General features: G+C 40.9%; 1 protein-coding gene across 1 annotated transcript; it reads right to left on the bottom strand.

The window, feature by feature from the left end:
- Nucleotides 1-2,745: 2,745 nt before the first annotated feature.
- On the bottom strand, nt 2,746-31,922 carry Frmd7 (FERM domain containing 7). The gene is made up of 13 exons (XM_035450147.1): nt 31,818-31,922; nt 21,205-21,393; nt 20,162-20,266; nt 19,345-19,387; nt 17,468-17,546; nt 14,611-14,708; nt 10,269-10,383; nt 9,920-10,067; nt 8,636-8,731; nt 7,099-7,262; nt 5,835-5,903; nt 5,642-5,717; nt 2,746-4,573 (listed from the first exon to the last, which is right to left on the bottom strand). The coding sequence occupies exons 1-13, from the start codon at nt 31,920-31,922 to the stop codon at nt 3,491-3,493; spliced, it is 2,370 nt and encodes a 789-aa protein (XP_035306038.1). The 3' UTR covers nt 2,746-3,490.
- Between the last annotated feature and the right edge of the window lie 30,945 nt (nt 31,923-62,867).

The following is a 62,867-nucleotide window of genomic DNA, read 5'->3' as shown; positions in this document are numbered from 1 at the left end:
GACTATGTATGTGTAGAGAGGTAGAAGTAAGTCATACCTTCTTAAGACAAATATTTTTAATAAGCTGTTGGGAAAAAACACCTAGAAAAGTATTGATTTTTCTAGCAAGGTGTTCTGGATTCCAGGCAGCTAGCTCTGTTGATCACATTTGAGAACCTTGTGTTTGAAGCATTTTCAGGCAACATGTAGCAGAAGTAAGTACTTGGTGTTTTATCTTCTCTTCCAGAAGGAAGAAGCAATTAACCCTTATTTAACATGGTTAGACATTTAAAGTAATCTCATTTAGCCAAGGATGAGGGTTTGGTTAAACTGGAGGAATTAATCTGGCTTCAATCTTTAAATCTTCAGATCAAATAACATAGACATGCTTAGATTTAGAAAACTTTAGCAGCCGGGCGTTGGTGGTTCACACCTTTAATCCCAGCACTCGGGAGGCAGAGGCAGGTGGATCTCTGTGAGTTTGAGGCCAGCCTGGTCTACAGAGAGAGAGAGAGAGAGAAGAGAGAGAGAGAGAGAGAGAGAGAGAGAGAGAGAGAGAGAGAGAGAGAGAGAGAGAGAGAGAGATTCCAGGGCAACCTCCAAAGCTACAGAGAAACCCTGTTTCAGATATCAAAAAAAAGAAAGAAAACTTCAGCAACCTTGTTCGTTGTCTTATGAGTAAATACCTGATAGATAGGTATGAACATAATGACACCAGCATCTTTGATCATGGTAACGCATTTTCATAGAAACTATTTATACATTTTTCTTTATAATTATCCACACATAAGCTTAGTGTGTTCATTTTTGAAAGGGTATTTAAGTGAACATTGTCTAGCTCATAAGGCACCATCATTTCTCTTCATACAAAGGTAAGATAGACTGTATAGTTAATTTTCAGTTCTATTTATGGTACTGTTAAGTGGGTAATATCCTCTTTTATTTTATATATATATATATATATATATATATATATATATATATTGCTTGCCTAAGTGCTGAACTGGGGCTATAGTTTCATAGTTGTAGACTTGTTGGTACTGATTAATTTTGACAGTTAAGATTTCAATGTTTGTATCTGCACATTTGATTTTTGCACAAATGATTTTTAAAATATCTTAATAACTGCCAAACATTAAAAGAAAAATGTTGTACAAGTAAACAATGTAGTATTTAGTTAAAGTGGCCATTACATCTCTTTTAAAAAAGAAATACAAACACTTGAGATGGTGTATGTCATATGCTGAGAAAATTCTTTACATTGGTGCCTATACTGTAATAGTTGCTTTTAATTGAGTGTATTTTGAAGTAATGTTTTGGTTAGATTTTTCATCTGTTCTGTAATTGAAACTCAATTACACTATGTTCTCCACAGTGCTCTACAAATAATTGTGTGACTTGGATCATGGATTACATTAGTATTTTCGTAAAAAATAAAAGCAACAAGTTCATAAATTGATTACATAAAACCTTATCACATAACTGCATCCCAAATGCAACTTGTATTGCTTACTCATTACAGTTTTAGTCCTGTAGACTGTTTCTAGGTGAAGCATACTTCAGTGTTTGGGGAATTTTAAAAATAAATATTTAAATTTCATGATCCTTGATGTTTGTTTTCTTGAGGGTGTTCTGATATGTTATTCTAATTGTTTTAAAATTTTCTCCTTCTCCTTTTACTATTGGAACATAACCAAGTTTTCCATTGAAACTAAAAGAACTGACTGTATTTGTAGCTAAACACATATATTCTGCTTTCTGCCTCCTATCTTAACAAAATTATTAATAGACCTTTCAAAAATGTCTCAGACAACCAATTCAATGATCTACCTAACTACCATTTTAATAAAATAACACATACAGATTTGAAATTTATAGTTCTTAAGGAAAATACACATTTAGCCCAAGGTTTTTGTCTTTTGTTTGGTTTGGTTTGGGTTTTTTTTTTTTTTTTTTGGTTTTTCAAGACAGGGTTTCTCTGTGTAACTTTGGAGCCTATCCTGGCACTCACTCTGGAGACCAGGCTGGCCTCGAACTCACAGAGATCTGCCTGCCTCTGCCTCCCAAGTGCTGGGATTAAAGGTGTGCACCACCAACGTCCGGCTTAGCCCAAGTTTTTAGAAATGATGATGAGATGAGAAAAAGCATATGACATACAAATTTTGAATTTCTTGTGGGAAAACGTTATAGGTAATTTTTTAAAATAATAAAGTTTATATGAATAATGTATAGGTGGTCAACTGTCTGTAATTCCCATTCCAGGGGATTCCCACCCTGTCTTTTGGACTCTATGGGCAGCAGGCATGCACATGGTGTGTATGCATACATTTAGTCATATACTCATACACACTTATACACGTAACATGTTTTTTGAAAGCAAACAAATTGAACTTGACACTGTCTTGCATCACTAAACCCCCAGCACAGAGGAGGCTGAGGCCAGAGGATCATGAGTTGGAGACCAGCCTTGGCTTCTTGAGAAAAACAACCATACCACACAATTTTCATTCCCTGTCAGAGCCTGGTGTCAGCACCGTCTCTTTTTGTCTCAGCCATCCTTTATTTCCACGTCACCCCGGCCAAACATTTTTTTTTATGTCCCTGTCCCTTTTCCCTTCTCTGTCCTGTTCTATAAATACAGGCCGGAACCATCTACTTCTGAATTTTATTAAAGCAAAAAGCAGGCCATACGTACAACTTCAGTTTGAGTGAGTTTTCCATTGTTCTTTATTAAATAATACCTCAGATCCTTGCCTACATGCATGCAACCAAGATATAGGCAAAAACAAATATCAGCAGGAGATATTAGGAAACAAACTTGCTTGTTAACATTGATCCCCACCATATATAATCAGTAGTTAAGAAGAGAGAAATTAGAAGTCAACACCGTAATATCTTCATGAGGCACACATCCGGCTTGAGAGATGGGCCTAACCGATGAATCTCCAGTTTTGAGAATTCTGTTAAATCCTCTATTAATTCTAAACATTTTTTTGCTGAGAGGATCTATGCCACTGACCTATGTATATTGACATTCTTAGTATATAACAAGACTGTTCACTGGGTCCCAAACAAGTCATGAGGAGAGAAACCACATTTTAGGGTTACGTAAGCACAAAGAACACCCAACATAACCATGGACTACTAAATCACAAAGCAGCATTAGAAGCCAGTCCCATACACCAACCCACATCAGCATTGAAGAATAGGTCTTCATTTATACTATCTGCTCTCAGAAATATATAAGGGTGATAACATACACTTCCCTCCACACTGCCATGGTGCTGGCAAGGAGAAGGAATGTTCCAGAGTTTGTTCGGAGGAAATAAAGGAAAGAAGCTCATAGAATGAGGCAACAACTTGATCTTTCATAAGCTGGGTGCCTGTAATGAGAAGCCCCCCTTAGCATCAATTAAGATGACCAAGGAAAAGGTGCATCAAAAAAGTGCTTATGTCTTACCTAAGGTGGTAACATGGAATTGGCCAGGAGCATTCATAGAGTCCACTCTTCTTAAGCTAAGAAATAGTTGCATGGCTTTAACAAAGTTCTATCTTCAGCACCTGGTGTGGTGAAAGAAATATCTTCATCCTCTTCCTCTAGCTGCAGACTACCAGAAGACAAGCGGATTCGGGCCCTAGGTGACTTTGTTCCTTTGCCATACATAGAGTAGTAGTCTGGTTTAAGAATCTCCGATTCGGAATCACTGGACTCACTAGCTACATACCTTTCTGCTGAGCTCTGGTCAATTAGAACTGTGGGGAACTCCTGCTCTGCAAATGTACACGTAAATGGATCTGCTTTACGAGTCAGAGCAGGACAAGGCCCTAAAGGTCTAAATTCTGACCCAAAAGGAAAACGGATAGTTTTCATGTCTGATTGGCTCTGAGATCGTTTAGGAGTTTGCTCTCGAAGGTTATATGCAAATGCATCATCTAAATGTGGGTCTTCCTCCCCTAGGTCTGCATTGATGGTGCTTCTACCACTGTTTCTAGCCATAGCTTCTTGGAGTTCTTGAAGGTCTTGCTGTAAGCTTTTTATCCTGATATTCCTTGGGCTTCTTTTGGCTGGTTTTATTGCACTGGGTTCTGTATAGCTGTCTGGTCTTACACTTTCCTCTGCCATGATTGGAGACCGCCTGGGTACCTGGGGTGGCTTGTCCACATAAAAAAAGACTTGGGGAGGCATAATATCAACCTGTTGACTAGTACAAGGAATATAGGGCACATCGGTGTATGTTAGCTGCCTTGCTGGACTCACTCTGCCTGTGAAAACAGTGGATGTGCTTATGTGATTGTCCGCAAACTTCGAGTTTGTTTGGAAGGAGTGTAGAGGGCTCCGTTCTTCAAGGAAGTCAATGGGATCAGGGTCAGTGTTAAAGACGGGGTCTGCATAAATAAAGGTGAAAGAGGAACTGCTTTGGGATGGGTGGAGTGATGTGGGATCTGCCTCTGGTTTGGAACGCTCCATCTCGGCTGCAAATGTCACCTCAACTGCTGAGTTCCTCCTCCTCCTGTCTAGCATAGGCTCAGACACATGTACTCCATTCACATTTCGGTAGTAACTGCTGCCGTATGTAAGTCTCAGATCTTCCACCTTGAAAAACAAGATACATTAATGTCCCATTGATGTCAGATGAAAAAAAAAAGCTGTTTAGTTGGACTTGGGGGAGGGTCTTAGTTAATCTCCTAGTCTGAAAAGCTGATTTCACAAAGTCATTTAAATCCATGTTCTTTCCCATAGCAGATAAACCTATGTATTGAAAGGGAAATGATTTATACCACGTCCCAAGTTGTATGTTAGAAAATACATGCAGCATTCTTCATTCTCAGTGACACCCCATTTCTAGACTCCACACTTCATGGGTCCTTCAGGACCATTGTATTTCAAGCAGTTATGTTTGATAGCTTTATCAATGAAGCAGGAATCCTACCCCTGTCTGCCTTTGACTAGCTGTGTGGTCCTTAGGCAACACAGTCTAATGTCCCTACTCCATCCTCCTCCACAGTTTCTGTAAATAAAAGGTAGAAAGGAGAGCTGCGAATGGCCTGAGAGATTCATAGATGGTCTATGGTCTATGATCTAGATGGTCTCTTTCATCTGTTTACCTCTGATGCCTTTTGGATGAAAACCATCTGTGGCATGAGTGAAGGCATGGGAGTTTATGGCACCTCCAATTAATTTTTTACAGACAGTGTCAACAAAAAGTGATCAAGAAGTTTCCCAATTAAAGTCTCTAATGAAGGCATCATCTTACAGTCCCAGGGCATAACTGCATCCAGAAATCATATTGCACAAGTAAGAAACAACACCGTATACCTTTCTTGAGGCCTTATGGTTTCCACTGGTAAAATAACAGAGTTTTTCATTTCAAAATTATGAAGTCATAGAAATGTATTAGTATCTTTTTTTCAAGATGTTGATAATCCAGTTTGAAATTTGAAGGTACACCAGGGGTTTCCCTTGTGCACAGTTAATAGTTAGTTGCAGTTTACCATATGGCCTATTAGCAGGAATGACTGTGCCAAGACCACCAAGTGACTAACCTCACATGGAGTGACCTTGGAACACAGTGGGTGGTTCTGGCAAAATTGATTGTTGGAAGCACTGGAAGACTGGATGACTTAGACTTATCTAAAAAGTGGGGCTTTTCAGAAACCTTACTTGTTTTGACACATCAGAGAGAATGTCTGGTGATGACCTGCACTGCCGTTCATGATACTGAGATGGATACTGTTTCCTGAAATCCCCAAACAAAGAAGTCATTGAAACGCTCATTATGCAAATTATAGGATACATAGACATCTCTAAATTCAACTTCCAATCAGCATGAGAAGAGAGAAGGAAAAGGGTGCACCTTTCAAACGGCAGGCTCTTTAACCTCCCCTTTTTCCCATATTCCAAAAGTTGCCTTTGAGTTCTTCCACTATCATAAAGAAGAGACAAACATCATTAATTCCTCATAAGCCTATACGCCATTAAAACCTGAAAGCCTCACCTTTGTTTGAAGCCTAAAGTGTTTGGATGAATGAAACATGTTGTCAATCTATCATATTGATGCTATGCCTATCTATCTGGCCATCAACAATAGAATGATTTCAACTATCCAAAACATTGGCTTTAAAAAAAAAACTTTAAAATACCAACTGACTCTCACTTCACAAGCTCATTCTAAGGAAGCTATTTATTCAGATTCCCAATCTAAGGTGGATTCCAAGCAGCTAACTAAACAGTAGAAAACGATCTCTGCAGGTAGGCTTATAGACATAAAGAACTCTAGCTGACTGCTGGAAGAAACACAAGAGGCAGAAAGAAGTCACAATAATAATGTAACCCAAAAATTTTGGGGTCATTCAACCAAAGGGCAAGGCCGGACATGCCTCCCTACCTAAGGTCATTGTCATGCTACAGCTGTCTGCAAAGGATAAGAAGGGGTTGTTGTAAGAACTCAGGTCATTAAGAAAGAGCAAAACATGCTCAGTCGCATCTGTTTAAGAAGACAGGGATTTGCAGAGTACACTTTGGATACATTCCATCAAAAGTGTGGTCTTTTTAATATCTCTATTCTTATAAGGGCAGGTTTCCAGAGTCTGAAAAATCCCTTATGTGGAAACATTATGATTAGAATTATTTTTGTAATCACTAGAGTTTTGTAAGCTTCTCCCAATGGATTTCGAGCCCACTTCAATTCCTCTAAGGTGGGAACTGTATTGAGAAGCTTCTAATAGAGGCTTGCTCTGTCTTTTGAATCCCTTGAGGCCCTCCAGTCTTTTCCTCACTCTGTCTTTCCCCTCAGTGCCATGAATGGATGCTGTTGAGCTTTCTTTCCACATCTTGCATATAAGCTGCCTTTAAGGGAGACAGTAAGTTCATTGAATATATTTTTTTTCAAACACCCTCTGCTACCCTACAACCTCACTGCGATTCTGATCCAACCCTTTTGGTTACTAAATTCTGACCTAATGCAATGTACCGAGAATGAGCAGTAAGAAATAGTTATAATCTTTCAAGTGAGTTAAATGGATCTTTATTGCTCCTGGAATTCAGACTCCTCCCACTGCTTCCCATGTTATTGAAAAGAAGCAGTGTGTATGGTCTTCCCTTGCACAGTGTGCAATTACCTGTAGCGGAAACTGGAACCCTTGCTGCAGAGTAGTGTTTTGGGCTTTGATTTGGGCTCTTCGGAAAGCCTGAAGAAAGCGTGGTACTCCACACAAGTCTTCCAGAAAGCCTTGCACGCATCTCGGCTAGCCATGGTGAACTCCAAAGTGTCTTTGCACAACACCTGTATAAACCATTTTCTATCAAGCAAAATATCCTGCAAGAATACCAAAGACCTCCCAAACTCAATACCTTCTAAACCATCAGTCCAGCAGCCCATGCAGTGTCTGGTTTTCCCTTTGGATCCCCATAGGCTCCACAGTCACTGAAACCAAATGATTAGCAAACTCCCAAAGATCAGACACTGCCTCCACTCACACACTGAGCCTTGTCTGGGAAGCCAGGCTTGTTTTCCACATGCCCCTCACTTGTAATGCTTTTCTGCCTTGCCTCTTTGCTGCCAGAAACATTTTAGGAAGTCATAAATCAGGTTAAAATGAATACCAAAGGGCTTCTTTTCAAGGTGGCAAGAAGGTATAAATGACCACCAGGAAGAGGGAGGGGGAGATTTCATTCCCTCTGTAAGGATGATTGAATGCATACAAGTGTTTTCAATGTCCCAGGTAGAAATACACCTTCCTCTATATACTTTCTCATACTACAGCACTTTGTATTTCTCTCTTGGCGTAGTCCATATTTTAATGTATCCTAAGGGAACTTGGATTTCCAGTTCTAAAGTACAAGCTTTTCTCATCCTGAGTCACCATATATACCCATTGGCCCAAGGCTCTCTGGCATGCTCCCAGCCCTCTTTTCAACAGCCACACCAGCTCTCACAGGTCACTTCCCCCTCCCCTCATTCCTCCCCAGGTTCCTGCATGTAGCCCCTGAGGCTCCCCACAAAGTTCACACTTAGTCTGGCCCCATGAACTATTCAAATGAACACCTTTACATAATACCAAGATCTAGGCTTTATAATCCAAAGTGGAGCTTCTCTGGGCCCAAGTTACTTGACACACACAGTTTTTGTTCCACTTTGTGGCCAGTCATTAAAATACCCTAACACCTTTTTTCTTACCCCATGCAGTGAAAAGTTGCCTATGAATGACTTATTTTGCTTATATGAACACCTACTTCTCATAGAATAAGCACGTAGTTGATGTTCAATAATATTTGCTTAAAAGAAGTAAGTGAAAATACTTTATAAAATATAAAAGAGAACATCAAATAATTATTTCTGTTGTTCTAGATCTGGTGGCCCCCATTTGACTCATCACTCATCAGATTCCTCAAAAATGGTATCCATGGAGACTTGTCTTTTATCCAGCTGCCTCGTTTTCCTATTGTATCATTTATTCTGAAGTGCAAATCAGATGTCATAGTGTTTTGCCTTTAGTTAAAGTGTCATCAAATCTCAGCTCCGTTTATATAGAGAACAAGAGGGGGCCCACCACCCCTCAGAGCCAAGCACCTTTCACCATTTATATTCAAACCATTTCTAGAGCAACGACAAAATGCCAAGTGAACAGAAATAGAATGTTTTAGAAACCTACTCACCAAAATATTAGCATGAAGTTTGATGAGAAAATGCTTTCTCTTAAAACTCAACTTGCGAATCTTAGCCCAGTTGAAAGTATTAATCTTTGTATTTCCCTATAATGAAACACATAGCTAGTTTTAGAACGTGTCTTCAGGAGTCAGATGATGCCACAGTACAAGTGTGATGGAAAGTACTCTCCCTGAATAAGATTCTCTGGGGCTAGCCCTTATCCAGAGAGAGCCCCGTGGAACTAAGCAGTGGCTGCCCTTAAACATTGCAGGCAGAACACAAGTTCCTCCACTACGTAAGCAAGAAGGTGCAACATGGAGACTTTTAAGCCAGGACAGTGACACTGGAGCAGAATGGATTGCACTTCTGTGATCTCACCCCTCTTCCCCGTTTCCACATACAAGCACTAAAAGGAAAAGCCCATTTCTCCTGCTGCCTTATTTATTCAAACATCCCCAGTAGCTCCTCACTGGCCACATCATCAAATGTGGTTTGGATTTTGCTGTTCAACATACAGTCATCTCTCCTGCTGCTTGTTAGTTTAAACTTATATCTGTATGTGTACCTTCATTCCTGTGGCCTGCCCATTCTCCCCTGCCCCAAGTGCCTTCTGCATAATCAAACTTCTTACCAGTGCTGATGGCACACTCCCTTGAACATTCTGATGGCAGTCAACACACCCCATTTCTAGCTCCTCTGAAGAATTTTGGTTTTAAGCAGACCAGAAAAACAAAAATTCTTTAGAGGAGCTAGGGGGAGAATGGTGATAGAAGACAATGGCACCTTAAGTTGATTTTTAACTTGAAATATAAAATAACAAGAAAACAATGATGTGGTAAATAGCTACAGTTGCTGGCAGCACTCAACATTAATTCCCTACCAGCTGGCACTGGTCACTTCCCACGTAATGAGTAATAAGTAAGGGCACATCACAGTTTGGATCACCTAGGGTGGCTCTTAACCATCTGGAAAGTACTATACAACTTAAGGTTTTTGGATATCTAAATCTACAGTTTAAGAGTCCCTACAAGCCTCTTACTTTTATCACTTCACCATGCTGGCCTAATCTAAAGTGTCATGGCCTCAAAACCCAGACAGTACATTAATGACGGCACACAGAGGAAAGCACATTGTAGGGCTATAGCTTATGTACACCATTTACAAGCTCTGCTTCCCTTCTAGTAGGTGGTAAGACAAAGTCTTATAAACCCTCTGGGGAACAGATATTTAAGTGGAAGCCATGGTCACCACTCCCAGCACACTGAAGGGCACTCAAGGGGGAGGGTTGTTACCCGCAACACCAGTACTCCCATGTGAGCAACAGCCAGGTGAATCTGCATCCCTTCACCATCACTGGCAGGCTGAGGTCTGATGCCATACATATCCAGCTTCCTTGCTATGTCCAGTAGCAGAATGTCTGATTCTGCTGGGCTCCGGCCACTGCAACAGGAAAGGATTAATGAGCCCAGCCCAATAAATGCAGCAAAACTCACCCTGCAACCCCTTTCTTCTGAGAGATGTCGGAGGAGTTGAGTGCTTTCCTGAGACTGAAGCTTCTCAGACTTAAAGGCTTGCCTTAAAGAGGCTGTCCTAGCTTCAGTGTCCTCCACTGGGAAAGCCGGTGTCCGGGGAAGTACTTACATGTGCTGCTGATGAAACTGCATGATCTTGCTCTCCAAACAGTCTTGGCTTGGTAAATACCGGGTTTGTCCCAGATGCTTCCTAACTGCTTCTCCATGAAAGTCTCCTAATTCTGCTGTACAATAGAAAAGTGACATTGTTCCCATTTCCATTGAGGAATTAAACAATGTGCAGCCTAAGAATCCTCCCGTTCACCCCCAAAAGCCTTTTCTCTGCAGCTGCTGTAGCCCAATCCCATCCAACCCCATGCTTTATGAATATTTCTGTTTGTACAGGGGAAAACTAACAGACTAGTTGTCACATCACAGGCATAGGTTTTTTGTGAAGTCTCAGCCTGTATCTTGGGCTGCACACCCAGAACAGACATTAAAAGCTCCAAATTCACACTTGAATATTTTGTTAGCTTTTCCATCCTCTATTCTCTTTTTGTAGTATTTGCCTACTTTCAATTAGCCCCTGTTACAGACTGAAATTTGTCTTTCCCAGATTTGTAAGTTGAAGTCATGTCCCCTAGTGGCTTGACTTCATTGAGGAATTATGCTGATACTGAGAACATAAGCGGATAACTGTAGTCCAACCTAACTAGTATCCATTTGAAAGGAAGAAAGCCAGGCATGCAGGGGAATTCTAGGGATGAGTGCACAGAACAAAAAGTGTAAGGAGACAGTAAGAAGACTTCCTTCTCAAGCTGATAAAAGAGGGTCAAATGTAGCAAACCTTCCAACACCTTCATCTTAGACTCCCAGCCTCTAGGATGGTGAGGAATCATTTTTCTCATTTAAACCACCTAGTTAGTCTCTGGCATTTTCCTATGAGAAACCTAGTAAAAGCTAATGCAGCCCCAATTTTCTTTCCATTGTGATTATCCATTATCATAAGCAGAGAATAAAATATCAACTAGAATGCCAGCAACCTACAGCCAAGTCATCACGCTGTACTCTGGGAATTTAGCAAATCCCCAACAATTTGAATCCCCAGTAGACAAATCATCCTTCCCAAATAGCTGGCAGTTTATCTGTGAACCTAATTTACTCTTTTACAGACATCTCCAGTTTATTGTTAGGGACAACTATTACAGGATTAACCCTGCACTAGCAGCTGCATCCTTACAATGTTTTGTTCCTACTGCAAAGGGCCTCAGACTTCTTTGACTTTTGTCTTCTTTGCAATTGTTCTGTGTCCAAGATTCACATGAGTTACCTTCTGATTATTTGTGTCTCTTAAAGTCAAAGTTTAGAACACCTTGTTCTCCGTTGTGACTTTTAATCTAAGGCAGCTGGGCAAGAACAGATATAACCACACCTGTTACTCAGATATGTTCCTTTTTTTGAGTTCTTAACTATCACATTTCTCCCTTGCATTTCTTCCCTCCACAGCCTCCCATGCATCCTTTCCTACTTTCCTTCAAACTCATGTGGAATCCTATGGTGCTCTCATGTTGAGTAAAATACATGTACAATGCTAAGAACACTATATAAATAAGGAGTTGATGGAACCATGTTCAACCTGATAAAAGTTATCTACGAAAATAACCTATGGCTAACAATATAGTCATATCACCGGGCAAGAGAATAAAGACTTCCCCTTAAAATCAGGAATAAGATAAAGATGCCTGCTTTGGTCCCATCACCCAGAATTGTACTTGTGAGCAAGGTAAGTGCAACCAGATAAGAAAAAGATATGTAAAAGTTTTAAAATGTAAACGAAAAGATAAAACTGTCTTCTGTAGATGTGAAGATCCAATATTTATAAAAGTCCAAGAAACCAATAAAGAACAGTGAAGCATAAATGAAAAGTCAAGAAATAAAGTCTCACAAATATTCTTGGCAAAGGTGTCAAGATAATGCAAAGAAAAAATAAAAATCTTTTCAATGAATTGTTCAAGAACAAATGGAAACCCATGTGAAAAATACTATGATACAAAGCATTTACAGTCAAATCATCACTCTGAACATTGGGAATCTAGTAAATACCCAGCAATTCTACCACAAAGCCTTCTTGATGATTCTAAACACCACAGCCATATCCTCCCCTCTGGCCTCTTTCACGGTGTTCCTGATGTGTGGACCTTTCTGTCACTGGACTTGGCCCCTTGGCTTACTTTTGTGCCTCCTACAAACCTTCATTGAACTGTCACCTTTACAGTAGGCTTAGCCCCCACTTTATTAAAAAAACCCAGTACCCTCACCTAGAACTCCCCCATCTCCCTTCTATGCTCTATTTTTCTCCATTGCTCTCATGACCTCTGAACATTCATCATTTTTTTTCTTATTTTGGTCATTGTCTGACTCTCTTGCACTGCCAAAATGTGAGCTCCATGAAGAAAAGGATTGGTGTTGTAGCTCACTGCTGTGCTCTCAATGCCTATGATAGGGCCTAACAAGGTGGTACTCACTCCATAGTTTTTGTTGTTTAATGAATGACAAAACAGGATTATACTTCAGGTTTTTAAGAAGAAAGATTCATTTGAATTATGCAAATTATGTTTGGTAGGGACTATCTGGCTAGTGGTGCATAAAAATGGTTTAAATAATAAAATGCCAAGTCAGAATGCTCAGGTTCTTGAATGTCTAACCTGCAGCAGGCACTCAGCAAATATTGGACCGGTGAGTAAATGGACAATAAATGAGTAATTGGGCTGTGATTCTGTGCATGACCTTGATGCTGGGATTGACTGTGAAATGTTCACTCACTAGAGCCACAGCCTTTTCTCCACAAAATGAATGGGTCTTGACCACAGACCTTCTGGAAAACCTGAAGTATTCTGGCTCTTTCCTGAAATGGCCACTAGGCAATGCCCAACTCCCAATGCCCAATGCAGTACTGTTATCTCCCAAAAGAGGTCACCTGGAGCCCTACCCTCTCAACTGCTATCTGAAGAGGTAACTAATGGAGAAGGATTCTCCTTCTACCCCATGCCTCCAATGATACTGGGCACATGGCTCCTGCTCTTGGCACTCAAGACCTTTCAAGAGGATGCTTCATTTGTCACCATATCTCCTAGATAGAAACTATTCGTGAAACTGGGCGTTGGTGGTGCACGCCTTTAATCCCAGCACTCGGGAGGCAGAGGCAGGCGAATCTCTGTGAGTTCGAGGTCAGCCTGGTCTCCAGAGTGAGTGCCAGGACAGGCTCCAAAACTACACAGAGAAACTCTGTCTCAAAACAACAACAAAAAAGAAAAAAGAAAAAAAAAGGAAAAAAGAAACTATTCGTGAGTTATGTGTGGTCATTCTTCATCCCCTGTACGTGATGTCCCACCAGCATTTTTATGTTGTTTTCTCTACCCGTCTTCACATTCAATTCCCATAGATTTCTTTAAGCTCCAGTACAAACTCCATCTCCTCTATCAGCTTTCCTTGACTTTCATGGCGTTCTCCATCTATGGCCTTTCTGGGAGTTCAGAGCTCTCTTTTCCCAGCTGGGAGTCACTTGATACACTGCCTAGGATGCAGTCCCTATCTAAGCATTTCAGTGTGTTGTTCTCAGAAAAATCTGAAATCTACCATTTAAGGACTGGTGGGAAGATAATGAACAAAGGTCAGAAATGAACTTATGAAATAAACAAAAAAAAAACCCTGAAATTATGGTTCTGCAGGATTATCAAGGAACAGTGTATTCTTGGGAGGCCATTTCAAAACAGAGAAAGTCCAGCTGGACTTTGAAGAGATGTTATCTCCCCCTGCCTAGACCCTACCCTCCAGGCTGTAGGAACAGCATGGCCTGGCCTGATTAACACCCTCCCAGGCAGGCCCCCACTGTTTCCCACGCCTCCTCTAGTCTACCTTCTGTGTTCCTTCTAGTCAAACTACTTGGCTGCTAACACATGGAAAACATTCATTTATGCCAGGTGCCTTTTAGCCTCTCCACCTTCTCCATTCCATGTTTATTCTCTGTAGAAAACATGGAACTGAGATATAAACTAGGGCCAACAGAGGGAGTGTGGACTACTTGGTGAAATTCATGGCAAGAATTATTCAAAGCAGATCCTGGACAGCAAGTCAAGGGACAGTGAGTGACACAGCAGGGTTGGTAGACTGAGATAGGACAAAGCCATCAGAAGCACCTCCATGAGATGGCATTTTCGTCACTATTTTAAATACAAGAATATTCAGGCCCAGAGAAATAAGGGAGCTTGCTTTACTGTAATGGCAAGGTAGTAGGGGCAAGATTTCACTCGGATCTCAATGAATGTGATGAAGCATCATTTCACTGTGTCTGAACCAGGTTGCCTCTCCCCTTAGGGCTGAATACAGTGCCAGGCAGGAAGATTGGAGGTGCTTACCTCCTTGGCTTGGCTCTATTCCTGGTGAATGGGCCAAGAAGTAGTTTTGGTACTTACACTGTAAGATGTGTGACACCATTAACGCTGTGCAGTTGTCACTACATGGAAGCCTTCCCAGAGCCAAATCCTTCTTTATCTGAAGAGTAAAAAGATACCTGCAAAGGATTTGAGGAAAAGATCTTGACAAAGAAGCAGGAAGACAGAAGGAAATTTTCCTTTCTTCCAGACCCAGGATAATTGAAGGAAGGAGCAGCATATGGACACTCGAGGGCCTTTTTGGGGTGGTGAATCGTGCATACACTTTGCTTCAGAACCAAACCAATCCCAGCCCACAACTGGCTGACCCAGCCCATTGGCAGGTTCTGCAACAGTTAGGAATTGCCCCGGCTGTAGGCTGCCACCAGCTTGAGGGACCCAGACAACCCTCTTCTGGTACTTCACGCCATGGAAACAACCACACCCTGAGCTAGAGAAGCAGGAGCCTCAGCAGGCCTGAGCAGACTCTGGGGAGCACAAATTGCTGTCAGGTAGGCAGGGCCATAAGAATTCCAGAGGCTAGTGGAACAGGATCAATCACTCCATGATACGATGATACCAAGACAGGGGCCAAGCCCTTCTGACCAGTTGGTAGCACTCTAAGGTACTGAAACTATGGCCAGAACCTAACATCTGACGCTAAATGTAGACTACCTACCCAAAGAGCATATTTCAGGAATCAAGGCCATTAAGCCGTGTCTGTGCCCACATTATTCCCTTGTCTGGATTGCTATGTTACCATCAACCAGAGCCCATCTGAGTGCTTTACAAACAGTAGGTGTGAAACTAATGGTTGATGAGTTCAGGGAATGCAGAAGCTTCATACCAGGACTACAAAATGCAGGTTTATGTTTAGGGCTCTGCTGAACTGAATATTTGTCAAACCCACTTAAGGCCTTAGTAAAGGAGAACTCGTGTGTGTGTGTGTGTGTGTGTGTGTGTGTGTGTGTGTGTGTGTGTGTGTGTGTGTGTGTCCAGAGGTCAGAAGACAACTTTGGGTGTCAGTCCCTGCCTTCCACCTTATGTAATTTAGCTGGATTGCAAGCATTTAGGTATGCCTCTCATCTCAATGTAGAAGCTCTGGAATTAGAGGTGTGCCTGTTTCCAGCTTTCTGTGGGTTGCAGGGATTTGAACTTGTGTGGCAAGTGCTTTTCTACTTAACCATCTCTCCAGGCCCAGTGCCCATATTTTGGTAAGTGTATAAGAAAGGCTCTACTGTTGTCTGCTTTCTTGTCCAGAGCAAAAGCCAGTTCCACTGTTTTCTTCTAGATGCAAAAACATGCATTACCCACTGTATTTCCCTATATAAGTAGAATTTTCCAGACTAAATTCTATGTGGAGTTTTCAGTAGCTAATGCCCTGAAGGCAATGTAGTAACAGATAACTAGCTACAGGAGATAAATAGAAATCTGCTCTGAACAATCTTGTCAAGTGATTATTCAGTTCATGGAAGCTTTAACCATTATGTCCCTATAAATTGTGAGTACCTCTAATGCTCTAGAAATGATTCAGTTAAAACAGTTATTTTTGTATAATATTCTCAGAAATCCATGCATTGGCACCAAACAAGGAATATTTTTAATCTCTACAACAGGTAACTTATTCCTTTTAGTTGTTGCTTCTGGGTTAGTGTGTGTGTGTGTGTGTGTGTGTGTGTCTGTGACCAACTCCTGCTCTATAGCTAGGCTAGCCTAGCATTCCCTACATATCCAAGGCTACCCTCAAACTCATGGTAGTCTTCCTGCCTCTACCTGTGCTGTGATTTACAGGCATGAGTGATCACACCTGGCTCAGTTAAGTATTCTTAAATAAAATGACAAGGAAAACTTCATGTAATCCTAACATTTACCCGTGCCTGTTTTCAAATATAGATGTATATGATTTCAAAAGCAAAAGAAAATTTCAGTTTGTTGTTAGCAAGGAGAAAGGAAGCTTTTTGTCATTTGATCATCCGTTGCTGGGAAGAAGACAAGATGCCTCAGTAGTAATGGCTATCTCCTAAGAAAGCAGCTGCCTGCTTCAGATCCTTCCTCTGAATAAGTGATGAAACATTTATCATCAAATTATTGTTTTCTCACAGTTTTGAAAAGGTCAATCTCCATCAAAATTGGTCATAGTTTAAAACCCAACCACAAAGAGTTAGTGAATGTAAACTAGTTTACATAGCAAGATATCAACCTATCTTGGCAAGTGGTTGACAGCAGACAAATGTGGAGAGAACTAGGGAAGGCAGGGCAAGCAACTGCACAAAGACTCCACACCAAAGAAGTAAGTCAATCTGCCCCACGTGGTAGGGGTGGACGCCAGGGAAATGAACCTGTGGTTTCTAATTCAGTCAACTTTAGCTTCCAGGACATGTTCCTTAATGGTATGTAGCAGTCTCAGTCTAGAAAGCAGATTATGTTTTGGGGGAGTGTTATAGTGACAATGCCATTTTGCTAAAGTAGGTTTCCACTGCAATTATAAAGAGCATTTTCATAAGCATATATCGTCATTAAAGAATGTTTCCTTTCTGCCTATGGGATCCATCCGTACACACATTCATTTTCAATGCTCATGAGCATTGGATGGCCTCAAAGCTATGCTGACTGAAACACAGATGGCATGAAACAGCATGCATACTGTTGTGGAAGTTAGCGGATTAAGCCTCAAAATGCCACCCAGGTTTGCCACTCATCCATTCTTAGTTCTGAAATCTGGAGAGATTAACATTTAGAGGAACAGCCAGATCCTCCCTCTTCCTAGCCCCTCACCTTGTCTCAGAGAGTGAATTAAACCTAAGCCATGCAAAAAGGAGCCCGAGCCCTTTCTTCAATAGCTGGAGATTGGGTGTTCTCAGGTAACGTCATTCAGCACACACACAGTTAAACACTTTACCTTGTGAGTTCTTCCCGAAGGTGTCCAGGGTCCACTGGGAAAAATTTCACCATAAATTTGAAAACAACCTCCTTAGGATCTTAAAACACAATATCTCCATAAGTTTTATTAAATGTTCATTACAACAGTTAAGATCACACACACACACACACACACACACACACACACACACACACACACTCATGCACATACACATACACACATTGACACACACATACATATACATACACACACTGATACACACACTGATACACACACACACACACACACACACACACACACACACACACACACAGTGTTCTACTTCCATCCCTTCTCCGTTATCCTTTCCCATAGACTTATTTTACATTTCAGTTTTTGACATGTATCCTGCTATCATTTTGGGGTTGTGAGCCTATGTGTATAGCTATCGAGAAAGTCTCCAACTCATCTGCCCCCTTCACACCCTTTCTCCATTTGGGTTTGTTTTGTAAAGATATGTCCATTTGAGGCCTACTCTGCCCTTTCTTAAGAAGTGAGTTATTCTGAAACACTATTTACAACTCGCTATCTGTGAATGTTCTATCTTGCCTGAGAAAAGGGCCCAGGTTCAGCTCAAACACATGAATGGATGTCTTAAGGATTTCTTTCATAACAGGAATGAGAAGCAATGTGGACCAATGCCTCTATCAACGTTAAAAATATACCCCTAAGAAAGCCTGTCTACATATTTTCACACCTACTTGCATTTGAAAATGAGAAACTTGAGGCTGGGGGTGAAGCTCAATGGTGGGACACTTTGCTAGCATGTACAAAGTCTGAGGTTCCATCCCCAGTACCAGAAAAAAAGAATAAAGTTTGTTAGATCAAAAGTAACCACAAACGAGAAGCAACAGTGTCATTCATTAAATCTATCTTTTCTGGATGCCCTTCATGTGAGGGATATTATTCTACGCAGACACTGTGGAATTTAAAAGACACTGGTGTCCCCAGCCTTGTTGGAGAGACAAATAAGTAAACAGAGGAATTTGAGTACCGCACAGCCTAGGTTAAGGAAGCCTTCCTGGAGGAGTTGACAGCTAATTAGGTTAGCAGAGGAAGGAATTGAAATGAAATAGAGCCAAGAGCTTTGTGTACCATGTTAATAATGTTGGACTTCACAGGTAATTAGGGAAGCATTTTAAGCAGAAGGGAGATGTGGTCAGGACTATATATTTCAGTCGAACCCTTGGAGAGCAATATGGATGCTGAATTGGAGAAAATCAGTTCAGAAGCTACAGAAATTGGGTGACATAATCAAAGAACCCCAGGGAAGCAGAGTCATAGGTGTATCAATATGTGAAGAACAGAGTGGACCAGGGAGCCAGGAAGACAGACTAAAGCAAGGTTTCTCAAAGTGTTAAAAGACCCCCCTCGCAAAATAGCCTGTGGAACTAGTTAAATGGGCATGCCCCAGGACCCTTGTTCCATGAATGAGGTCCAGGGTAAGATACAGGAATCACTCAAACATAACTTGAAGCAAATGCCAAGGCTTGTGATGGCGTGAAAGGAAAGAATCTTCAGGCAGAAGGTCAACATTATCGCAGGGTTACACTAAGGGTTCTTGAAGAGTCACGGGGTCCAGAGTGAGATATATTCCTTCATGCAATCCACAGGTGGCATCATTACCAGAAGTCTTCAGACATACTCCAAGACCCAGCACCTGAGCTTCTTCATCTCAGACAAAATTCAGACAATTTTCTCTATTGCTAAACTTACTGGCCAGATGACGGGCTGATGCAATCTAAGCTGCCTCCCCTTTTCCCGTTTTCGTATAGTGAGGAGTTGTGTGGGGCTATAGGAGTATTTTTCAAGCATGAACTGAGGACTATATTCCTTGAGTGATCTTCCATACTTACTTTTCACTTGCTTTGTTATGGGCTTCAGAAGTTCCAACCAAACCTGTAATAGCATCAGTGAAACAATTGGTAGAACACAGTGGTAGTGAACACAGCTCTTTTTCTTTCTTGGTATCAGATAAAGGTCAACATCAAATGAGCAAACACTGGGACTATTTAGATTTCTAAAGATAGTTGGAAACAAACAGCCAGTCAGTCTCCTCATAGTTCTCCAATAACAGTGAACACTCTTGATCTATAAACTGTGCCGTTGACATTTCAATCACTGCTTCCCCGCCTTGGAAGGATGATAGAAGTGTCACAGGCAAGGCTCATCAGTGGCTACAAAGACTCATAAAGGCATTTGGCTTCACATCGGAGTCCTATAGTCCCCCTACCCTTACCCTTGCCAAAGCCCACTTAATAATGAGCCTTCCTTGGAAGGTGCCAGATTGCAGATATGCCAAGGCAAATTGTAGCACAAGAACCTTCTGAAAGCTATGGCCTGAGAAACAGGGAAAGAAATCTCCCTAAATAGTCATGAGGTCAGGAGTCTTAATTCTGGGGGTTAAGGTCCAACCATTCAAAACAGATAAAGCTTTGATAGCTGGTCAAAGAGTAACAGAAAAGGATCAGGAGGCAGAAGGATTTGTTTGGCAGACCAAGGCAGCTTAATGAACAAAGCAGGGGGAGGGAGGGCAGCTTTAAATAGAGTTATTTTGCAAGGTATAAATAGGTTTTGTATTTTCAATATGGTATTGAGCCTTGTGTACTTAGGTGCAAACTGCATTTTGAAGCATTTCTAGATACATACAACCCCGTAATAAAACCCACTTACATTATTTCCAGAATGGCTGCAGAACTCTAATCCAAAATATTCCTTTTCAGAAAGATTGAGATGGCTGCAGCTCAGGTTAAAGAGTGCTTTTCCAGAGGATTTTTGCTAAACAAAGCAGATGATAGCACAGTTTGAATTCTTAGCATGTAATGCATGACACAGCAGAGAAGTGATGCCTTTCTTCAAACCCCACCTTTTAGAGGACCTGCATGCTCCCTAAAGACGTTAGGAGCTTTACAAATGCAGACAGATCTACCTACAGATAGTTTTAGCCACATCGCCCCACACTCCTCAGACTAATGATAAGCCCTCTTGGAAGAGATCGCTGTGCACTCAACCATGGCTAGATCTGCACATTCATCCTTCACATAAAAATCCTTAATTCATTTATTGCAGGCAGCTTGAACGATTTCCCCCCAAACTGACAGACGGTTTAATTAAGATGTAAATCTGACCCTACCACAGCCCTACTTCAAATCCTTGAGGGGCTCTCCTTTGGGTAGAGCCTCACCGTTTAGCCAGGGAGGCTGGCGCCTGCCTCCTCTCACTCTGCTGCGTTTCTTGCCGGCCCCCACCCCCACCCCAGTGACACGTTGCTCTACTAATCTCAGCCTGCTTGCAGCTCCCCTGACATGTCAAGTTGCTTTGTGCCTCTGTGCTTCTGCTCATGTCATTCCTTCTCCACAGCCTGCCTGCCCTTCCCACCTTTCCTTGGTTTGGCTTACTCCTACTCAGCTCAGTTGTCATTGCCCTAGGAGAGCTTTCCAGATGCAGGAGGCGGACCCTGAGTTTCCCAGTCACTCCGTGTACCTCCAACAGGACACATCTAGCCCTGCTTGTCTACCTTCCCCCTTTTTTGAAAAAAATTCCTCCCCAAGTCTAGCTCAGAGCTTGATGTACAGTAGATGCTCTTAAGTGGTGGTTGTTCTAACAGGAAGTTGACCGGATTCTTCATAGGAGTTCTTTGAGTGAAGTTCATTTTGCAGTTTTGCCTGCGGAATGTGCATGGTGTATTCTCTTTACATAAGCCACACGTATTTTACTTCATAAATCCCACACACGCGGTGGGCACAGAGAGATGGCTTTCTTAGGCTTCTCTGAGAACAAGCACTTTGAAGAGGGCTAAGTGCAAATCCCGTTGAGCTCCGTATGGCTTTAATGGCCACCATCGCCGAACTCAAGTGCCGCTGTTGCAGGGAAGATGGCGATGGGAAAATTGGACCCTGCCTGATCTGCACAAAAACATGCCGCTGAAAACTCCTAGTTAAAGCCAAGTCCCAGCGTGCTCAGGCTGCTCAGAGAGAACCCAGGTGTGGGTGCGCGGAAGCAGAGTTGGAAGTCACTGAGCCATAGAATTAGCAGCAACCAGGAGAGGGCAGAGGTCACTCTAAGGAAGGCAGTGGCACACTGAACAGAGCCTACATCTGGGATTTAATAGCTTCCAGGAAGGCAGCCCACCTCCCCATCACTTCCCCCACTGACCAAAAATATGCTCCTCTCCCCCTGCCCTTTCTTCCTTTGGTTACACTGCACAGAGTTCCAATTTAAGATTCATTCGGGTTAACCAGGGTCCTATTTTTAAACTCAAATAGGCCACGAAGGGCAAAAGAGATTGCACCCCCTCGCACCTGGAGAGAAGGCTGCCAGACTGAGGGAAGACGGGTTTGATTTGATGTGGGAGATCATGCTGAAGCTACGGGCCAAGAAAAGGGAGGCAGGCCTGGAGCTGGAAGTCGGGGTGCATAGGGCATGGGGGGTGTCTAGTGGGAGAGGAAAAGTGCTGGCTAGGGGGATGGGAGTGGGGGTGTTTTGCGCCTATGTGGCAACCTTGCCTAGGGCAAGTGCTGACACAGACCATTCCAGACAGATGAAATCGCTCCTATTTTTAAAGTCCTCCAGACAAGGAGCTGCCACGGGATTTTTATTATGAAGAAAAAAAAGAATTTCTAAAGAGAGAGGGATGACAGCAATACTTTTTCCAACACCGTTTCTGTCATGAGGACTAAATTCCATCATAGACTCCAGTTTCTTTGCAAACAATTTTAAAAGCTTGAGATCTCTTTCTCCCTCTCCTCCTCCCGTCTCCATTCTTATTCTGATTTTCCATCAGGGCACTTACTCCCTGTCATCACTACCATACTTTATATGTTTGTATACATGTTTACTTATCTGTAGTCCCAGAAATATAAAGTCATTCACAGAAGGGTTTCAAGCAAAACTTCCTTTTTGCTCTGTTCCTTCAGATCCCCTACCATGTTTATTGCTATAATCCAACGATTCTTCCATCCCTGTAAATGTTGCCAAATGGTTCTTGAAGTCTTTGGCATTTTTGCAGTTGGAGTCTGGGCGCTCCTGTGGCTCAAGCACTCCACCCGCATATTGGGAAAGGCATTTCCCTTCCTAGTGTACGTTGAAATTGGCCAGCCTTGTGGAATGTGTTACATAATAGGTAGGATTTTGGGTCTGTCTCAACACGTAACCTTTAATTTTTTTCTACCATCACGATCCAATTCTTCTGCATTTGTGTTCTGATTTCTTTCTCAGAGTATCTTTTTATATACAACTTTTTTATATTCCCCTTTAGGACTTCTGATTTTCTATATAATTGTCTGCTCTGGTTTCAGATGGCACATCATAACTTTGGAATCAAGCTCCTCTGAAGACCTGACATCTCTGCCATCCATCAGTCTTCTTACTCAAGAAATTGAGGCTCCAATTTTAAGTGTTGTTTGGTCTCATCTCCCTTGTATAGAAGTAGAGCATTGCCTGCCTTCTAAAGAGAACTTTTAGTTTTGATGTACCAGAAGCCAAACTTAAGAGTTTCACACATGTCAGATAAGTGCTCTACCACTGAGCTACATCCCTGGTCCTTGTGTTAGTTTAAGCAAATGTTTCAGAACTTAGTTATATGATGTCCAATTTACTGGTTCATAACCACTAGCACTGATTTCTGGAGGCTCCAAACTCATCATCTCATGGAGGCAATAATATTCTAAATGTTAAATTCTAAAATTCAGGTAACTGAACTTTCTTTCTGTCTAGAGTTGTCCTAACCAGTTTGTTAAAATACACCTGGATTGTAGTCTTTCTACTCATTTCTGACTAGATGAATGGGAGCAAATCAGGTAGCTTACAGATTTAGCTAACCATTCCAGGTACCTATGTGTTAGAACATTTAGATGCACATTCAACAGGCATTTACTGAGTAAATAGATTCATTGATGCAAACATTTAATTGGATTGGTATACATTAGTATGATGACCCTCTCGTGAGGAAAACAAGCACTGCATGACCTTGGGAAAATGAATGAACCTCTCTGAGCCTCACTTTAGTAGTCTATGAAATGGAGATGATAATGATTAAATTATCTCGGAAATAATCCACAATGAGATCTTAGTCTGATGCTTGGCACAACACAACACACAAGCATATGTAAGTGTGTATAGAGGATGTGGATAACCTAGAGGTAAATACAATGAAATGAGTGTGGAATGTAACAGAATTATTATACTTTCAGAGGAAATATTATGGGGGGGGTCTTTCCATTTTTGCTCTGTATCTGGCTGAATATTTTTAAATAGCCAAAGCCAGTAGAAATTCTCTTGACTGAATTCCACTTAACACTACAGACCATGTTTTCCTTTCCCTCTTTAAAACAACAACACATGTAATGGTATGAGAAAAGCTCACAGCTAACAGGCTTCTCTAGTATGAGTGTGGATGCTGTTGTATAACAATCAAATCCCATGTTCACCAGTGACTATTTTCTTCACCATATTTTGGAAGTGTGACTTGTTACTATACTTGGACAACTTGACTAAATTACATGCATATATTCATTATTATATATTATATATTATTATTATTATTATTATTATTATTATTATTATTATTATTTAGTCCTTTCTATGAAAACTAAAGCAATCCTTATACAGACTACATAAGGGGCACCCCCTGTGCTGACAAATTTGTTTTGGACATGAACAAAGTAAAACAATAGAGAAGAAAATATATCAAAAGCTGACAGAATTCTGTCCTCACTGTCGTTTCCAACAATCTACATTCTCTTGCCATAGTAAATGAAACAGTATTAAGTGGTAGATAAATGTGGTTTATGGGAAAGGGACAATGGAAAACACAATCTGAAGTTCACACCCAACAGGAAGGCTTTGCCCCTATGGGGAATTATCGGCCCATGTATATAAATATGAAATTTGTCCAAATATTTCAAGTTATCAGTGTGTATGTGTGTATAATTTATTGCTGATCTCTGCTTCAGCAAAATTTTATCAGTTAGCAGGTTAACAAGCATTTTAGAAAATATTGAGAAAGGGATTCTCACATATCCCCACGGAGTGCATACTTCAATGATTTAATCACATACAGACTACATAATTGAGCTTTCAGAAAAGGATATATTAGAATAAAGTATTGCATATTAATAGAGCATAATAGGTTATATTTTACTGTTGCTTTATACTTGTTATATTTTCTGGAGAATTTCAATGGATGTAATAAAGTTAAAAAGTAAAATATTTAGGAAATATCTTCTAGATTTTTTTCATTTCTACTGTTGACTCTAGCATACAAAATATTTCTTATACTCTTCTTAGGAAACTGCTCTTGATATCACACCTAAGAATTAATTCATCCTATTTCTTAACACACCCATTTTTATCCCAAAATACGATTGTCTTTTGTGTGTTGTATTGGGTATAACAAAATGTCCCTCAAATAGTAGAAATTAACTTTCTCACAGTTCTAGAACCTGACACTCTACCATGAGGGTACTGGTACAATAACATCCTGTTCAGAGCACCTTCTCACCAACTCTTCAGGTGTGAGGGGAAAGGGAGAAGGGAAAGGGAGGAAGGCATGGAGATTTCTCTTCTACTGCTGATGAAGGCCACTAACCATACGGATAATGCCTCAGCCTTATGATCTCAACTTTATCTTCCAAAAGCTGGGTCTTCTAATATAGTCACATCATGGATGAGAGTTTCAGAATATGAATTTTGCAAGTATACAAGTCAGTTAATAGCTATCACCCAGTTAGATAATCCACTTTATTTTTAGTGTGTGTGTGTGTGTACATGATGTTTGCCTGGGTGAGTTCATAGGCTACAGCTAATGGAGATTAGAGAACAATGTTTTTAGAGTTGGCTCTCTGTAGGGAAAGCTGTAGCCACGCCTTCTTAGGGGCTGGCTACAGGTGTGCCTGACTAGGCTTGTGAGGGCATGGTCAGAGTGACATAGTGGGACTGCGTTTTCGGTTTCGGTTTCTCTTTGCTTCTTGGTGTACAGACCTCTACCACACCAGCTGGCTAGGTTGCTCTGTAAGTAAGGCTTTTCCCTATTAAATACCCTTATATTTCTACCTGACTCCATATTGGCAATTTCCCACAATAGCTCTCTCTTTGCAAATTTACATAATTTCTGGGCTGGAACTCGGGTTGCCAGTCTTGTATGGGGAGCACCTTCACCCACTGAGCCATCTCACAGTCCCACTAAGTTGCCATATTCCTTTATCATTTTTGACTTTGTGTTTGTTTGTTTGTTTGTTGTGGAAAGTATCTACCTATGTAGCCCAGGAAGGTCTTGAACTCACAATCTTCCTGTCTCACTCTCCAGAGGGCTGACTGGGATTACAGATGTGTGCCACTGTACGAAGCTTCATTCTTCACTGTTCCTAAGTGGTAAATGAACTCTCCAACAATGAAAACTTGTAAGAATTTTGAAAACAATGCATCTAGAGAGGGCCCAAGGGGAAAAGCATGTGATGGTCAGCCACCTTGCACTGGGGAAGTCAGAACATCATGGTGACACCGAAGTCTAATTCTGACTTTTCTCCCAAGAGGGGCTGCTTTGTCTATCCTGAACTTCATGTTCCTTCTTTGGAAAATTAGATGATCAAAAACCAGACACAACGACCAGTTGTTATATAAATCCATTAATGTGAAATATCTAGAATCAGCAAATCCACAGAGACAGAAAACAAATTCAGGGTTTCCAGGGGCTAAGGGGCCAGGAGGGATGAATGAGCAATGACTCTTAATTTGTATCAAATTTCTTTTTGGAGTGATTGAAATGTCCTAGGATTATATAGGATTTGACGGCTATGCAACATAGTGAACTATTAAACACCATTTATTTGTATACTTTAAAATTAGAAAGTTTCTAGTATTTGCATTATAATCTTAACTTCAGGTACAATTTTAGTGAATAGCTCATGAAAATAGTCCTCTGCAGTATTTGATTGGGCACCTGGCTGAAAGAAGGCTGCAGTAAGTGCTGACTATTTGTACAGTGATCACATAATGTATCAGCCATACATGGATACTTTTTAAGGTTGGCAGAATCCACTAATAATAACTACAATTTCACAATAGTTATAACCCAGGAGTTCCTTGAATAAACCTTGGTGTGTGGTCACATAGCTCTTAGCATTTGGACCGCTTACAAGGTCTGTTTTCACAGAAGTAACATTTCTTTGTGTTATCAGAATCTGGAACACCGGAGCTCACACACATGATTATTTGGGTTCCCCTAATAGTAATGAATGCCAGCTGGTCATTCCCACAACTGGCAATTGAACAAATGATTGAATGATTGTTAGGTCATTACAGCCCCGTGAGTCCATTTCCATATGTATGGGCTGTGATAATGAGAGCAGAGAACTGCTTCACTAGTCTGACCCTTGTCTCAATACTTGAACACTTCAAAGATCCACATCACCCCTCTTTTCGTATATTCCTCTGTTGTTTATTCTCTTCTCTGGCTTCTCTCAATCTTCATGCTGTCTATACTGTAAGCTTATTTTGACCCGCCCACTTCTGTCATTCTGCATATGCCATCACCCAGTATGACCCTTTCCACCTTCTCTTCAATTCAGTTCACATTGTTGAGACTCTACTCTGCACAAGGTGCTTTCCTACTGTGCAATAAGACATGCGTGAGCCAAGGGAAGAGGGGGGAGGGAGCTATGAGAATGAGAAGGGAAGAAGAGGAAGGATGCAGAGGTCATGAGGGAGCAGAAAGGTTGAGTCAGGTGTGGATTAGAAGAAAGGATATGCTATAGGTAGGGTTTTAGTTGGGGGGGTGGTAGGGGAGGAAGGGAGGGAGAAGGGATCTGGGATTGTCATGTAATTCAATCTTGTTTCTAATTCAAATAAAAAAAATAGAAAAATAAAAAAAAATAAAAACAAGAAAAAAAAGACATGCTTGAGCAACACAGGCATAACTATGAAGGAACACATAGACTGACAGGCAATGTGGGCACACTGCTCCTCACAACAGTGTGAAGGGACAAGTGCCTTTGTATTGGAATGTATGCATGGTCTATATGAGAGCTCATTCACAGTGCACGAACCTACGTCTAAATGGGATAGTAGGTAACACAAAGGACTTTCGGCAGAGGGGACACCCAACTGGACACAGAGCAAGAACTAGTAAAAAGAAGGGGAAAGAGTCTCAGAAGCAAAAGGGATTAGAAAACCTTATCTAGACAATGATCCACCAAGCAATTAGCTGTTGTTAGGAAAGAAAGTGAGATTCTGTAGCTGCAAAGGTGGGCGAGAGCCATGCATTCCAGACAATTTGTTGGCACTTGAAGCCAAGCCCCCAAATCCGGGCCCTAGGGAGGGGCAGCAAGAGACATGAATGGTTTTAAATGAGATATTGACATGGTCAGAAACTTGTTTTAAAAACATAAGGCAGGAAGTAGAGCACAGCTCCCCAAATTATAAATTCCAAGTGAATCCCTGGGAGTCTTGTTCAAAAGCAATCTGATTCAGTAGGATTGGCTGAAACCTGAGCATCTGTGTTTCTCGCTGCTCATGAGGCCCCTGGTGGAAGAAATGCTGGCTGGGACAACTTTGAGAAACAAAGGTGGAAGGGATGAACAGAAGATGGGGCAAACTGGTGGCAAGAAGATACTTTAGGGTACCATCATGGTTGTGGAAAGTGAAGATGATAGTTGTGAAGTAAGGTAATAGGCATCACAAGAGAGAAAAGCCAGATGTGACACTTAGCACTGAAGTGGACACAAGAAGAGAGCTGAGGCTGGGAAGGGGGAAAGAGTCTAATTACTGCTGACATTCTCTTTGCAAGCAAGACATAGGGTCTTGCCTCCTGCCAGGGTAAGGGTATGCAGACACAACCACTGAACTTAGGTACATTTCGCAGTCTACTGGGTTTTTCCTTGTCATTTTTAAAACTGCTCTTTAAATATGTGTGCATGTGTGTATGTGATGGATAAATACGTGTATCCATGTCCCTCCTTTGATACTCCCTATCCTTTGTACAAGTCTGAAAAGACAAACAACCTTTATCGTATCTTACGCCCTCTGCTGGCATGGTGACAAAATAGCCAAACCTCTCATTTATTCACTCTGCTTTTAAAGTAACTAACTCCACGTGGTGTTTTTCTTTCCTGTTTCCTGGAGTGAATTTCAGAGGGTCCATGTTCCCTATCTCTTTTTCAGCTGACCAGGTCCACCCCTCTGGAACTGTTCCAGATCAGCTGCCTCCATGGCAGTATAATCACATTGTATCCTCATGGAGACCACTGTGATGTAATCCCTTCTGGATACTCTGTTCCTTTCAGTTTCTTGAACCCCTTCATTCCTGACCTAGGACAGTGCTTCTCACCCTTCCTAATGCTGTGACCCTTTGTTCCTCATGTTGATGGTCTAGACAGTGGCTCTCACCCTTCCTAATGCTGTGACCCTTTAATACAGTTCCTCATGTTGATGGTCTAGACAGTGGTTCTCAACCTTCCTAATGCTGTGACCCTTTAATACAGTTCCTCATGTGGATGGTCTAGACAGTGGTTCTCACCCTTCCTTATGGTGTGACCCTTTAATACATTTCCTCATGTTGATGATCTAGACAGTGGTTCTCAACCTTCCTAATGCTGTGACCCTTTAATACAGTTCCTCATGTGGATGGTCTAGACAGTGGTTCTCACCCTTCCTAATGCTGTGACCTTTAATACAGTTCCTCATGTTGATGGTCTAGACAGTGGTTCTCACCCTTCCTAATGCTGTGACCCTTTAATACACTTCCTCATATTGTGGTGACCCCCAACCATAAAATTATTTCATTACTGCTTCATAACTGTAATTTTGCTACTGTTAAAACTGTAATGTGCCAGGAGGTGGTGCCATATGCCTTTAATTCCAGTGCTCTGGAGGCAGAAGCAAGTGGATCTCTGTGAGTTGGAGGCCAGCCTGGTCTACAGAGCAAGTTCCAGACAGGCTCTGTGCTGAGAAACCCTATGTCAAAAAACAAAAACAAAACAAAAAAGGAGTCATAACCCACAGGGTGAGAACCATTTCCATATAGCATTTTTTTGGAACCCAGAGCCAAGCAGAGAACTCTGGGTAAAGGATGGGACATGTTCTAAGTAGAACAAGAGTTTTGGAGATAGTTGTGCATTTGGTGTTGTTTGGTGCATTTCTGAATGAAGCAATGTTGTCCACAGTGAGGGCTTCCTTTAGTCTTGTCCTGTATCTTTCACTCCCATCTATGCCTGTGTTGAGAAACAAGAGCAGCAGGCACTTTATCCACTGTGCCCGGCCCCTCCTGAAGAGAAATCTGTCTCATTTCTTAGCCTCTACTGACCCAGGAATCCAAGGACTCCTTGAAAATTAAACTCTAGCACTGCCTCTAAAAACTACTTTTACTTTTTCATCAAAAATGCAAATACTCTGGGCCCCCAAAAGATAGCTGAACTGATAAAGGCACTACTTACTAACCCTGACGCCCTGAGCTGGATCTCAAGGACCAACATCATGAACTGCCCTGAGTTGTACACCATGGCGCACACACACACACACACACACACACACACACACACACACACACACACACACACACACACATGCTCTCTCTGTTTTATATATGTCACTAAATATATTAATTAGTTAATAAAGTAATAAATATTTTTAAAGCTCTGGAGAGGCTGAGTGGACAGCAAGAGATCAAAAAATTAATTCTGATACTGCAAAAAGTGTGGCATTCATCTTACTATTATCAGATGTAGCTACTTTCTAAGAAGTAAATGGAAAGGGGAAGGGAGCTTCGTACTGGGGAAGCTGCTTAGAGATATAGGGCAGGGCAGAAAGGCATCCCTTTCTAGGGGTTCATTCCTAGTAAGAAGGGAACTGCCGGAGCCTAGAGAGGTTAATTAGCAGGCAGTGGCAGCTCCTTCTAAAATGGAATGCTCCTTAGCAGGCAATCTTGTCTTTTAGCTTTTGGTGGCCAGCGAGGTGCAGTTAGTTGCACATAAAACAACAAAGACGAAGTAGGAAGTCGACAGAGGCCCTTTTCCCCAGAACCCACTGGACTCAGCCATAAACCCTGGAGGGAAGTAGTTTAACTGGGTACTTAAGATTTCCTCATGGGGGTAAGCAGAGGGACCAAGCCTTATAGTTGTTTGTGCACGTGTGAAATTCACACCAAATTACAACCACTTTTCATTTGGTTTGGGAAAGCACAAAGCTGTTCAAAGTGCTGCATGTGTGAAAGATGGGAGCCTTCAAATTGCTCCGGATTAACTGCTCAGAGAGAGTTCCGGCCATGTGACTTTCACTGTTGTGTGTGTGTGTGGGGGGGGGGGTCCTGGAGATTCAGTTGAGCAGCTGCCTATCACCCCTTTTGCCCTGCCCTGGGCCATATTGATGCTGAGGGAAAGCAAATTGCAAAGAGAACTGTGTAATTCCACAGTGTAGTATCTGATAGGTGATACTTTCTGGCAGACACCTTTTGAAAGCTACACGGGAATAAGAAGGCACCACTGCCTGAGGCTTTATGGAGGCCTGGCAGTGACCTGGACAGGTTGCATCTGATTCAATGTGCTAGATTGGTTACAAAGTGACTCTCACCACTCAGTCACCCTTTATACGAAGAGGCGAAAAAAAGGGGGAAAAACAACCCACAAGATCACCGCCCTAATAGCAGCCATGCCCCCACTCCTGGGACATTGAAATTATCATGCTTGTACTGGAAAGACTGCTGCTAAGTGACAAGGTAATAACAGTATTCTCAAGACAGAGCTCCCAAGTTGTCTCGAAATTACTAGCTACTCTGGGCAATTAAAACAATTATAATTATGTTTGTTTCCATGAAGTGCTTAGGACTAAATCCATGCAGTGTGCATGAGGCACAACCAGATTCCAAATGGTTGCTGGAGTTTTCTTCTAAACTTGAAATCAGTTCTCTGTCAGGTAATGTGGAGTCCAACAGGACTCCACGGAAGCCATTCAAAACTCCGCACTCCAAAGCCTCATTCTGAGAGGGTGGAAGCTGAGATCCAGCCCAAGTAAGACACTGGCCTGGGGGCTATCGGAAAGTGAGTAGCCCACCTAGGAATGGAACCCAGGACTTCTGGCCTGGTAATGTGCTCATGTCGGGCTACCAAGCTGTTGTAAAATATAAAGGGAAAACTAACAGCTAAGTGTATGAAAGATAAGAAGAAACAAGCAGGGTCTCCTGAATGTGCTCTGCTACTGAGCTGTCCTCACATCCCAACACTTGAATGTCATTCCTCTAGCTCCTCTTTCATATCAGTCCGGCTCCCTGATGCCATCATCCTTTGTCACCTTCCTTTCTCATCTTTGTGTCCCTGTATTGTTGATCCTCCTTTCTTGTCACCTGCTTACAACTCTGCTGCCTGTCCCTTTCCATGACATCCTTCCTCATCTGTCCCTGGTTCCGGTCTCTACGGCCCAGCTGAACTGTGAGCTTAGTGAAAGCCATGTTGTTCTGACAGGCTATGAATTCCAACAGAGACCCATCCCTAACATGTTAGGGTGCCAAGGAAATTTGCCCTCTCTCTCCTCTGTCTCTCTCTGTGTCTCTCTCTGTGTCTCTCTCTCTGTCTCTCTCTGTCTCTGTGTGTGTGGGGTGTGTGTGTGTGTGTGTGTGTGTGTGTAGTGGTGAAGAAGGGGGGCAGAGAATGTATGGTCTTTGGAGAAAGAATCCAGGCTGGCCTTGAACTCACAATTCTCCTACTTCACTCTCCTCAGTAAAAGTAGTAAAACCTGGGTGAAGGAATTATGGTTGAAATTTACTTTTTTCTTTTCGATGACCAAAAGTTTGTATATATTTTTGTAATTAGCTTAGTTTCTACCATTTCTGGAAACCGAATATGAAATTCTTTTAATTAAGAAAATTCCCTTCAGGGTATTCTGGGTGGTGCAATGACAGATCAGATGAACTATCACTCTCTTTTGGGGACAATGTGTCTCATTCCATTATTCTTTCAACACCGTCTCATTTGCCAGGTGTGTTTGCTTGTTGACAACTGAGGACCAAGCTAAGGGAGAAGTTCTACCCTGGAGCAGGGAGCCCTGGCCTCCGTCTCACTTGGGCCCTTTCCAAGTAGCACACTCACAGGAGTCATTTAAGGCCTGTCGGTTCACTCCTTTGCCCCCCAACACACGCGCTTGAGTTCCTGAGCACAGTGCATATAGTCTCTTCCTATGGCTTTGCTGGCTGTTTGGCACTGACTTGGGCCTAATATAGCAGCTACTTGGGATCCAGTTAGCTCTACTTGCCTCTTGACTGGATGCTGCATATGGCGTGCACACAGTAGGTGCTTTCTAAAGATCTGCCAAACCTGGGCCACAGAGATCTAATTTCACTCCAGGGCCTGCCTGCAACTTCCTGCTCCTTTCCTGGTAGCCTAAATTGGCAGGTAAACACCCAACTTCTGAGGACTGACTCATGCTTGAGAGCCTTGAAGTAGTCCAGACTCTACAACCAGAGCCCAGGGGTAACACATTCTTCTCAGCCTGGCTTTAGCCCCATCACAGCTGACCTTTGCCATTTCCCACCCCACCATTGCGATGCAGATACTCTACTGTGAGGGTGTGTATCAGAACTCAAAATTGCTGTCTAGAATTCTCTAGTCATACCCAGGTGCAAGCACAGTCACGCCCAGGGCATTTTTAATTCATATATTTTCTTTAAATACTACACGTCAAAAATCAAATGCACAAGAAACAGAAAGCATGATTTGACTTGCAAAATGTGACACGGTGGGGAAGCTGAGAAGAATGTCTAAGTTATGATTAATGTTCAGTGGGAAACTTGGTCCCAATAGATGCTAACCTTCAGGTCTTAAAATTTAGCCATTCCCAATACATGCTTCCCAACACCTTTCCCTTTTGATTGCTTAGGTGGAATTATTTCTGTAGAAGGATCTAGTTAAGCTGACTCACTGCTGTTTATAAATCAAAGCCCAAGATATTCTTCTCCTCTGAATGTTAAATTTGACATTAGTTACTCCGAGTTGTTTCAAATGCAGAAATGTGTTCCTGGTGCATCCACACAAAGACTTCAGGGGCCTTTGTGGATTATTAGAGTCCAGATGACCTTCCTTCTTTGTTGCTCTCTGCAAGAGCCTGAGGCAGGGTGCTTATCATTTCTGGTTATCTCCATTTCAAAGAGTCAGTGAAGGCTTACTGAAATCACACAGTTACACATCTGCATAGAAAAAAATTGATACTCTACTATGTAAAATATGTGCTTTGTCCTTCCTGCCTGAAGATTTTGCCTCCTAAAATCAGCAAACTGGCATTTGGTCTGCTAACTAACCCATCTGAGCTGGGAGTAGTTACCTAGTAGCTGAGAACATGAATAAAATTCTTTGATAGAGTCATACTTATTGAACATGTACTATGTCCCAGGTTAAGAACTACTAAGTCAATATACATACTTTGCGTTCACAGAAATAACAGACCTGACTCTGTCTGGATTTAATCCTACCCACAAAGACCCCCCCCCCACCCAAGCAAAAGCGTCTTTCTTTGTGCCCCTGTGTAATGTGCAGTTGCCACAAACCTTTGCAATGTCTCTGAACAGTTTTCATTGTGCATCTGTCCTGTGAAAGCTCCCTAAACATCCACAGAACACTGCTTCCTCAAGCTAATTTCCCCTACCAGTTGCTGGCCATTGTTTGTACCATCATTTCCTATACCCATGACAGCTAACTTCCACACAGTGGCTCTAAAAACACAGGCCTTAAAGAATGGTTAAAGTGATCAAACTAACAGGATCTTCATCCATACCACCCCATCCAAAGCTTGTTTCTACTGCTTAACTAAATAGATAGAGACATTTTAGTACTAGGAATTGAACACAGGGCCTTGCACGTGTCTGGCAAACACTCTACCACCGAGCTACATTCCTAGTACTTTTTAGATTTGAGTTTTAGGCAAGATCTTGCTAATTTGCCTAGTCTAACCTTGAACTGTCTCCGTGTTCCCAGGCAGGCCTTGAACTTGTGATATTTCTTCCTTAGCCTCCGAAGCAGGTGGAGGTAGAGGCATGACTAGTCTGCAACCTTGAGAATGAGGCTTCTGCACCCCTCCTAGTTGCTCATCCGTTAAGTCGGAATGCTGCTATCACCTATTTCACTGTGGATTTCATTATAATTTAGGTTGGAAAAGAGTCTGGGGGTTACTGTGGGCTAGTGAGCAATGTGTTGATATTTAGGGGCAGATCCCTGGAACATCTGCAGGCACATGACTTTGCAATAAGTAGCTTTATCACTTTAGGAGGAACTCCTATTTTGAGGTTTATGCAGAAAAGGACTTTATAGTGCAACTGTTTTAAATTTATTATCTGCAAATGAACATGTAAAAATTACACATATTTATCATGCACAGCATGACATTTAAAATATGTATACACTGTAGAATGATTCATTTGAACTAATTAACATATGCATTACCTTACATATTTATCATTGGGACAGCTTTTTTAAATGAAGTTTCCCTTGTTGTTTTGGTTCTGGTTTTTTGTGGGTTTTTTTTTTTTGGCTTTATTCCAAAGCAATATGTGCTTATTTAAAAATCAGGGTATCAGGCATGATGATGCATCATGGTACCTGCTTTTAGCCTCAACTATTTAGGGAGTCCCAACTACTTGGGAGGCTCACCTGAGTCTAAAGATGCCAGATCAGCCTGGGAAATATAGTAAGTTATTCTCTGAAAAAACGATGAACAAATAAATCTGAAATGAACTGGGTCCGCTGATGCACATCTGGAGTCTGAGCATTTGGCATGTGGAGGCAGGAGTACCAAGAATCCAAGACCAGCCTCGGCTATATAGACAGTTCATAGAACTAAAAGGGAACCTGGGGTACATTACACCCTGTCTCAAAAAGAAATGAGGAAAAAAAAGGAAACAGAAAAGAAGAAATTATGTACTCATAATCTCATCAGAGTCCGCCAATCTAAGGACCTTATAGAAAAGCTTTTTGAAGAATTCTCAATGTATACCACTTAATTTTTTTTTTTTTTTTGTTTTTCAAGACAGGGTTTCTCTGTGGCTTTGGAGGCTGTCCTGGAACTAGCTCTTGTAGACCAGGCTGGTCTCGAACTCACAGAGATCTGCCTGACTCTGCCTCCTGAGTGCTGGGATTAAAGGCGTGCGCCACCAACACCCGGCACCACTTAATTCTTTAGTGACAATTTTTTTAAAGCCTAGTACTGCATCCCGAATGCCATGTAAGCCGTCTTCTCCTCTTAGTGATTGCAAACAAAATGAAGATAAATATCTTTACACAGCCTTAACTGTGCCCTTAGGATACGTTTTTCCAGAAATTCGATTTCCTCAGCTAATTTAGGGCAGTTTGGGTTGTTCTTGTTATTGGTTGTTTTAGCATTGCTTGAGACACAGAGCTAAATAAAACTGACACATTTTAAAATACATTTTCAAATGCTGAACTCCAAATACAAGTTGCCAAAAGGAGATTTTCTTGATAGTGAGTGACTTTGCTCATTGTGAAACAGTGACTGGATTTTCTGAGTCCAAACTGGACAGTGCTGCAGTCAGCATATTGCCTTTAGCTCCTTGTTTGTCTTTATGTGTAGTTGTATGACCTTGGGCTCATATGTAACCTTGCGGAACGTTAATTTCTTCATATGACCCCCCCCCTTTGGCCTTTGATTGTCTCTACTGTCTCCACTCTCAAAATTCCAACCACTCTCTTGGTACTCTTTCCCCACCATTCAGATCCAGCCAGTCTGATGTTCACTCTGCACTCCTACCCTTGCTTCCTCCTTTGTTGCTAGACCATCTCCAACTCTCCTCCCTCAGCCCCCAACTCCCCAGAACACGCCAAAATAATTAGCACTGGTCATTTAGGGTTCAGTTCCGACACAGTTTCCTTTAAAAAGCCCCCTCTGTCCACCTCCATGGTGCCAGGGCAAAGCCTATTATGGTAGATATCTTGTGCAGACTCTGCACTATGTACATTTTGAATTCTTCCACCAGGCTACGAACTCCTTCTCTGACACTGCAGTGCCTGGAACTAGTAAGGACTCCTAAGTTCTTGTGAAATGAATGACAAATGGTTGAAGGAGTGCAATCGGTCCTGTCTTCCGAACTTACTAATGACTGAGTGAAATAAGTGGGACTTCCAGTAACATCGGTAAGTGAGGAAATGGTAGCTCATAGCCTCGAAGGCAGTTGACAGTAACTTGGTGACGAGACTTTTCAATCACTTAAAACATCCTGAGTGTGGAGCTCTGGAGAACCTTTGTCCTTCCCTAAGTCTGCTGAAAGGTGGCCCTCAGTCTCATCATTTTAAAAGGAATCTCTGAGGACAAAGGGCTGCTTGTTTAAGACAGCTAAGCCCTACGATTAGCACTGAGGCGCCATGCCTAAATGCTTCCAGGGCCTGGGGTCAGCTCACTCTAGACAAAATCCATTTTCTGACCCCACACCTTGGACCCAGAAGACAGGGAGAAAGTTCAGGAGAGAGGAAAAGGGGGAATAAAGAAAAGTGGCCTGCAAAACGACTCTGGTGGCATTGGGTGCAGGGGTGACAGCTTGAGCTTTACATAGCGGCTGTATTAAGAAGCAGACAAGCTATGCACTAGCTAGTTTCACAGCCTGCAGAAGCTCTCCCAAATGCCTGTCATCTTCCGGTTCTCCTTAGTGTTGCAGCCTTCAGCAGATCTTATCAGGAGTGCTTTGTCCTAATGACCTGTGGACCAACTTTGTACCCCCTACCTCCTGGGGTACAGATGAACTCCGAAGGCCGGATCTCTCAGTGGTAGAAATGCTCTAACCAAATGTTTTCCAGCTCTGTCAGTCAGGCACAAAGCTGTTGAGTGACACCAAGTATCACAAAGGCTAACCTTGCTCTCTGACACTTGGCTGGCAGGCTTCAGCAGGCCCTTATAGGAAATAGCTGGGCCACTCCTGTTACCCCTAGTTAGTTCTGCCCCCCCCCCAGGGCCACACCCCTTTGACTCCCAAGACATTGGACTCCCCTCAGTCACTTTGAAAATTCTCTTTCTCTGTGTTGTAGTTGTCAACTTCATTGTCTTAAAGCACACATAAAAACTAAGTTTTTAAGACTGTGAGGTATTTGTGTTCCTGACAGGTCAGACAATGTTGCAAACACAGGACTTCTGTCCCTGGAGAAGAGAGAAAATCTTGCTTGTTGGTAACAGAGTGCCTGGTGAAGAGTGAGGAGCCTCAGCTAGGACTCCTCAGCCCCAGGCTGGCAGGAACAGCAGGCAGGGGCCCTGTGCTATGATGAAAGGTGAGAGGGTGGCAAGGCCTCAGCTAACTGAAACTCTTTATTGAGGTTCTCACGAGTGCAGACTTGAAGAGACATCCCACAATCACCACCTAATTCCAAAGCCAGTTGCCCTGTCCTCCCCCCACAAAGCTCCCTTCAGATCTTCTTGGGACTGGTTCCCTCCTCCTTCCAGCTGTAGAGAGTGACGAGGCTGGGGAGGGGCAGAGAGGGGGACTGCAGGCCAGGCCTCTCCTCTGAACTCTGGCAGGAAAGAAGCCTGGCAACCAGGTGACAGCAGATGAAGGGCCTCCAGTTGAGGGGGGCGGGGTGGTGGTGGGATGAGCAGAACCCAAACCACACTTGGCCTGCTGGCTGCATGACAGGCAGAACACAAGCGTTTTCTTTCTTTTTTTGGTTCAATTTATTTTCCGAATCAACAAACCTTAGGCTGTGAGGGACAGAGAAAACTCAGTTCAAACAAAAGTGTTCACTGGGTAGCATTGGCCCCCAGTACTGACAAATAAATCCCTGGCAAAGACACTGCTAATATTGGCTAGGCTGGGGCTTTATGATTCCTGGCTGATTTTATGTGACCTGACCTTCCAAGTTCCCTCTTTGGCCTTCTTTGTACAAGTGGGGGAGGTAGTGAGCTGCTCCAGTCTGTCTGTTTTTCTATCTACAAAACTTTGATTTTGAGGACCCAATATGGGGAAGTCTACACGGATCTACAGGGCCGATTACAAATTCCTGAAAATTTGGGAAACTTCACTGCTCACAATGCAATTCCAGAGAAAGTCTCCCGCCTAAATACACAGAGCAGCCAAGAGTCTGAAGCTCAAGAGTCTATGACCTGAGTCCTGGTTCACCTATTAAACAGCAGTCGGCTCTTGGGAAACTTAAACTCTCTGTGTATCCATTTCCATGCCCATACAAATGGACAGGAACTTAGTATTTCTAACCTCAACAGCTTGGACTATTGATGCTGGAACATAAGTCTCAGGATGTCTTTTAACATTTAAATTTGATGAGCCAGTGAAACGCTCAGTGGCTAAAAACACTTGCCAACAAGCCCGATGACCTGAGTTCATATCTCCAGGACCCATCTGGTGCAAAGAGAGAACTGATCTTCTCAAATATCGTCTGACTACCACACATGCATTACGGCACATATGTGTCCACACAAACACACAACACAAAGAAAAGTAATAAGTAAAAATGTAATAATAAATTACACTCAGAGTCACATCCAAGGGCCTCAGTGTAGACTTACTGGCTCTGCTCTATTACATATGCTAATTTGTAACAACTCTGTGGAGTGGGGACTAATAATATTCCCTTTTATAGATGAGACAATACTTGAGTCACAGAGAAATTATAGAACTATACTAGATAGTGACACTTTATTTGATTCGTCTGAACATATCTAGATAATACTGTTGATCAACACTATCTATGGCAATTATTCAGCCATATTGTTGCTATTATTGACTGGGTTAGCATTACTATGAGCTGTGACCATTTACAATGTGGGAAAGTGCAACCGGTTTGACTGTTTCCATCTACTTTCTCAAAGGAAACCCTGCGTTATTTTAGGTAAAATGAGACAGTTATTATTGACTCTTGCAGGATTAATGACCAAAATCCCATGGGAAGGGCAGGATAAATTAACCACTCCCTGAAAGTCCCAGAGGAAGTGAAGAGCTAAGGAACATAGCTTTGCTCAGTGGGGGCAGAAAACTGTTCTGTTGCTTCGTGAAGGGTAGAAATGGCAGTTCTATGAGCAATGAGTGGGAGGTAAACAGGCTTTGAGTTCCTGTCCTGTATCAGGAACCTTGTATCCGCTATCCCATTTATTTTCCCATTGTTCTTTCAGGCTAGGTGCTATGACTATTGCCATCTGACTGTTAAGAACACAGGAGATGCAACTTTCTTGATGTCTTGGTCCAACCTTTAAGAGCTGAGACTGGAATTAAGGTGGAACCAACTCCAGATACTTTCATTCCATAATTCCATCAATAAATCCAAATGGAGAAATTATTGTTGTCCCCTTCAGTGTACTCTGCTCACTCTGTTTTCAGTCAGCTAGAAACCTGAAGATGACTTCTCACATGATCCCTCTCACTTTCCTTCCAGGTCCAAACAGGAGTCAGAAAATGGTTCTAGAAAGTCGGCCTCCTTAGCATCTCTTGTATCCGGACTCTTTCTTGTCTGAAACCAGCATTGGCTAAATTCACACTTTACAAGAGAGAGGAAAAGAGGTGTGGGGCACCCTCTAGCTCACTCAGTTCTTGTGTGGGCCCTTTGGCTGGTTATAGAAACCCCATCAATACATTAGCTGGTTAACTACAGACTATGTTATTTGCTAATTTTACGTGTACATGGAAATCTTCACAACAGCGAATTCTGAAGAACTTATCAAAGCACAGAACACTTACCCTATTTAGACAAAGAACAAAGAAGTTCTTGGCATCTGGACTAGGACAGTAAATTCTAGGGCCATCTAAGTAGAGATACATGGCAGTGGATGTAATCACTTTGGAAGGTAAGTGTTACATCAAGGCCTTTGTTTACTCAAGGTCACTGAAGCCTTAATGACCAGTCTCTTGTGGCCAAGGCCATTTCCCAGCTTTGGTATGTGAAGGCCATCCTTCCTGAAAGATCATTAGGACTTGCTGCATGTAGAAAATACAGGCCAAGTGGCCCTTCCCAGAGTTACATGTCCTCTAATGATTTCAGATTGAAATAATCAATTGACCAGTCTGGCTTATTTCAGGGTTAGATGTCGTTATCCTATCAGGCTAGAATACTGATATTTGGGCTTAGATTTCTTAGAAAGTGCTTGGACCATCTAAAATTGCAGCTACTAAACTTGATGCTGTCACCCAGATTTTGCCTACTATCTTTTTTATTAAATATCTGTTGAGCAACTAAATAGGTAAGTTAATAAGCCAAGCAGGTACCAATGTCCTCACCAGCACAATTCTGCATCACCTTCAGAAGATAGATTAGACTCATCACAGGTAGACTATATTGCCTGAACAATGTAATCATTTATTGAACCTTGATTTTTCAGCCAATCCCTATCTTCCTTTCCACTGCACCTATCAAACTGTCCTTTTCCTTCTGGGAAAAAATCATGTTCTGTTCTCTTTTACATATCGATCTTCACATTTTACTTTTGCAGGTATCACGATTGCCCTTTCATTCTAGCTCCCACTTTTTATTTTCAGTGTTCTACTCAACAACCTAAGTAGCTTATTCTTTGAGGAGAAATTTCTGGGTGTTTTTTAGCCTAGGTTTTGGCAGTTGTGAGTCAGCTGAGACTCAGATAAGCTCCTCAAGGCCCCACAGCTTGTAAAGTGCAGACTCCAGTTTATCCCAGCTTATCAGACTTCAGATAAACATGATCACATTTACCTTACTCCTCACAACAACTCAAGATCAAAGAGGATACGTGACTGGCCTAAGATTACAGGTTTTGTAGCCTAAAATCCAGGTGCATTTTATTATAGCAGAGCAATCCCTACAACTGGAGTTGGAAAAACATCCTGTAATGTGGGACAAGAGCTTGTCTAATTCACATTGTCCAAATTACAAAAGTTCCCTCATCACTATAAATTGAAAAAGAAACCCCTAGATAGGTATTTGTAAAGTAAATTCCACTACTGATTTAAAAAAAAAAAAACCTCACTGGGCAGTTCCTTGCTTTTCCATTTGCCTTAGATAATGCTCAGTCTAGACACTGCCTACCCTTTGTCTTCGTTAGCAAATGAGACCTAGTGGCCTTTGTTGTGGGCTCCCCAGGGTATCAGATGAGCTGATTCACTATGTTCTCTTACTGTGTAATCACTGGATGACCTGCAAGATCACCTAGCAATCAGATAAACGTAAAAGCAGAGGTATTTCAACCTCTTGTTTGGACTTCAGTGTCTAGAAACTATCAGCTGAAATGTGGTTTAGAAAAATCCAGAAACAATAGTTTCAAGGAAGACAAGAATGCGGCAGAGGAAGGGAGTGTGTAGACGTCAGAGTGATTGTGGTGATAGGACAGCTGTTTTCTAAAGCTCTCCACCTAAACATAAACGGAGCAAACAGCTCCAGTTATAAGGAAGTTGCACTGTAGAGACACTCATCTCTCCTACTGGCGTGGATATCGCAAGTGTATTGGGGATTCGGAGTCAATGTCAAAACCAAACCTCTACTGTCACAGTCCAGGAAAGTTTAGTTCTTTTTTCTGGTCCTTTCATTGAAGAAGCAAAACCAAATTTACAGTAAAACTTGTAATCACTTTTTGAACCATCTGATATTACTCTCATCATCCAAAAAGCCACCCTGGATCTTCTAAGGATGTTAACAGCAGACCTAAGGTTGATGCCAGAAGTTGACAATGATCAATTTTATGAAATATATATGGGGACTTGAAAAACAAGATGAGATTCTCACTCTGGGTTCCTCCTTGGATCATACTTTAGCAGGCACATTCTGACAGTGTTGAAGTTCTCTGCCTTGCCCACACTCCCTTAACACTCTTGTAAAATCACAGTGGAAAGGGCTGACTAATATTTTCAGACGATGCATCTGTAAAATCAACACACATTGCCTTAGAGCAAAGAAACATCAAACAAACAGGATGTCTCTGGAGCCAGATGTTTTTCCTAATAATCTAACTAAAAGGATTAACAAGCTAAAGAAAGAATAGGACAAATGCACACTAATCACATCAACAATTCAACAATGGGAAAAGGAGTCACCCAGGCCAAGTTAGTGCCCTTGCTTCAAAGAACTTTACCTACTCCTGTGGTAGAGCCAGTTGTGCACAGAACAGGACCTGGACTTCCAAGATCCCCAATAATAATTTTAATTAAATAGCTACATTAATGAATGAGTAATTAATAAGTGTCAATAATAGGGCTTTGGTGGCTACAGATGCCTTACCAACCTGTTAAATATTAGAGCTGCATATCGAATTCCTCAGACCTGACTTTCTGACATCATTTTGCCTTCTCAGTGTTTAATTAGAAGATCCCAGTGTACACAATCTCACTGTAAATGGCACCTTGGTGTTGAGGATTTATAACCAGTCTTGGATTTCAGTTCTTGTGAACTGTTAACAAGTCAGGCTTCTCAATCTGCAGGCCTGAGATGGATCTTGAATATTGAAAATATGATAAAGATAATGCCACTAAAGTTTGGATAAATGGTTTTGAATTTTTATTAACCTTTTTGGATAACATTATTCTGTCTGGGAAGTCCTTTTATATTTATTCTGCTATACTTGCTATACAGATGCCTACTTGGCCACTACTTTAGCTTGCGCAATGAATTATTTTCTTGAATCTTATCTTTAAAGGACAGTCTTCCCTGGGAAAGATCCAAACCTCTTCAGACTTCAGTTTGCTATCAGAAACCCTATCACATGGCTTTTCTCAGCTATGAACACACTCTCTTCATTATAATCCCATGCACTGCTTTCACATGTTTAAAAATTGCTGATATCGGAGACCTTTTTTCAAGTTGCTTTTCTGTTTGTTGTTTTGAGCCAGGCTGGAGTCAAACTCAACATGTAGCTGATGATGACCCATAATCCCAGCATTTGGAGACCATAGCATTGTGCCACAATAGTGAGCAATCTTCCATTACGACCCCCCTGATGTCCAGGGACGTCTTGCTGCATACTTCTTCCATGGTTAAGGGAGGAAGGACCTGCTAATGGTTTACAAAAGCCACAGATGTTCACTGTATGCTAAATTATATATCCTATGGGGACGATACAAAATAATGTTCATGAGCAATATTTCAGGCCTAGACAACTCCTGACAGCTGAGTTTTCTGAATCCAGTTCCAAAAGGAAGAGTTGGGGGGATCTGGATTCAAAACCCCCACTCTGTACTTATATACTATGTTGTGATAGTAATAAGCTATCCAGTGCTCCTGTATCCCGTAACCTTGCTCTCTTCACCACCACCACCACTGCCACCACTATCATCACTGGGCATACTGCTGGTAAGGAAACACTGTCATGTTAGATGTCCAGATGTTAAGTCAAGTTCTGTTCCCTCACAAGAAAGCTGCTTATAGCACTGCAGCCTGTGCCATTCCCACTCAGGAAGGCACCATGATCGCTACACATGGTGCAGCCTTCCACAGAGTAAAAGGGATTGGATGCTTTGACACCCGAATTGCTGGGTATCAAATCTCCCCCATTATCTTCCCAAGGAACACAATGTGTTGCAGCTGGAAAGAGACAATCTGACTTGAAGGCAAATCGGGCTGACTTCAAGCTGCTGGAATTGGCTCCTAGGGAGGTGAGTTCTGTGCAGCTACAGGGCCGTGCTCCCCACTCTCCATATAATTGGCTCGGAATTAGAACTTCACATTCATAAAACTCTTCTGTCACTTTTTGTCAAGGATTTCTCTTTGAGATGCCTGAAGTATCTATTAAAAACTTAGCCTAAAGCAATATCTTTTGAATACAGCTCAGTAATTTGGATTCTGGAGCACTGTACCAGTCCACTACCAGCTTGCAAATGGACAAATTACTCAAAAGACATTTTCCACCCCTCAAATATACTTCCAAGAAAGAATAGGAAATGCCCCATAACTCTAATGGAATCCATTTGCTACAAAACAAATTATTCAGGTCCGTGGAACAAGAAATGACTTTTGCGCAGAAAACTGAAAGGAAGAGACAGCAAAATAGCAGCTGAAGCCAGAAAGTCATCACCAACAAAACATGATTCAAATTAAAATGAAATCCTCACTAGAAAAATGAGCTACCCTCACACCATGCATCAGGGCCGAGCTTAGAGTAGTTGTCAGTTTATGTGTAAAAGGAAAAAAACACACAACATCTTTGTATGAATTTCATGGAAAATGAACTGTTCCTTGTTAGTAGCTTATGTAAATATCACAGGAAACAGCACTTTGGCTTCCAATAAAAAGAAAAGTAGAACTTTTCAAAAATGCTCAAACAAAAATCCTGACATCAAAATGTACAGCTCTTAGAATGCTGGAGCTTGAGCACTAGATTTGTTCTTTCTCGATGAGGTATAATTGTATGCAACCATCCTGTAGCTAGGAATTATATTAAGAACTCTGAACTATAAGTACTAAATCGCAGCTTATCCTATTTTTCTCCTTCATTCATGTCATTGCTTCCTGAAGTTCTCATTAGAACTGTAACTGCTCCCTATAACCCATAGGTTTTCCTCAGAAAAGGAAAGCAGCTTTCCCCTCTCATTTCCCTCAGAACATACCTCAGACTCACAGATAAATATTTCAATGAACAATAATGCCTTATTGGGTAGTAGAACTAAGTTGCTGCCTTTTCACAAATATTTAGCGTATTTTTCAAATCTGTTTTCAATGTCCCTTGAGAAAAGAGAGCATGTTCTAGAAGAAAGGTTAATGGGAAAACATGAGCCACATCGTGACATTAAATACAGACTTCTTTTCCAAATCTAAAAACCACAGTCCTCCTTCATTCGGTTCTAAAGAAGACATAACATCCCTGGCTAATGGGCTGTCCACAAATGACCATTATTGAACAAATAATAAAGGAATAATAGCGACGTGATTTCCACTTACATCAACCACAAAAATCTTCTGGGAATCATCCAAAAACTGCACTTTTAAATGGAGCATCCTCAGCGAGGCCGTTGGGCTGCGAGCAGATTCAGAATGCTGTGGGTGCTGTGACAGGAAGGGGGCTTTCTCAGGGAATCTCACTCCCAGCTGGATGCTGAGCACTCGGGTCCCCCAACCCCCAGTCAGGCATCCCTACTTTCAGCGGGGCCCACTTCTATTTGCTTGAAGTAAAGCACACCCAAGGGCGTTTGCACTGCTGAGTGCTGGGATCAATAGCATCCGGACAGCCTCCTCTTTGGTCCACGTGAAATCCAACTGGACTTTAAACGCGCTGCCTTTCTGCAAAGAAAAAGAAAACAGCGAGGAAACAATTGTGATCCTCTTTTCTTCAAAAGAGCGATTTGGAAACACTTGATGAAAATTGGAGAAACTGAGAATAGCCATTCTCCGGAATCTAGAGATTCCATGGCTGAGCTACGAAGCCACGTTAGCTCTGCTTTACACTTTAAAAAGAATCTTCTCTTGATTTTTTTTGAATTTACCTGATTTACAAATGAAAACTGATACCCTTATCCTTAGATATCCTTTATCCATACATATCACATCTGTGCTCTCAATTGTTTTGAACGTCCACAACTTAGAAATGAAAACCATGCAGCCAAGAAAATACACAAAGTTTCCTTCCTACCCCTCCCTGCCTGCTTCATCCTATGTCACATACCCCTAACAATGATCAAATTGATCCGTTCCTTTTCTTGCAGTTGTTTTACATTCATTGTTTATACAAATACCATGCAAGCAAATCCAAATGTATTTCTCCTATGTAGACAGTAGGCTATTATGCTGTTCGCTCCTCGCCTTTCCTACCTTACAGTCTGTAGATCTCCGTCAGCAGTGCCTACAGAGCTTCCTCCTTTCTTCCCACAGTGGCAGTTTGTATTGTGTAGATAAACCACTGTGGAGTAGATTGCTCTGAAATCCTTCTTTCTGCTGCAGCAGGGCTGAAATAATACCAACATACATGTCATTTCACGTGACTGTAGGTCTGTCTCTAACAGATCTCCAGAACTGGGGTTGCTGATCAAAATTAATGCCACGTTAATTTCACTCATCATTTCTAGGTTTCCTTTCCTAAGGGTTATTGTCTGAATTGTCACTCAAAACGTCAATCATTCCAGAAATTTGGGCATGGGGTTGACCTGAAAGAGAATGTCAGGTTGAACTTAGTGAGTTATTTATTAAGTTCAACAGGGTTATTGAGGTGAGTTGTGACCCAGACCCAGAAACAAGAATGGATAATACCTTGAGAATTGCAAGGCATAGGAAGAGGGCATGGACACCTAGAAGCCTTGCAAAATCGTCGCACAAGTCCTGTAAACACCTTGAGCTCGGACTTCTACCTCTGCTATTATGAGAAAATACATTTCTGTTATTTATGTCACCCAGTTTAGAGAACTTCGTTCTGAGGTACAGCTAATAATGCAGTGCTTGTATGATTTGCAGTCCTCAAAGAAATGGAAGAGAGTGTCATAGTTTTTGTACAGTCTGGACAAAGATGTTCAGGCTGGAAGGTGACAAGAAAAGAAATCTCAGCATAATCCTAGATTTCAATTAATTTACATTATAATGTTTAGTGCACGTCAATTGCACTTAGGGTTGTGAACAATCTGCCATTTGAAATAACTTTCTCATCTTTGCTCCTCCACTTCTAGGAACACTTGATTTTTAAGTTAAGGAATGTGTGGCCCAGTTAGTTATAGAGTGCCTATCTAACATATGTGAACTCCTGGGTGTGATCCCTAGCACAGCAAAATAAATAAATGAGAAAACAAACAACCCAATAAGTACATAAATAAATAAAATCACAAACATTACTCATACATCATTGGCATTAATTACATACATTTTCATCCATTTGTCCCCTATCTGTTAATTTTGCTTATGTTGAATGTTTCATGAGAAACTTTTTATTTTGTGTAATTAAATTTCTCAATTATTTAAAAAATAGTCTCTGGATTTTATAATTATGTTTTGTGTGTGTGTGTGTGTGTGTGTGTGTGTGTGTGTGTGTGTGTGTGTGTGTGCGCACGCGCACACCTATGTGGGTACATGTATGTATAAGAGATAGAGAACTATAGTGAGGGCGTGGGCGTGGATGTCAGAGGACAAGTATTGGAAGTCAGTTCTCTCTTTCCACCATGTGGATTCAGATTCTGGAGATCACACTCGGGTCATCAGGTTGGATGACAATCACTTTTATGCACAGAGCCATTTTACTGGTCCTAGCCTCTGAATTGTGTGTAATAGTTTAAATCACTTTCTTTGTCTCAAAGTTTGATTTTTGGCAATTTCTTAGTTAGGGTTTCTATTGTTGCAACAAAACACCATGATCACAAGACAAGTTGGGGAAGGAAAGGGTCTTTTTGGCTTACTCTTCAACATTGTTGTTCATCACTGAAGGAAGTCAAAGACTCAAACAGGGCAGGACCTTGAGGCAGGAGGTGAAGCAGAGGCGATGGAGGGGTGCTGCTTTCTCATAAAGACCCCAGGACCAGTAGCCCAAGGATGGCACCACCTACCATGGGCTGGGCCCTCCCCCAAAAATCACTACTTGAGAACATGTCTTACAGCTGGATCTCACAGAAGCATTTTCTTAACTGAGGCTCCTTCCTCTCTGACAACTCTAGCTGACATGCAAAACCAGCCAGTATAGTAATTAAATGGTTTTCTTTTAACTTAAATCTTTGATCTATTTGGATTTTGTCCTGATGTATGGTGTGAGGGGTTTATTCAACTTAATCTTTTCCCAAATGACTACCCAGCTTTTCAGACATCATTAATCCCATGGTTTATTTCTACTTCTATTGATTTGGGAAGCTGTGTTCAGCAAATACAAAAATATGTACTTTGGCCCATTTGAAGCTTTTATTCTCTTCCATACATTCACAAACATCACAGTTTAGTTTTTGATGCTCTAGAGTATGTTTTAATATCTAGTGAGGTTATGGTATGCTTTCTTACATTCTTTTACACAGTTCTCCTGTTTGCTTAATTTTTTTCTGTACACCATAGCCTTATCCAGTGTCGGGCAACAAATACTGTGCATTATGTTAGAATTGCCATTTTGCTTATGGATAATTGATATTTTGTGATGATGACTGGCAGGTTATGTTTTTCTATTTGTTCAGGCCTACTGTTTAAATGTGGGTTTTTTTTGTATTTACTGTTGTGTTGCATGCGCACACATGTTAAGCTCAGAGGACAAATTCCAGCAATCAGTTCTCTCCTTCCACCATAAGTTTGGGGAATCAAACTCAAGTCACCAGGTCTTTACCTAATGAATCATCTTGCCAGACTCTGGTTTAGGTCTTAGTTTATTTCCTTCTTTCCTAAAATCTTATTGAGTCTAATATATATTTTTACAAATAAAGAAGAGCAAAGACTTCTCCAAGGATCAAGTACCAAGTCCTAAAAACACACACATACAAGTAGGCAGACTCAGCAGGTTCTAGTTGTACATTTATTTGTAAATGTTGACTGTTTTTTTAGGAAAAATAGGGCATGATTTCAGGGCATACTTAGGAGGGTAGGATGGAGGGGAATGGTATATTATTTTAATTAAAACTAAAATTAAAGAATATTTCTCATGTAGGCTTTACATATTTGGTATATAATATGTATATCATCTTTTTGGTTGTTTTCTGAGATGGTAATTTTCTCTGCCATTGTATGTTCTGATTAATAGCTGTTCACATATAAAAAAGGAATCCAATTTTCCTATTTATTTTATATCAGTGTTTTGTAGTAGTTCTTCATTTGACTCATGCATTTTCAGGTGTGATGAAATTCTATTATTTTAAGTAGAAATGTTTGATCTTTTCCTTTCTAATTTTTGTAACACTGCTGTTTTTCCTTTTATTTAATTGGTTTGGCCAATGTCCCAATGAGATGTTAAACAATAATGACAACAACAAGCCTCTTGTTTTCTTCTCTCCTGACTTGTGTGGGAAATCTCCCAGCACTTCCTCAGTAAGTAAAACAGTGGCTTTGGAAAATGGCATCTTCAAAAATACATTGAGCCGGATTAGGCTAGAAGCCAAATGCACCACCCTTTGTCTATACTGAGCCAACTTCTTCTATGTCACTAAATAAATAGGCTGGTAAAATTAGACCAATGAAATGTCCTCTGATGGACAAGAGTGCATACCTCTGTTAATATTTTGACAGCTCACAGCACAGTCTCCACAACAACTGCCACTGGCAAGGCAGCTGCAAGGCTGGTATAGCAAGAGCAATAGTTCTGGTGACTGAAAAGTCTATTTTGAATCTAAATCAGCAAAGTCACCTGGTCACTTTAGCTCCCCAAGCCACAGAGGTCTCTACAGCCACAGTGAGGAGGTGATTCCACTCACAGGTTTGTGAAAAGCACTGATGGAGATGAGTGCAAAGACATACTCCAGTGGCTGCATGCAATAGGCAACTCAAGAAATGTTCGCTGAAGAGATGGATGCCGAGAAAATACACATCATTGACACAGGATCAGACTTTATCCCTTTGATTTTTACTGTCAAATTTTGGGGAATAAGTTGTGATCCAAAACAGGAAACCCTTCTAAAGAAAACTCACTTTTGCTTTAGAGTAAAATTCCAAAGTTGAGCTCACCCTTGGAAACATGAACCAGTCTGTCCTCAGTTAGTCTCTGTACATGCCGGGAGGTGGAGAGGGAGAGCTGGGCAGGCAGCCAGAAGAGGAGCACAGGAGAGAGGCTATCCATTCCCACCTCAGCAAACTGGGTAGAATTAATCAGTCAACAGAGAGCTCACAATTATTATTTTAAAAGAAACAAGACTTCAACAACAACAAAGCATGACACAACCGATTTCTCACCTAACATCCTTAGTGGTCTGCCATGCTTCTTGAACAACTGACGTTAAGAACTGTAGCCAAAGTTGGGCCACTTCATGGCATCTCATCATTAGAACCTTATTCCTGAGGGATTAAGGTCTGTTACTTTTAGAATTCCACGTTTAGGTGCCAGTGTTCTTGAAATTGTTCAGTCTTACCACTTAACGTATGCATTTAACAGAATATCCTGACTTTAAAGAAGTTTTTAGCATGCATTCTGTTGTTCATTTCATGTACCTCGTCCAAACAGCTTTTTGTCCTGGCTACATAAAACCCATTCACTTTGGTTTGGGCATGGTGGTTGTATTAGTTACATCTCTGTCACAGAATCTTATAGAAGGATACCAATGCCCTGTGCTCCTTCAATCTTTCTACTTCTCCAGGTATGTCGTGTGTGTGTGTGTGTGTGTGTGTGTGTGTGTGTGTATGCCCTTTCGAACTGAATTCCATGAATTGAATTTGCCATGTCTATAGAAGTACCTGAAGGTTTGGGAAACAAGTAGAGAGCAAGAGTGACTTGAGCTCCAGTCTTTGCACTGTTCAATTCTACTGGAGCACATTTGACTTAATTTGTCTTTAATTTCTGGCGCTGAACATGGAACCTAGGTCATTGAACACACAAGTCAGATGCTCTTCCACTGAGCCATATCCCTGATGGGGGATGTGCTTCTGTGTATGTGTTTGTCTTATTGGATGATAAATAAACTACTGTTTGGCCAATGAGGCAGCAAGTTAGGCGGGACTAGGAGTCAAGGAGGATTCTGGGAAATGTAGTAAAGAAGTAGCGATCCGCAGGAAGTGACATGGCAGGGAGACTCATATATAAACAAGGGCAAGAAGGAAGTGGGCCCCTTCTCTCTTCCTCCAGAGTACATGTGATCCCGGGATGAGGACGCCAATCGAAGGCATCCTAAATAAGATAAGTCTTATAAAATATATAGATTTATGATAATTAAGACTGAGGTAATCTCTGTGAGCTGGAGGCCAGCCTGGTCTCCAGAGAGAGTGCCAGGATAGGCTCCAAAGCTACACAGAGAAACCCTGTCTCGAACCCCCCCCCAAAAAAAGATAAAGGCCGGGCGTTGGTGGCTCACGCCTTTAATCCCAGCACTCAGGAGGCAGAGGCAGGCGTATCTCTGTGAGTTTGAGGCCAGCCTAGTCTCCACAGCGAGTGCCAGGATAGGCTCCAAAGTTACACAGAGAAACCTTGTCTCAGAAAAAAAAATGACTGAGCTAACAGGTGAGAAATCCTAGTCATTGGCCAAGCAGTATTTGTACCTAATATAAGTGTCTGTATATTATTTGGGGCCCTAACTCGGCAGGCAGAACTTGGGCAGCTGGCCGAAAGCACTCACGTGGTGGTAGGACTCAGGTGGCTTTTGTCCAAAAGACTTATCATAACATATCCTAAACCCTATTCTTTTAGATATTACTATTTTCACACAAAATATTTTAATTAACATAATAACCATACATATTATGTACAATATTTTCTGTGTGATATTTCAATATATGAATTCATTGCATACTGCTTCCCATAGTCCTATTGTTTTGGTGTCAAAAACCTTTAAACTCAGTTCATCTCATTTGCCATAAAATATTTAAGACATCATTGTAAAATATTCATCCTTCTGTGCTATAGAACACAGTTTCTCAAAGTGAGGGGCATGATACCACAAGGGGTCATGTCAATAAATGTTGGAGTTGTGGAAACTACAGCACTCATGCTATATTGCACTAATGTCCCTTGGTTCTGAACATGTGTATGTACTTTGCACAGTGCTAACAAGCAGTATATGAAGCACCTATTACATATCGAAAATTGTAGGTTTCAAGGTTTTGCATAATGTTTATTTGTCGATGGGAGAGGCCATGTGTGTGCCTTGGCTTACTTGTGGAGGTTGGAGTACAACTTGTGGGGACTCATTTCCCCCTTCCACAACGTGGGTCCTGAAAATCAAATTCAAGTCTACAGATGGAGCTGCAAGAGCCTGAACCTGCTGAGCCATCTTGTTGACTCTGGAGTGTTCTTTCTAAACATATTTTAAATTTGTTGTTAGTGTGTGTTTGTACATGATATGTGTGTGCACCACATGCTGTCATACTGGGGTGGGCCACATGCTTGTGATCAGTGTGGAGGACAGAGAACAATTTTGTAGAGTTAATTTTCTCTCCTGTCTTTACAAGTGTTCCTGGGATTGAATTCAGATGGCCAGGCTTGTACACCAAGCACTTCTAATCACTGAGCCTTCTCACTGACCCAATTGTATTGTTTTTATTATACTGTATACATAAAGTTTTTTATACTTATTATTTTTTCTCACAATGATTTAATTACAGAAAGCAAACGTTAATACTTTTAACCTATCATTACCTAGTATGTATCACATTAGCATATATTTGGATTATTATATTAGAATATTTGTATTAGAGTGTTTAATTTTATAAATTGCTACTTGGTTTGCTGACTTGAGTTTCATTTAAAAAATTAAGTGAATTTTGGCTTGGGATTAGGACAGTTTCCAACAGTGTCTAAAATGGTCTTCAACAGGCTTCTGCAAATTTGTAATATATATTTACACAAAGTAGCATTCTTAGTATTGCTGATTATAAAATCAAAATATCAATCAAGTCTGAAAATACTGAATATGCTCTATAGCCTGCCAAGATTTAATTCTTTACATAAAAATCAACAAGTACATCCATCTAATTAGCTGGTGAATTTGCTAATAGTAAAAAGTTTATGTACATGTGGGAGGTTACTCTTCTTTCTCGGCTTAGCTGGATTTGGAATGACCTAGCCATCCTATTTCTTCGTGTGAGTATGTTTCCAGGGCATTTTAGCTGAGGAGGGAACACACATCCCAGACTGAGATCTCAGACTAAATAAAAAGGAATTCTCTGTTTCTGTTTCCAGAGTGGGAATGATATTAGACCAGTGGCATCACCACCCGTCTACCTCCACTATTATGGACTGCAAGTCTTCAAACCAAGAACCAAAATAAACCTTGAGTTAGTCTCGACAAATATTTGGTCATAGCAGTAAGAATAGTGACTAAGGCAATAACAAAGAATTGTTTTAAATAGGTGTCTTTATGGCTTATTATCAACAAATATTTTATATTTGCATACTTATTTTATATACGTGGTGTTACATAAGATTTCTCAGGTGAAAAGGAGATGTGAGTAGAAAACAGTAAGAATCTAAAAGTCAACAACCCTGCCTAACTATTCTCTTCTGCCCTTTATATAGCACCCCTCTGTCTCCCTCCTCCCTACCCTTTCCAGTTTCGAATCATGATTCTGCATTTCTTCTATGGTCGGACCTTTGGTTGAACATTTTGTGTGTTGTTTTGTTTCGTTTAGCTGGGTTCTCACAGTATAGCCCTGGCTCATCTAGAATTTACGGTGTCACTTAACTGACTTCAAACTTCGGGCAACCCTACTGACACTGACTTTCGAGTGCTGGCATTGCAAGCATGCTGCAACACACCCAATGAACTCATCTTGTTTATTAGAGCTTCCTCATATGTATAAAAGGGACGGGCCCCATTTGCCTTTCTGTGTTTGACTTATTTCATTTAACATAATTTCCTCCAGTTCCATACATTCTGCCACAGATAATAGGATTTTTCTAGCTAAATAAATATCCATTGTGTATACATACCACATTTGCCTTCCCCGTCCATCTGCCTAGTGGACACCTCAACTATTTCTACATATTAGCTATTGTTAATGGATAGAAAAGTGTATGTGGCCAGGTGGCGCATGCCTTTAATCCCAGCACTCAGGAGGCAGAGGCAGGTGGATCTCTGTGAGTTCGAGGCCAGCCAGGTTTCCAGAGTGAGTGCCAGGATAGGCTCCAAAGCTACACAGAGAAACCCTGTCTTAAAAAAAAAAAACAAAAAACAAAAAGGTGTATGTATGTGTTTCTTTGATATGTTCAGTTTATTCTCCTTGGAGGTATCCAAAAGTTGGATAGACAGATCACATGGTAAACCTAATGACTCTTCCCTTTGTTGTGCACAGCTAAGAAGTTTGATATCATAAGAAGTTTAGTAAGATACATATAAGATACAATAAATTTGAGGATTAGAAAGATAGGTAAGAGTCGGACGTTGGTGGCGCACGCCTTTAATCCCAGCACTCGGGAGGCAGAGGCAGGCAGATCTCTGTGAGTTCAAGGCCAGCCTGGTCTCCAGAGTGAGTGCCAGGATAGGCTCCAAAGCTACACAGAGAAACCCTGTCTCAAAACAAACAAACAAACAAAAAAGATAGGTAAGAGTGTAAATATCCTTGCTACCAAGTCTGACTACCTAAGTTCAATTACCTGGACCCACCTGGTGGAAGGAGAGACCTGATTAATCCAAATTGTCCCCTGACCTACATATACTCCTATATCCCAGAGCCAGCACATGCCTACAAAGAAGTTCTAAGAAAACTCAGAAAGAAGTAAAATCTTGGGAAATCTTGAAAACAGCCCATAGTTTCCCCTTCACACAGAGCCACCATCAGAGGAAGTCATCAAGGTGCAACATGTTAGAATGCAACCTCTGGCCAATATTTGGTTGATAACTATGCTATAAAGGCTCACTAATGACCCTTAAGGATTTGGTGTAATTATTCTTACCTGGCTACTAAGAAATCAAGCAAAATTGAAAAAAATAAAAAAGCAGCCACCATTGGCATGAGAGTCAGGATCTAGAAGTGCTGTACTACATTACTTGAAAAGTACAACACTCAACAAAAAGTTATGAGATTCACACAAAAAAGAAAGTGTGACTTATACCCGGACAGATGAGGAAAATCAAGTAACAGTATTTTCCTAAATATTCCCAGATGTTGAATTGAATAGAGAAATTTTTGAGGTAACCATCACGAATACGTTTTAAAAGTGAAGGGAACATTCACATGTAAAGTGTTAAAAGAAAGTTTGATGAAAATGACACAGAGAATAGAGACTCTGACACATGACAGGTAAGTCATACACGAAAAAGCTACCTGCGATTCTGGATATTAGATAATAATAGAAATGAAAATTCATGCTAGGGGCTCAACAGAAGATTTAAATGAGCAAGTCAATCAATGAATTTGAAAATATAATAGAGACTACCTATCTTTACAAACGGGGAAAGTATAAATGAAATATTAAAATTAACAGAGCCATATGGTTGTAAGCCAATAAATCTAGCACTGTACCATGCTTGTCACTTGTAAAGCTGTATGATAGGAGGATCACCAAGGAGAGAGAGGCAAAGAAGGAAAATTTAATAAAAGTTTCATATCTTACCAATTAGTGCTATGGTATTGAAATAAATTATACTAAGTTAAGATACCTATTGTAAACAGTAGAAAGAGCATTAAGAAAACACTGAAAAGAATATGTCAACAGTGAAGTCATAGAAGACTAACAATTATGCAGGTAAAAAGGAGAAGCATGCACATAATTACAAGGAGAAAAATTAAAAGCATATGACAAAATGGCAGACATAAATTTAACCTATCAATAAGTACATTAAAAGAGGGAATGTAAACAACCTACTAACAGATCAAAATCATCAGACTAGATAAGGAAAAGTTAGCCCCACACATGTCTTGTCTACAAAAGACACACCCAGCCCCACACGTGTCTTGTCTACAAAAGACACACACTTCAGGGGTAAACACACTCTTAAGATGAACGTGACTCAAGCAATGAAACATATATCTATCTCATGGACATACTGACCACAGAAGAATGGTATTTTCTATGTTGACACAAGAGAAAATGATTTTAAGATAATAAATGATCCTTGAAACAAAGGGGGATCATGTACATAAAAGTTCCCCATTTTCAGAGGGATATAACAATTGTAATACTTGTACTGGACAGCAAATCTCCAGAGAACAGGAACTAAAAGCTAACCGAACAAAATGAGTAATAGATGAATCAGAGATAGTGGTTGGACATTTTAATATCTCACTCCCAATAACTTACAAAAAAGAAGCAAGAATGCACATGTTGCATAACACTGTTATAACCTGGCCTTTTCTATTTTTCCACTCAGTGATTACAGAATACACATTTAAAAAATTAGATACAGAACATTTTCTGGATGTACTATGCACTGAGCCATGAAAGAAGTCACAATAAAATTGAAGAAGATTCAAGTCAATTATGTACATTATGATTTTAATTAAATCAGAGATTTGTAGCAGAAAGTTATCTGAGAATATACAAATGTTGCAAATTAAACAAGATTTTCTATATAACACTGGTGTCAAAGCAAGACTTAAAAGTCTTACTGTGCAGCTCTGGCTATCCTGAAACTCACTCTGCAGACCAGATTGACCTCAAACTCACAGAGACCCACCTGCTTCTGTGTCTCAAACATATGCATGTTTTTGTTTTATTGTTGTTGTTTTAGTTCTTGTTTTGTTTTGAGGCAGAGTTATGTAGCCCAAACTGCCCTTTAACTCACTTTGTAGCCACTGCTGGCCTTGAACTCTTCCAGCCTCTTCCTCCACAATGCTGAGATTACACTTGGCACCACCACACCCCACCTTAGTCAAAATATTTTTACATAAATAAATTTGACGTGATCTATATGAATGAATGGAATTGAATTAAAGCACTACTTAGGGGAAAATATACAACTGTAAATATTTGTAGAAAAAATAAAAGATCCAAATCAATAACATAAACTTCAAGCTTAAGAAGCTGGAAGCCGTTTAAAAACCCTAACAATCAGGACACAGGTAGCACCCCACCAGTAATAAATGAAATATAAAAAACAAAACATTTAGGAAATTTTGGAAAGCAGAAGTTGGCTTTGGGGGGGAAGGTGGTAATATTGACAAAATCCTTGCTAGACTGATGAAGAAGATAAGAGAGAGGAGTAATGGAATAGAAACTATTGCTACTAATGTCTAGAGTTTCAAGGCTTGTAATGTCTTACTGGAAAGTAGTTTATTTTAAAGGACTTAGACAATTTAGATGAAATGATATGATCCTGAGAAAGCCTTAAGAAATATTTAAACCTGAATAGACCTGTAGCTACTTTATAAATTTGTTTTACTTTATTTGTAGGATTAAGACAAGGTTTTACTCCATAGCTTAAGTAGGCCAGAAATTCACTATGTAGCCTAAATTTATCTCAACTGGTGGCAAACCTCCTGCTTCAACCTTCCAAATGCTGAGGTTATCCACATACTTGCCTTAGTTTAAAATTTTAATCAGAGATTCAATATCTTCCACTAAAAAAAGCCCAGGACAGGGTGGTTATTTGGCAAATCCTAACACTAAGTCCTTCACAAATACCTTCAGAAAAAAGTGTAGGGACTATTTTGTCTGCTCTTCCCAGTGGAAAGCTGGGAATAGAGGTAAACATCTGGACTCCCATTGCTCTGTTGGCAGAGGCAGGAAAACCAGGGATTCTAGCCCATCCTAGGTTACAGAGTGATTTGAGATCCAGCTCCAGTCTTACAGAATGATAGAAGAGGACAAAAAGGTGAGTGAGAGTGGGAGGAGGAGGAAGCCACTAGATGAAGAAAATAAAAACTCCAGTAGAATCCTGATGTGGAAATAAATCAATGACACCACAAGGGGGAAAAAAACACAGAGCAAAATCTTTCTGAAGGAGAACAAACAGAAATCAACAATGTATGAAACATATTATGCAATGTGACTGAGTGTTATTTATCCCAGGATGCAACATTGGTTTAACATTTAAGCTCAATTAATGTGATGCATGTGGCTGGCAGAATAATGGCTCTTCAATATGTCCATGCACTAATTCACAAAAACTATGAATACGTGACAGTATGTGGCCAAGGGACATTAAGGTTATAGATGATATTAAAATTGCTAATCTAACCACAATGGGGGGATTTCGCTGGATTATCTAGGTATGCCCAATATAATCAAAAGAATTCTTAGAAATGGAAGAGAGGTGGGGCAGAGGATGAAAATAGTCAGAATGATGCCCCACAACACAGATTGGGCCTGCCACTGGTGTCTTTCAAAATAGGGAGTTGTGAACCAAAGTTCACAGACGGTCATGAAGTGATGTAAGACCTTGAAATGGGTAGTCAGTCCTATACAGCCTATAAAAGGAGCACAGTTCCTGCACTAATTTTAGCCCAGTAACAAGAAGCCTATTTTATATGGAAATATTTTGTTACTATGAAATCTGAGATGACTATTTCTGTTTGCTTAAAGTCTTTAATATGAATTGTTACTGCTACATGGGTGACGTTGGACAGCCAGTGCCATTTGTGCATCTACCCAGGCATACAGTCAGCTTCTACCTTCAGAATGGCTTCCAAAACTCCTTATGAAATGGGAGACTGTCAGCACAGGGCAAAACATGAAAAAAACATTATTACACGACACAGAGTAACTTGGAGTAGTATAGGGAGAGATCTCTAGGTACCTGTGGCCCTGACCTCATAATCCTGTACTGTGCCTCATTTATATATAAAACATTATGAGAGGTATGGCTAAATAGAAGGGATAGAAAGCATGCATTGGTTAACTCTCATTTGAAAATGGAAAATCCCAAATACTCCACAATCCCAAACCTTTGGAACACCAGCATACTTAAGTGAAAAAGTCCATGCTGCAAAACTTTGCTCCAGATACAAAATTCACTTCAGTCTATGTGATAAGGTTTATATGAAACAGAACTGAATCTCTGCTTAGACTAGAGTCTCATTCCTATGACATTTCATTATATACATGCAAATGTTCCAAACACCAAACTATGCACCTTTTCCGGCCTCAAGCATATGAAAGAAGGTAGACAGTGTCTGCAGGGCTTGGTAATCTCCACTGTTTCTGGTATTCACCAGGGACATTGGATAGCAGCCCCCATGGATAAAGGGAGAAAAGTGTATTAAGCATGATCATGCTGTCACTCAGATTCACATGGCCCTTTCTGAGGATGTCAAAGCTTTTGGAATAGAACCTCAAGTAGGATACCAAGGTGGATGTCTTTGGAATAAGAAATGTATTAGAAGAGATAAGAACACCATCTAGAGACAGCAGAGTGGAGGCCCTGTGGGTATTCTGGCCACCTGTGGAGAGTGGGGGGTCCCTGTTTACACATTTCATCTGAAAAGAAGAGGTTGGTTTCATGCCAGACAATTGTTGAGCAGTCCATGGTACACACTGGTAATCAGGCTGTCTCTAACTCCCAGGTGGCAGGGGAGTAAAGAGGACTTCACCTTTTGAGGAATGAATGTGTGACCTTTAGGATGCAGGGGAGGAAGGAGGGACTCATTTAGTTAATGTGTATCATTCATACCTGTGTTTGTCATCACTAGCTACTGATAGCTTGGAGTCTGCTAATCTGGGGCCTGTATGGGAAGTCAGTTATCACAGCAGATTTAAAAAATATGGTATCAGCCGGGTGTTGGTGGCACACACCTTTAATCCCAACACTCAGGAGGCAGAGACAGGCGGATCTCTGTGAGTTCGAGGCCAGCCTGGTCTATGGAGTGAGTTCCAGGACAACCTCCAAAGCAATACAGAGAAACCCTGTCTCGAAAAATCGTATATCACTTGATAAAGATCTTGAAGGGGCATCCTGAATCAAAAGGAGTGGACCTCCATAACAAATGCAGGAGGCATGCAGTTCTTGACAACTCTATGCAAGCCCAAACACTGCTGGCTCCGACTAAATATGACACAGAGAGTATTATGTGGAAAAAGACTGTCTGAGCCCCAAATATCAGCATGCAGAAGACTTCCAAAGGCAGAAGAAATAATAACCTGGAAATATGCAGTGCTTTTCCTGGATGGCAAAGGGTAACTAAGATGGGATCATGAACCCAGAGTGCAGAGCTGGCCAACAGGGTAGAGCAACTAGCCTTGTTATTTCTAGCTCTTGAAAATGAACAGAATTTGCTTTCCTTGATTTTAAAATTGCTTGTAAAAATGATGCCTTGATTTAATTTTACACCCTCCATTCATGAATAGGAATGCATCCCGCCATTTTTCCAGATCATCATCATAGTTTGGGAGCCAGCACAAGTCTCTTGACTTTCAGAATTTTGCTGGTTGGAGAGGCATCATGCCCTAAAAGGGATTATACCCAAAGCCTTGTCCACACTTGATATAAATGATGAAATTTAAGATTTTAGAAGTGATAAACTTTGGATGTTACTGATTCTTTTTAGACACTACTATAATTGGATGAGGCATTTGAGACCTGTAGATGGGATGAATGCATTTCATATGTGAGGCACACCTTTGAGAGCATGCTCTATAGACTGCCTAATTATGGTCTCTCCGAGTGTGTTCATCTCCTCATTCCTATAACCTACAAATATGTTACAAGTCAAGAGAAAAATCAAAGCTGCAGATGAAATTACAGGTGATAACCAGCAAATCCTCAAATAAGGAGATGATGTATCATCCAGGTTGGTCCACTGTCATCATAAGCATCCTTAAAAATGGAAAAAGAAGACAAAAGAGAAGTGAGCCAGAAGCTCTGAAGATGGAGAAACGATGAAGGAGATCACAGACCAAGGCATGCAGCAGATTTCAAAGGCAAAGCCTTAGAAAGGGGAACAATCTTGTTGCAGCATGGTGAAGCCCAATGAGACCTATGTTGGGCACCTGATATGCAGAATTACAATGTAATTAGCATCTGCTGTTTCAAGGCACTAGGTTTATGGTTAGTTGTTACAGTAGTAATACAGAGACACTAAACATGAGCATAGAAACATTTTACTTGCAATTCTAGCCTGTGCTTTATTCCTGACCTTAAAGAGAAAAACAGTGAGTACTTCGCCATTAGGATTATTGGAACCATGGAGATTGCTCAGTGGTTAAGAACACATGTTACTCTTGCAGAGGAGCCAGGTTCTGTTCTCAGTGTCAACATAATAGTTCATGAGCATCCATAATTCTAATTCCAGGAAATATGATGCTCTCTTCTGACCTCCACAAGAGCCAGGCACACAACATGGTACAAAGCATATATGCAAACAAAACACTCATATACATAAAAATAAAAACACCTAAAGAATTAAAATATAATTATTAACTGTGTTTTATAAATACCTTGAATCAAGATGAGAAACTACTTTTGGTTTTTGGTTACTATGACTCTAGTATAGATAGGAATTGGATTTTTCTGTATCTTCAGGGATAACTGTGGTACCTTTATCTGTAAAGTCATATTCAAGAACAAAATTCCACTTTCACCATCTCTATTCGACATGGTACTTGGGTTCTAGCCAGTATAATGAGGGAAAATTAAAAGGAAAGGAAGGGAGAGGGGGAGGAAAGGAGATACCGGAATCCAGATTGGAAAGAAACAAATAAAATTCTTTTCATGCACAGATGGCTGTTATCTACAAAAGTCCTTTTGAGAACTCAAGGATAAAACTATTAGGCGTAAGAACTTAAGCTAATGTGCAGGATAAAATAACATCATATAAAAATAAATTCAGTCTTTATACACCAACAGAGAAAAGTGAAATTTAGAATACAATTCAAAGAAAATTAGTAACGATAAATGGAAATAAGCTTAGGATTTGTCATATTTGCACAGTAGGGATTAGAGTATGTCAAAGAGCAAAATGACATTTGTAAATAAGTGGAGAGATATTTTATGTCTCTGAATTGGAAGATGCAGTATTGCATTTATGGACTGATATCTGTATTCAAATTCCTGGATGAACTTTTAAAGAAATAAATGAGACAAACCTGCCATTTCTATTTAAATGCAAAAAAATTAAGGTGTAGCAGTTCATGCCTCTAATCCCAGTACTTGGAATGTGAAGGCAGGAAGATCAAGAGTTCAAAAATAAATGCTTTTCATGTCACTATTTTTGCGCTTGGGAGGTTGACACCGGAAAATTAAGAGTTCAAGGCTGGTCTCTGTCACGTACCATATTTGAGGCTGCCTTAGGGCACATGAAGCCCCATCTCAAATAAACAAGATTTAATGTAGATTTTAAAATCTTCTTTTGAAAAAAAATAATATTCCAGGACTTACACTACCTGATCACAGAACTTACTGTAACTTCATGTTAATCAAGATAAAAGTTTCCATATATTATAAACATAAATTAAGGGAACAGAGTGGGGAATGAAAAAGAAGCACACACTCATGAATAATCACTTTCTTTACTTATCTTTGTACAAAGCAAGAAAACAATGCAGTAAGGAATGACAGTCGTTTTCAAACAAACTCACTCATATAGAAAACAAACTTTTAGCTTTACCTCGAGGCATATGCGAAATTTTAATACCTTGAGGAAAATATTTCTGATTTGGGGGATCAAAAATTATTATAGGTAATTATAGATACATCACAAAAACATGAATTACTAAAGGAGACTATGATAATCTTAATATAATTTTAAAATTCACTCAGATGTACCATTAAAAAGGTCAAGTTGAATAAAAAATCTAGGAGAAATTAGTTAACAGTACCTATAGCCCACAAAAGACTTGTATGTACAATATATAAAGAGGTCTTAGAATGAAATAAAAAGAAAAACAACCCAATAAAATATAGGTCAAATATTCACAATGGATATAGAAATGACCAATGAGCACACGAAGAAATGTTCAACATAGACCAATCATCAGATCAATGCAAATTCAAATCACCAAGCTATGATACCTCAGGTCTGCGAGAATGGGAAAAATGCTAACTACTTTATCAACT

Source organism: Cricetulus griseus, chromosome X (genome assembly GCF_003668045.3).
Source record: "Cricetulus griseus strain 17A/GY chromosome X, alternate assembly CriGri-PICRH-1.0, whole genome shotgun sequence".
NCBI classification, from domain to species: Eukaryota; Metazoa; Chordata; class Mammalia; order Rodentia; family Cricetidae; genus Cricetulus; species Cricetulus griseus.
This window is presented reverse-complemented; position numbering and strand designations above follow the sequence as displayed.

Coding starts and splice junctions, on each gene's coding strand:
- Frmd7 (XM_035450147.1), bottom strand. CDS start 31,922: ATGGCTTTCACTAAGCTCACAGTTCAGCTGGGCCGTAGAGACCGGAAC. Junction 5,904..7,098: donor GGTTCCAGTTTCCGCTACAG/GTAATTGCACAC, acceptor TCTTTATGATAG/TGGAAGAACTCAAAGGCAAC. Junction 4,574..5,641: donor TCTCTGATGTGTCAAAACAA/GTAAGGTTTCTG, acceptor TTGTTTTTCAAG/GTGGAAGATCTGAGACTTAC.